The sequence below is a fragment of the Cryptomeria japonica genome, chromosome 10, assembly GCF_030272615.1.
Source record: "Cryptomeria japonica chromosome 10, Sugi_1.0, whole genome shotgun sequence".
NCBI lineage: Eukaryota > Viridiplantae > Streptophyta > Pinopsida > Cupressales > Cupressaceae > Cryptomeria > Cryptomeria japonica.
The window spans coordinates 305,748,387-305,820,475 of NC_081414.1; the positions used below are offsets into that span (position 1 = coordinate 305,748,387).

Genomic DNA, 72,089 nt, shown 5'->3' on the forward strand with positions numbered 1-72,089 from the left:
GTCCTTAAACCCTAGCAAAAATATAACATAAATCATAAACAAGACTTCCAATAACCAAAACATCGTGTGGTTCCAATTAGATACATATTACAATGATACAAACTCATATTCCACATCGCAACACCTCAATCCTCACCAATCTCCAAAACCAATCAAAACATTTCCTTGTTTCCAGGTTAAGGTCCTAATTCCTAGTTTCTTGTTTCTTTATTGGTAAGCACTTTTCGGTAGACCAAAAAGACTTAGATGACAAAATACAACATAGTAAACATCAGTTCCCATCAATGACAACACCAATAACTAATCAAAATCATCCAATCATGCAATCTCAATCTCTTCATCATAAATAGTCATTTACTGGTTCAGTCATCATTCTTCATCTGCATCAGTTATGCCAATCATGCCAAAATTCTCCCCCTTTGGCATTGATGGAAACACTAACATAAACACCAACATATTCAACTAAAATCGTGTTGCTCATATCTGGAACTTCTCTGCTACACTTCACTCTTCTTCCGGTTCTTCTCTTCTCCTCTTGGAACTAAATATTCACCTCTGGATCATATTACTTCTCCCCCTTTCTCTTATAGTTCTTTTCCCATGTCTATTATAGTTCTTCTCCCCCTTTGACAGTAATGACAAAGGTGTATATGCATCTTTGGTCATCAAATCTATTGCTGCTATCTTCAACATCTCTGCAAATCTCATCTAAGTTGCCCCCCCTACGGAGTAGCCACCATTTCATCAATCCACAATGAAAAATATTCATTAAGTCCACTGAATTGATGCATCTCCTGCATCTTAGTTTTTCTTGAATAGGGGTCTTACCCCTAATTTACCTCTGAGGTACTCAAACGTAGTCTTTGGCAATGGTTTTGTGAAAATGTCTATTAGCTGCTCTTTGCTTGTCACATACTCCATTTTGACATGTTTTTCTTGTACTCTCTCCCTCAGAAAGTGATATTTTAATTCTAGGTATTTATTTCTCGCATGTAACACATGATTTTTGAAAATACTAATTGTGCTTGTATTGATACAATAAATAGTTACCGGTTCAAACATATCAAGTTTAAAACCTTCTAACACATGTCTCATCCATATTGTCTACGTGCAATTCATTGATGCTGCAACACACTCTGCCTCTATTGTTGACTTAGAAACACAAGTTTTCTTATTACTTCTCCAAGAAACCAATCTACCTCCAAGAAGAAAAGCTCCACCGATAGTGCTTTTCCGATCATCCACGTTGCCTGCCCAATCTGCATTAGTAAATACTTCCAAAGAAAAAATCATTTTTATAAGGATACCATAAACCATAATCTATTGTGCCTTTCAAGTACAAGAATACCCTTTTCATCGCTACCAAGTGATTCTCCTCGGGATCCTTCTGAAATATAGCAATCAAACCAACATCATGTGCAATATTAGGCCGACTATGAACAACATAATGCAACTTACCAATCATGGACCTGTATTATTTTTCATCTATAGAGGGTGAATCATCTTGTTTAGATAGTTTACAAATTGTCACCATCAGAGTACCTACCAGTTTACAATCTTTCATGCCAAATGTTTTCAATACTTCCTTTGCATACTTACTCTGACAGATAAATATTCCACCATCCAATTGTTAGACCTGCAACCCAATGAAAAACTTAATCTCGCCAATAAGAGACATCCCAATTTCTTTCTTCATTTCCTTACCAAAAGCCATACATAAATCACCATCACCTCCAAAAATTATGTCATCTATGAATACTTCAGCTATCAATATGTTGTGTCCATTAGTCTTAATATATATGTTACTATCCTCACTAGTATGCTGGAATCCTATCTTGATCAGGTGTGAGTGCAATCTTTCAAACCATGCTCTCGGTGCTTGCTTCAATCCATACAATGCCTTATGTAACTTGCAAACCATATCTTTATCCTCACACAAAGAAAATCCATTTGGTTGTTCTATGTACACTTCTTCCTCAAGGATGTCATTAAGAAAAACCGATTTAACATCCATCTGGTAGACCTTAAAGCCTTTAAATGCAACATAAGAAAATAAAATTCTTACTCCTTCCAATCTTGCCACCAGTGCAAAGGTTTCTCCATAATCTTGTCCTTCTTCTTATGCATAGCCTTTTCATACCAACCTTGCTTTATTCCTCACAACCTTTCCTTCTTCATTCAACTTGTTTCTAAAGACCCATTTAGTGCCAACCACATTTTTGTCTTCCAGTCTAGGAACAAGTGTCCATGTCTTGTTCTTCTCTAGATTTGATCCAGTTCCTCATTCATAGCATTAATCCAATCATCATCCCTCAATGCCTCTCTTATTTTTTTAGGCTCAATGGTTGAAATTAGACAGGAGTTTTCTCTGATTTTCCTTCTTGTTTGTACACCAGCATTTTTATCTCCAATAATTTGTTCTTCTAAACGATTTAGTTTGACATACCTTGGTATTACATGTTATGGTGTTGTGCCTTCTACTTCATGTTCTTCATCCTCTTCATCACTTTCTTCATTTACCGGTTGAACATCTATTTCTGTACCTTCCTACTCATCATTCTTTTGTACTTCTGGTTTGATGAACACACGTTTTATCTTCATCTTTCTTAGGTTCAGATCTGCTAGTCTCATCAGATTTATCAAAGAGTTCATCTACCTTCACGTTAGCACTCTCAATGATCATTTTTGTTCTTTTGTTATAACATTTGAAAGCCTTACTCTTTGTAGAGTAACCAAGAAAAATACATTCATCACACTTTGCTTCAAATTTTCCAGTGAAATCATCACGTTTAATGAAAGATCTACTACCAATTTTTTTAAATTAACTTACAGTAGGAGTCTTTTCATGCCATAATTCATAAGGTGTTTTGTTGTTACCTCTCTTGACAAGTACCTGGTTCAAAGTGTAAACAACAGTGCTACTTGCTTCTCTCCAAAACATCTTCGGTACTTCACCTTGAATCAACATGTTTCTAGCAGCTTCAATAATTGTTCTATTCATTCTGTTTTCTATCTCATTCTGTTGTGGAGTTCTAGCAGTTGACATCTGCCTCTTGATTCCATGTTCATCACATAACTTCACAAATTCATCAAAAGTAAATTCTCCTCCTCGGTCAAATCTAAAACATTTCAAATTCTTCTTGGTTTCTTTCTCAACTAAAGCTTTGAATGCTTTGAATTTACTAAATGCCTCATATTTTTCTCTTAGAAAAGTTACCCATGCCATCTTTAAAAAATCACCAGTGAAAATCATGAAATATCTATCACAAAATAACTCTTAGTCCTTATAGGACAACAAAGATAAGTATGAACCAAATCTAGAATATTTTCTGAAGAGAAAGACTTACTCTTAAAAGATACAAAAGTCATCTTACCCATCTGACAATCCTTACACAACACATTATCTGGTTTCACAAGCTAGGGAAAACCTCTTACAATACATGACTTACTAACCTTTATCAAATTGTCAAAATTTACATGACAAAATCTCTTGTGCCATAACAAGTTATCTTCAATCTTTGCCACCAAACAACTATTCACATTAGTATTCAGATGAAAAATATTACCTCTTGTCTTCTTTCCAGTAGCAATCATCCATTACTTCCAAGAATCCTAGACATTCCACTTTTAAATTCTAGAAGATATCCCTTATCATTTAAGTGACTAACACTCAAAAGGTTATGTTTTAATCCATCAACCCAAAAGACATCATTTGCATTTCTTTTTCCATTTAATGAAATAGTTCCTTTACCTTTAACTATGCAGGGTGGGTTGTTACCAAACCTTACTACACCTCCATCAAATTATTCAAGGGATAAGAACTTGTTTCTATCACCGGTCATGTGGTATGAACAACCACTTTCTATTATCCATTCATCACTGCTATCAATGTGAGACACCAATGCCTTTTCATTAGTCAGATCTTCCTTCAAAACAACAAACACTATCTCCTCATTGTCATCTTCTTCTGATTCTTCATTAGTCACACCTTCATCCACTGCAACATAGCAATGTTTCTGTCATTTTCCTTTAAATTTCCTGAACTTCTCTTTCTTATTAGTGTTAGGACAATTAGCAACTATGTGTCCAATTTTATTGCGAGAGAAACACTTCAAGGGTAATTTACCTTTATACTTACCGGTGCCTCTAGGAAATCTTTTAGCCAATAGTGCCTCAAGTTCCATTAGATGATCTTCATTATCATCCCCAGTTCTGCTACCACCATGACTAGACCTACAATCATGATCATGACAAATATCCTTTCCTTTCATAACAGTTGTACTGGTTACAGAAGATTTAAAAGCAGATTCAGATGGTTTTGAAACACTATTATCAAAGTTGTTTAACTCAAATGCAATCAAATTTCCAATAAGAGAATCAACAGTGACTTTATCTTTAGAAATAGATCTCAGTTCTTGAATTGTAGAAACTCTAATAGCATATTGTGGTAGGAGAGTTTTAAGTATATTACTAACAACAACATCATCATCAATCTTACCTCCAACACTCTTAATACCACCTACAACTTCTTTAATCCTTTGACCATATTGTGCAATGTTCTCACCATCAACCATTTTCATGTCATCAAATTTGCCTCTTAAACTTTCTTCCTTAGCTCTTTCTACATGTTCATCTCCTCCATAAATCAATTCTAGTTTCTCCCATACCTCAAATGCAGTTTCTAATCCATCAACATCTATATACTCAAAATCAGATAAAGTACTTACAATTGCTTCCAACGCTTGAATGTTTTCTTGTTTTTCTTTAAGCTCATCTGGTGTCAAGAGGTTGGTAGTAGGAGAAACATACTTGTTTACCACATGATTCCAATACTGAGCACCCAAACCTTTAATGTATATCTTCATCCAGTCTTTCCATATCCGGTAGTTGTCCTTGGTAAACTTGGGAACCTCCTTCTTTGTCATCTTTCTTCCGAATATTTCTCTCAAGTTGTTAAGCTTTCTGCACACAAAGGACTAATTCTCTATTAATCTTAGAGGATCCGGTTAATACTGAGAGGGGGGGTGAATCAGTATTAACAACAATTTCAAACTTAAAACTCAACCTTATGAAAATTCACCAAATAAATCATAAACCTGTAATAAACCCTTTACCATTACCGGTATCTACTGATAACCAACTGCTAATCTGATTTATCAAGATTGTCAATTAAGTGTTCATAACCATGCATTAACTGAAAGTAAAACATAATAGAACCTAAAAAAATTCACCATATGAACACCATGTTTTTCACGTGGAAACCCAAATAGGGAAAAACCACGGTGGGAATTGGTACTCACAAAAATTGTGCACTCTTTCAGAATGTGCCCTGTTAGGAGCCAAGCCCGGTTAGAAGCTTACAATGATACCCTGTTAGGAGCAGACCTAGTCAGGAGTCACCTGGTTAATGGATTTAGATGATGAGCCCTATTAGGAGCTTTGACCTATTAGGATCAACCTCGCAAGAGGATTTAACACTCAGATGTTGAGCTACCCGGTTAAGGGATTTACAATGTAAGGCCTATTAGGACCTACTCGGTTAAGGGATTCTAGTTGCCACAACTATTAGGGAACAATAGTGAATGATCTTGGTATAGCACTTAACTGCTTGCTTGATTAGATCCAATGTCTGCTCCAAGATTGCAACACTATAGAAGATCTCTCACACTTTGGTTCGGCTTCACACACTTCTCAAGACCACTGACACAACAAACATCAACTGTACCGACATAAATAAATTTTATAACTTAGTCAGTTACAAAACCCTAAGACTTACATCATACATCAACACAGATCTTTACAACTCATTACAGATCATCATATGGATCAATAAAATCAATTACAAATCAATATCAGCTATTGAGTGATCATAACTCATCACAACAACTCGATCTATTACAAAGTCAAACCCTTAGCTCATTCCGCTAAGAACTTTGCACATTCCCAAGAAATTTCATCTTGATCGCGCCAAAACATGATTCAAACACTTCACGCAGGTTGTGGCACGTCATTACCGGATATAAGAATTCTTTACCGGTCCTTAAACACTTCTTAAGCCCTAGCAAAAATATAACAGAAATCATAAACATGACTTCTAGAAACCAAAACATGATGCAGTTCTGATCAGATATATATTACAATGACACAAACTCACATTCCAAACTGCAACACTTCAATCATCACCAATCTCTAGAATCAATCAAAACATTTCCTCATTTATCGGTTAAGGTCCTAATTCTGAGTTTCATGTTTCTTTACTAGTAAGCACTTTCCGGTAAACCAAAAAGACTTAGATGACAAAATACAACATAGTAAACATCAATTGCCATCAATGACAACACCAATAACTGATCAAAGTCATCCAATCATGCAATCTCAATCTATTCATCACAATGTCATCACAAACAGTCCTTTACCAGTTCAGTCATCATTCTTCAACTGCATTAGTTATGCCAATCATGCCAACAAACTTCCCATATGGAAGTGGGTACGTAGCATTCCAAAGAAAGCGTTTCTAGTACATAGGTTCCTAGATAAAAAGTAGGGAATTTTCTATAGATTAGATTTTTAAACATACACAAATATTTGAATAAAATATTCTTTCAATTAAACACATAAATGAATAGTTTAATTAAACTTTAATGTGAATCGCTTAAGTAAATTATAGAGGAAACAAGTTCATTATTTAGTCAAAAAAAATAAAAAATGAATGGATTTATTTGCATCCATAAGCATATAAGCCAAATTCCAAGGTGTGAATAATTTTTATTTTCTTTATATTCAAGAATGATGACCACCTTTGTTCACTCAAATTATGGAATTAGTGGTCTTCAATGAGTGACTTAGGATCTATTTGATCTTTTTGTGTCTTAATTTTCTATCTAGAGAATTGTACCTATCCTATATGGACAGATGAATACCTACCCTATATGGATGAATTCCTATGTGTATCTCATTAAAAAAAATGATATGGATTATTGTTTTAAATAGATAGATTCCTAAGTATATAAATGAATGAATTGTAAATTTGTTTCTAATTTCAATTTGTTTTTTAAATTGTGTGAAATTTTGGGAACAGTTATGAGGGCTATTACATGCGATGTCAAAGAAGGGTTTGAAAGTTATTTTTGAATTTAATACAACTTTAAAATTGAAAGTAAAAAAAATCAAAATTTATTTAATTAGCCTATTATTAATCTAAAACATATATTGAATCTTTTAGATTTATTTGTGATTAATTCAACTAAAAAATGAAAGGATAAATAGATCATTATTAAACATCTATTAGTTAACTATATTATGAATTATTTTAAGATAATTAATTCAATAATAATTATTGGATGATATTTATTTTCTTGATTTGTTGATAGGGATTTAAGGATATAAATTACTTTTTAGTGGTAAGCATCTTTTGTTTTTAGTATGATGTTTTGCATTAACCTTCTTTTCTTATGAAAGATTATGTAAATTAATTAATTTAACTATAATCAATATTTAATAAGCAAGTGAATGAAATAGTTTTCACATTATGCATTAAATTTAATTTTATTGTTAATTCATAAAAGTTCATTAGACATTGATACTTCTTTCAGTCAATGATAAATTATTAAAATATTTACAACAGTTTTTTATATTTATTCATTTTGCTTGGCTTTATGGTCATACTTGATTTATTGTTGAAATTTCGCTTACTTTATGCCTTACTAATGGAATTTATACTTCTTCCACTTTGGTAATGTGGTGGTAATGCTAGACCATTTCAATATTTTCTATGTATCATTATGTAATGTACTTTTCTATCTTGTCTATGATAGATCTATGGTAGATTACATAAGGGAGCAAATTGTGGAGAATGTGATTTCTTTCTATTTGTGGAATTATGCCAATATTAGAATCCTTCATTCTTATTCAATGAATGTATAAGATAAGTGAAGTTATTGAGAAATGGTGAAACATACATGAATATCTAGTTGTGAATACACAATTGATGTTTTTGATTTAAAAAAGCAGCGTTAACAAGGGAACTGACCCAATACAAAGAGACCTCAATCCTTCAACGATTAGCATAACAATGCTAATTGTTTTTGAAACAGAGTAGCGTTAAGAAGGGCACTGACCCAACACAAAGACAAAGGCTATCAAAATTAAAGACCAAGTAGGGGTGCAAACCCCAAAAGGACAAAGTCGGACCGGTTAAACCATCAACACCCAAACCAAATCAAGAGGGGGGAGAGAACCCCGACCCTTGAGAAAGGAGGGCTTGGAAAGGTGGTTAGAATTTCCTTTCTACCTATGACAAACCACCGTCCAGGGAACACTATCAGTAGGAACTTTCACAGCAAAAATAGGCAGGGAGAACCCTGCAGAGTCACTGCCAGACTGTTGTTGTAGAGCAACAACAGGCTGTTGCAGTGGAGCAACAACAAGAGAAGGAATGCCAGGAGTAGAGTGAAAGTGAGAAGCAAGAGCAACAGGAGGAGGATCCAAGGGGGCAGAAGGGGCCATAACAATAGTAACATCAACTAGGGCTTCATCAGCTATAAGGGGCACCTCATCTTGGGATGAATCAATTGAAACAAAATCTGAAGCATTAATCGTCAAGTGGTCCTCCGTAGCATCTTTCCACCAAGTAGTAGCACCTTTGCGGTGAGAGAGAGAATAGTCAGAAGCAAGGTGACCCATTGAGAAACACCTTCGACAGTGAAACGGGAGGCCCTCATAATCCAGTGGTTGAGTCCAAGGCCTGTCCCCAACCATTAGAACCACATCCCTAGGGAGGGCCAATGATAAGTCAACATCAATTAATAGGCGAGAAAAGGTAGAATGACCCATGGAGAATGTGGCATCATCAACCTTCAAGAAGCTGCCAATGGAGTTACTGATGGCCTCAAAACAAGAAGGTTCCCAGAAATGGAGGGGGAGATTGGGGAGGTGGACCCAAACTAGATGAATAGAGAGAGATTCTGTAAGGGGGTTGAAGGAAGGAGTCCAGGGCTTAAGGGAGAGAGAGTGATCCTCCCAAGACCAAAGCTTACCCAAAATCAAATCATGATCATGAGTAGAGGCAAAGGAAAAAACAAAAAACCCCTTAGCACAAGGGAAAAACTCAATGCCATAAGAAATATGGGGCTTCCAAGAATCACTCACCCAGCGATGAAGGTTCGGGAGGGAAGGCCAAAACCCAGTAAATTTGTAGACCAGAGCACTGAGTTGATAGAAGTCAACATTCTCCATAACCTCATGACCACAGACCACAACGGGAGAGGTCTTGGCACAAGGAAGAGGACGAACCCCCCTAGAAGGTTGGGCAGCAGAATTAGCCACACAGGCAAAGCTACGCATCCCAGCAAAGGGTCTGGGCATAGAAGTCTCACCCGCAGGAAGGTCGTCACTAGCACCAGTAGTAGTCGCCAAGGTATCCAAATCTAGAACTGGATTAGAGACACCAGGTTTGGGAGGGACAAAACCACCAACAGGGATCTTGGCATCCAAACCCCCAACATTAGTACCCAAAGCCGTAGGAAGACCTTCTGCAGTAGCAAAATCACCCAGTGTAGCAGATAGAGTCGCCACGACACTAGCACCAGAAGTAGCATCCATAAGAGGGGGAAACTCACCATCGTTGTGGGAACCACCAGTGACCCACCCAATAGTAGACCAAGGCACTGGTTCAGAAGAGGAGCATGGAGCAGTAGCCGCAACCCCAGCCCGGGCAGAAGCACGACCCAACGCAGAGGGGAGTGAAGAGCCTTTGCCGGCCCACGCAGTAGCAGGCACATTTGAAATGCAGGAGGCAGGACAGTCGTTGGGGAGCGGGTGCGGGAGAGACATTTTTCAATTATATTATACACAATTGATGTTTTGTTTATATTAATTGATATATTTTTCAATTCACATATGAATTGAAATATTAATTTCAAAATGTTAATCTTGAAAATGGGATCTATTGAAAATATTAGGTGGCATACATCTTGATTTTTATTAGTGGTTGGATGTGTACTTAGGTCACCAACTATGATAATTTTGGTCATAATTCTATTTTTAATAATTTTCTAACCTTAAAGAAGTATGATGTTGGGTTTAGAAAATAGAGACAATGTCATCAGGAACATAAATGTCCATTTGAATCTACTATTATAATAACCAAACATTTTAAGTAATAAAGTTATTATTGCATCTAGGGGAGAGGGACTCATAGTTGTGAAGACTAATTTTGCAAGCATGTAGTATTCCATGGAATATTGTAGGACCTACTTTTTTTGGAATGTGAATTATACTCTTATATATCTACAACTAATGTTTGTAGGTGTGACTCATCAAGAAAATTTTCACATTAGAATGTCTAGTGAGAAGTGTCCTAAAATTGACTTCTTAAATATTTGACCAAAACTTAATTATGATATCCCTAGAACAAAAATATATTTTTTACCTAGAACAATATCATACTTTTATTTAAAATATAACTTATACAACCTAAATGATCTTAATACCTTTTGGTAACCATAAATGTTGTATCTCTAACCTTTATATCCAATACAAATGGACTGATAATTGAACATATAAAACTATTTCTTGTTATTAAAATAATACATTGTTATTCAAAATACAACTTATTTTCAAGTTTATATGATCATGAAACTTTTTGATAATCCTTCACATTTCATGAGAAGATTGAAGGTATTTATTGTGCACACCTTTTATATTTGTGGTAAGAAAAACTATTAATATGACATGCTCCAATGCATATGAAAATAATACTAATTATGATATTTTATATGAAACTAAAGAGTATTTATGTCACTTGTCAATGAAAATATTTATGTTTTATTGTATAACATTCATAGGTTCTCAAATTTTAAATAATTGGGCCTATCTTAACCAACATTTGGCTAATTCTTATTTACAAGTGGACTATTTTTTTATAATATATAGTATAAATATGTTGCAAGACTAAATCTTTTAACCAAAACTATTATACAAAAAAATAGAGCTCACCCAAATATTGACCCCTCTCCCCTAATGAAGTTAAATTAAGTTATATTTATAAATCATCTAAATATTATTATAATTAAAAATAGTATCAAATTTGTATAACTATTTTCTCAACATGGAAAATCAACAAAGTGCACTCTCTCATTTGAGTGCTTTTGTTTTGCTGTTTGTGTCTCTTTTTCTTTTGTGTCTGTGCTGGGGTGCTCCCATGTTTTGCTGTTGGTTTTTGTCTGTTTGGCTAATGGTCGACTTTTGTAAAACTTTTGGTTTCGGGTCCATGTAGAACCCGTTTATCTTTATAAAAAACAAAGTGACATATCCAATAGGAGAAAACTATTTTGCCTATAAATTTAGTGCATAGAATATGGTAATATTTGTGATATATTGTTTAAGATCAATCATACCTATGGAGATAGGTAAATAAAGATCTAATAATATGATATGAGTAGAAGTTTTGTAAACTTTCTTGCAAGGAAATACTTTGTTTATTATTTCATTACTTTCTTGATTATGACTAAAATTAGTATTAATTGAGGAGACTATTGGTATATTAGTTTTAAATTAATAGTGGGCATGAACACAATCAAGGCCTAGTTAATTGAATAATAAATCATTAAGTTTATATTACAATTTTTAACTATTTTTGTGTGTTAACCATGCCCATGACATTTGTTGTTTTGTACATTTAAATTGGTTGGATGTAGACTTACCCTATTAATTGAGATGGTTTGAAAGTCATTTTCTATTTGATGTAGATCAAGTATGTCGGGTCTTTTTAGAAAACCATCCAAGAAGTCCATACCACACACAAACCATCATTCCTCAACTTGCAATAATATGCAAATAAGGTTCAACTCAATTAAGATGAATTTTAACAACAGTCGCCAAAACAGAAAAATGTAAGAAACAATCTTCTTCGAATTTAAATTTCTTTACAATAAATTTTACATCAATAGAATTAAATCTAGAAAAAAATAATCAAATCACACCAAATCCTACACCTCTTTACCCTCTTCAATCCCCAACATTGCCATTGGATTCTTCTTTCTTGCAAATTGTCTTCCAAAACTTCAATCTTTCAACCCATAATTTTTTTTTTCATGTTAGCTTCTTGCCATTGAAATCCATCCCTAGGACAAAAATTAATATCCAAACAACCCCAAGATAGTTGTTGGTAGCATCCCAGTATCCACTACTTTCAATTTGGCAAATTGTAGACAAGTTTGTAATTCCTAATGGTTGTAACTCCTTTTACAAATGTATTCTTGTAACTTATAACAACCTACCTACCCAAAAATGATGTTAGGATGTGCATCAGATTTTTCCTTCAAGAAAAAAATATTTTTCCAAACTTGGGCATTGGGTTTTTAATTTGTGCAACATTTCTCTTTGGAATATTAAATATACATTTTACAACCTAATGATTATATAAGTTTTAGAACAAAATGAAGTAAAAATTAAATTCAATAAATCAAAAATTAAATATTCCTAGACCCCCTTATGTCAACCCAAGACATTTAAAACATTAAAATGGAGAAATTTTATTTTCTATCATTTCTTGCTTTAAGAGTGTCAAAATAAGGTGCACCAAAGAAAAATTAAATTCAAACAATTTTTTTGTGACAGAATTTCCTGACACCCTTGGATGCTCCCACATCAAACACCCATGTAAAAGTTTTTTTTGACCTTTGATTCAAAACATGGATTAGGTAATAGTACCATCCTTCTAGGTTGCATACAACCTTACAACAAACTCCATCATTGTATTTGTAAAGTATTTCCATCTCATATTCTAGCATGAGATTAGTCAAAACTCCCTCCTCCACCACTAAAATTCATCAATTTCATTCTTACATATGCACACATTTCATCTTTACAAGTATCAAATATCCCCATTTCCTTTTCCTTACCCATTTCTTCCTCACTTTCTTATTCTTGTGTATCAACAAAATTAACAAAGTCTTTTTGTACTTTAACTTGTACTATTTCATTGCTACACCTTTCCACTTCTCTTTCTTCATATCCCTTTTCCATTTTATTTAAAGAGAAATTAGATTTAACGCTATCTTCACAAATTTTGGGAAAATAACTTATTCCTAATGTTCCATGAAGTTTCCTGATGAGGGGATGATTTTTGAGGACTAGGGGACTGTTGGTTCCCAAACCAACAGTCCCTGAGTTTTAGAGGAATTGTCACTAACTCATCAACAAACTCGGGGAAGGGCTTGGCCAACTTGACCAGACTCAGTCACAAATGACTGAGATTTGTTGCATTTCTAGCTCTACGAGACCAAGGTGGGTGAACCTATGCAATGTCAAAACAATTAATAGCTTCACAATACTCAGGACATTACATGTACCACAGATCATCCCAATGAAAATGTACTAAAGAAGATGTCTTAACTCCTGGTTATGGCTTTAACATTAGTTTCTAATAATCTATGCACTTCATTGGGAAGCTTTCTACAATAATCCTACTCCTAATGCTAAAAGGAAATGCAAAAATGAAAGAGACTTTGATAATGAAAAGATTCTAAAAAACTGAAAGCAACAACCATGACTAGTGCCTTATATGGGTAGCAGAGTCAACTCCACCATATGCATATTTGGTATCCAAACAAGGTAACATGCAACCATTGGGCTTGAAATGCTAGTACATGATAGTAACATTCTCCTTTATAGTTCTAACCACAACCATGCTTAAGAATCTCATACACACAACACTATTTCTCTACTTTGTGATAAGCAAATTAATCTCTTCCTTGAAGAGAAGCAAACAACAAAGTAAACATCTGACTTGCAGAGACAAAGAAAAAGACCCTTGGTCAATTCATTCCATAAAATAGTGTAAATACAAGAGAGACAGTTGCAAATGAAACCTCTAAACATGCTTGTATTTAGATTGCAAATTGTTAAAATACCAAAATACTACAAACTGAAAGTTAATACTAAGTTGTTATGAAAAAACTTGCACTATACACATGGAAGCATTGCTTCCAGAATCCTAGTAGAAATTACATTTAGAATCCCCCTCACATTGGCCCCAAATTCCCTTTTATAGACCAAGGGAGCAAAACAAGCCACAAGCCAAGTGAGACACACTTGTCAAAATTTGATTGTGTGGGACAAAATATACAATGACATGTCCCTCTTCCTATTTTGCACGCAATCCATCTGGAGGCACTCAATGCAAGCAGCCACAGGAATAGCCTCTGGGATATGGGACCACGAGCCCAAGGACAACAGCAGTGGGAGGTGTCTTGAGCCACAAAAAAATTGCCTTAAGTTCGTCTCCTACTGCACTTTGACCGACTTCTAAATCTGGATTACTACCTTTAGTAATCCAATTGGACTTGCCTATGCATTATAATTATAAAGTGTCATTTTATTTTTATTTATTTTTGGGGGTGGGGTGGATATCTATATGTTGAATCAAGGTGGTGTACCTTGAGTTGTGTCTTATATTCTCCTACACTTCCTTATACATTTTTTGATTTGAATATGAGAGATTATTCATATATCATTGTAATTAATAATTGAGATAAAGTTCCCATTTTGGGGGGATTCATCAGGTAATTTGATTTCTATCCTTACATTTTCAAGTTAACTTGAGAGAACTATTTGTCTCGTAGACAAGAGGTAAATAATCACTACATTGAGCTAGGTAGATTACCCTATCTCCTTTAACTCATTCTTGAACCAAATGATGATATATAAAAAAATGAAAGGTTTTTAAGAAAAATGAGGTCTATGGATTTATTGGTCTTACAATTTTTGAGTATCTTTTCCATCACGTAGAGTTCCCTTTAATTACTTGGACCATAATCCAACAGTTGTATTGATACCTTGTATCTTCATTATAATGATGTTTCTTGGGATAATATTGAGATTCATATTGGGATAACCAGTTGACATACATTGATACTTCATCTCCTCTACCTACTGTTGAAGGCACTCCTACAACTCTTGTCACTACTTTTGAGTTGAGAGTTACTTCTTCAAGAGCTTCTATTGCTTGATGCAAAAAGCTATTCATCATCTATTGCTTTTTTTTGTGTGAGTCTTATCTTGTAGAGTTGCAAGACATGATTAAGGAATTTCATATTCACTTTTAAATAATCCCCTAGGAATTGCAACTTCTTCTTTAGATGTTATGAGGGCATCTTTAGTCTCTCTTGTTCCTTATCTACATAATCATTTTTCACCATTTGGCATTGGTGTGGAGACATTCTAATAGCATTTCAAGGGATCATCATTTGGTTTTATTTCCTCACATTGCTTTCTAGAATGGAAAGACAAATTTGATCCTTCTATGGTTCTATTTCTTCCAAAAGGGAGGAATGTTTTTTGGCGGTTTTGGATCATCTTCAACATTTGTTATCAAGCATCCACCATCCCTATAGGAGATTCCACATTGATGAGGGTCTCCATGGTCTCAACTCTTACTTCTCATCCTTTAGAGAACGCATCTTTTACCATCATTTAAGGGAGGAGTTTGTTCATGTCGTAAGGTTTTATCCTCTTCCTTATGAGGTGCATTGTACTTGGGTACCTTACTAGACCATTTTTAGGAGCCACTATCTTTCATCGCAAAAACTATGCTTAAGGATGATTGGTGTATAATCATTCTTAGGAGTCAACTTTACTAATGAGGAAAGTTAGTTACAAAGGTAGTTAGGATATTTCTCCTATGCATGTACCTCAAATCCTAATATAAACTCAATCAATCTTCATTTCTAATTGCAATTTTCTTTCATGTTTTGTTTCCATTTTATCGATTTTCATAGCTAATTTTTACATAGACTTTAGTTATCTTACTTATCTAGTTTAACTTATTATATCTTAAATTAATTATCTCACTATAATTAATAATTTTCTACTAACACTTTCATTAATTGTATTATATGTAAATAATTTAGTGGTAATTTCCTTAATTGTTCTCCTTTACAAATATGATCATATGTTCGTCTACTTTTCTCACTCTTACATCACACAAGCTTCATGTTAAGCTAAGTCTAATATATATATAAGTGGTTTCCTTAAAAAGTCCATGATTTTTTTACATATCAACAAGCTACTTTTCTTATTCCTTCCCATATCCTCCCTCTCTCCTTTCCATTTTCTTTCCTTTGTCCTCTCCTATTTTTCACATATAAATATACTATAAGATTACTTTATTGGATTAATTTAACGATTAAATTATTAATGGATATGAATGTGCATTAAGTTCGTGAGCACATTATTGGTAAAAAATTTCAAAGTTAAAATATTGTTAATGACATGCCATATGAAAGAAAAAAAATATATATTAGTAAAAGATGTTGCCATGCTAAGTCCTAACATAAGTTTCAAAGGTGTGAAAAAATGATGTATTTAGTTTTCTAGGTTAATTTTAATCTAAAATATTTAAATTTGTACTCTAATTCTTCATCTTTAGTTTATTTTTATTAACATAATTTACAAAATATTTTCACATAAAAAATGAAATTAAAAAAGGAATGAAAAGTATTTTTCATCCTATTAGATTCCTTGTGTTCTTTATCTTATGTGATCATAGCATGGACAAGTTTAGTACATATATAGAACACTCAACCTTTATATACATAGTTTTTGATTAAGGGAAAATAGGTTTTGATGGGTCTTTGAAACCCAGTACATAAGGAAGATCAAAAGATAAGCATTAACACACATCTAAACAAAAGACAACAACTAAAGAAAAGATAGTTGGTATACAAAACGCCAACAAGCAAAAGATCAAAATAGACTAAAAACCAAAAATGACCAACAGAAGCCCAGGCTTAGGTAAAATTTTGAAGCATCTCTGTCGCTTCCAGCTCCAACTAATCCATAGTTTCCACATCCCACTTGATGTCCTCTATTTCTTTGCTCTGGTTCTGCATCCTTTTAATACTGGCTCTAGTTCTTCTTTCGAGCCCAGTTTCTTTATCCTCATAAGTGTCGTCTTTGACCTCAATAATACCCTCCACAGCCTTATCCCCTTGGTAGCTCTCTAGCTTGCGAACGAGGGTTTTCATGATCGCCGAGGCAGCCTTCAAGATCCTGTGGCTCTGCTCCCCAATTTTTTTAAGTGTGTTCTCAATACCATTCAGTCTGTGATTAGTAGCATCTGCTCTATTTTCTAGGCAAGTAAAACTATTGCAATTGGCATTTATAATCTCCTTTGCATTTCCAATCACCTTGGTTAGATCACTAAGACAATCTGGGAGGGAGTTGAATTTTTCGGAACCTAGGGCCTGTAAGGTTTCAATTTTCCTAGCTTCATGGGCTTTCTTGACTTTTATGGCCTCTATTTCCTTTTGAATCCAATTGAGCACTTGTTTGAAGTTCTTCGTCTCGTTATTTATATAAAGGCCTATGTCCACTTGATGCTCTCCCTGGTTCTTGACCTCCATGGTATTAAGATTGACATCCAGACTAACCTCATTGTCCTCAATGTTTTGATCATCTTTTGTTGTTGTGTCCTCCTCCATGATGCTCTTCTGCTTCAAATCAGACCTGAGAGGCGACCATTCTTCCACCTCCTTGCCTTTTGAATTCTTCTTTCTCTGTTTCAGGCTCACCTGGGTTTGAGCCTCCTCGCTTCTGGTGTCCGTGTCATTGTTAGTCCCTTCCTCCTCCTCATTCCAACTATCATCCTTCCCTCTCTGTTTATTTTTAGCAAACCCTCTGTTTTGTCTCCCTTGTTCTGATGTTTTCTTTCGTCTACTTGTTCCAGACATTTGAAGGTCATCTTCAGTCTCTACTTCCATATCATAGCCGTCACCTTCTTCCTCTTCCGACTCGTCAAAATTTTCATCTGAGTCAAAAATCTCTACAATATTCATCTAGATAGTCGTGTTCTTGATTTGATTATACAGAATCACCATCAAGCCTTCATGCATTATTGGGTTAATGTGGGGATTGGAAATGGCATCCTTAATCCCCACATTAAGGGAGCAGAAAAGATAGTAGGGAAGAGAAATCTTATCCTTGTGCCTAAAATGATTTAGTAGAACAAAGTGGTAGCTATAGACCCTAGTATATCTACCATCAAGCGTGATAAACTCCATAATAGCAAGTAAAACCTTTTGCCAAATTAATTTGATTACCTTAGGTGAAAAGTAGGTGTGGCTTCCCTTCACCAGCTTAGCCCTTTCCTCCTCAGTTTTCGGGAACTTCATCACAGTAGCATCAGAGATTTTTTTGTCCTTGTAAAACTTGATGCCCTCCATTGGAATGCTAGTGGCCTTTTCTATCATTGTCTTAGTCACTTTAATCTTCTTGTTTCTGATTGTGAGAGTCCCTTCGTAACAGCCCTTCTTGAAAATCTTGGTGATTTCAAGTTGTTTCTCCTGCAATTTTTCCATAAATTTTGTCATCTTGGTAGCATGGAGGATGCTTCAGACCTGCAGATGACTCTTCCATTTCTCAATAGTAGTCGCCTCCATTCTCTTCCTTTTACCTCCCATGGTTCTGTTAATTTCAATCCAGAGCTTCAAACCGATAACTTTCTTCTTGCCAGAGTCTATGTGAAAGCCACTTTGACTACTACAAAATTTTCTAGTGTAGTTGTTAGGGAGGGTTAAAATTGCCCATAAAGCTTGCGAGATTACACTACAATGATTACTGTAATTCCTCCTTGGTAACCTATAGTGCCAATTCCTATTGCCATGACATTGTTTTTCGCTTTAGGAAATGATACTAAATCTATCCCTGCTTACCATGTAATCTTTCATAAATAACTATATCACGTGTCACACACGGTAGATCCCTCTCGCCATTCCAGGTAATGATAGTTTCACTCTGTACTATTGCGTTGGCTACCTAGTCTGTACTTCAATTAGCCTCTTTGAATACATGTGTGATGTGGCATTTCTTAAACCCCTTTAGCAGATCTCTGGCAGAGTGTATGATGTTCTTGATGGTCCATGAGGGTTGATGATTGCCAATAAGGCAGTTAATTATGTTTTTAGAGTCACCTTCCAACCAAAGCAAATTAACCCCTAACTTGGAGGCTAATTTAATAGCTTGAAGTGCCCCCACAACTTCCGCTAAATGATTGGTTTGAATGCCTAAAGGATAGGCGACCACTCTTGTACAAAAGATAGCCCCATTACGAATGATGCCACCATAACTAGTCGGGTCTGGGTTTCCTTTAGCTACCCCATCAAAGTTGGACTTGAAACACTCATTGGGGGGGGAAGATGAGCAACACGAGCTTCTTTTGATTTGGTTAATGTCAGTGCTCAAAGAGGTGGGGATATTCCATCTTTTGAGAACATCAAAATCCTCCTTGTTGCTACAACACTGCACTCCCCTAATCATCACATTCTCAACACAAATGTTTTTAATTTTGAGCCAAACCACTTCCAAGGTGTTAGTTTCATTCCTGAAAATTCTATTGTTTCTCTCTTTCCATATCCCCCAAAGGATATGGACAAAGGAGAACTTCCAAATATTTCTAATGGTAATGTTATTGGTGGAGAAATGCCAGCTTCCAAAGCAATCTTGTATCTCCTCTTGGAACACCCAATTCAGTCTCCACATCTAAAAAAACATCCCCCAAATAGAAGTGGAATAAGGACAGTGTAAAAAGATATGGTTCACTAATTCCTCATTATTCAGACAAAGGTAACAAATATTTGGAAGACAAAAGCCCCTCTTTCTCAGGTTATTAGTAGTCAGAAATTTGTTTTGCAAGAGGACCCACAAAAAGATATTAATTTTGGTAGTCAACCCATGATGCCAAGCCTTGGCCCAGCACGAAGTAGGAACTTGGGATTGAGCCAGTAAAAGGATAGTAGAAGAGACTAAATAGGTCCCAGACGAAGTCCCACACCACACCATCTGGTCTTTCCTTCCCGAATTTAGGACCACATGGTTGATCATTAAGTTAATCTACTTGAGTTTGGGATCAATCTGAGTGAGATCCACCCAAGAATGGTCTCTCCAATAGTCCTCAACTTTGGTGCCTATCTTCTCTTTGCAATTTTGGATGAGTGTATGAGTAGTCATCTTGTTAAGAGAGGCCCCTCCAATCCAAGCGTCATCCCAAAAGTTCACCTTCCTTCCATCACCAATGGTCCAGACGCTGTCAAGAAGAGCAATATCTTTATCTTGGGTAATGCTATTCCAAATGAATGGACCCCTTGGAATCTATTATGAAGCCAGGAACTCCTCTATGGTGGGAGCATTCCTTAGGTATTTAGCCTTCCAAATTTCATTTCATTCCCCTCTTCCTTGATAAGTCTTGCAGATTTGTTTGGCTGGGAGAGTTTTGTTCAAAGTTCTGATATTCCTAAGTCCTAATCCTCCCATCTTTTTAGGTTTAAAAACATTTTCCCAAGCAATGAGGTCCATTTTCTTCTTCTCCTCCACTCTTGACCACAGGAAAGATTTTTGGATTTTCTCAATGGCATCAGCAAATTTACCAGGGATTTAAAAAAGGCTTAAGGCATAAACTAGAAGGCCCTAGATGGAAGATTTTAAAAGTTGTATTTTCCCTGCTTGACTATGAAGGGTTCCTTTCCATCCTTCCAACTTTCTGCTTAATCTATCAACAAGAGAATTCCAAAACAACTCCAAAGGTTTCAAACCCAAGGGCAGGCCAAGGTAAACAACAGGAGACTTACCCAATTGACAACCAAGGATCCGAACCAATCTATTCATTCTATCTTTAGGGTTATTAAAGAAGAAAACAAAAATTTTCTCCCAATTAATAGTTTGACCCATAGCCATACTGTAGGTGTTAAGAAGGTGTTTAAAATTGGAGGCTTCTTTGATGGTGGAGGTACCCTAGAATGGTATCATCCACAAATTGTTGGTGGGTACAAGCTCTAAAGCATAAGGAAGGAGAAATGCCACAAAGGAGCCCTTCGAAAACAGAGTTGCTGATAAATCTGCCAAAACATTCTGCCAGACTAATGAAGAGAATGGGGGATATAGGATCTCCCTGCTGAATGCCTCTAGAGGATTTAAAGAAGGTGGAAGGCACTCCATTGACAATGACTAAAAAATAAGGGGTAGAGATGAGCCGGTTGATCAAATTAATGACTTTCCCATCAAAACCAAAAGCAGACAACACCTTGCCCAAAAAACTCTAGTGCACCCAGTCATAGGCTTTAGACAGGTCTAGCTTAATCAGAAATCCTTGTTTTTTTTAGTCCACCAACAAATGAATGTTTTCATGGATAGCAATGATGGAATCAAGGATTTGTCTTCCAAGAACAAATCCACTCTATTGGGGCGAAATGATCAGAGGAAGAATCCTTAACAGCCTGCAGGTAACCACCTTTGAGATGATTTTGTAGAAGGAATTGAAAAGACTTATTGGTTAGAACTTATCCATAGAGTCCGCACCCGGGCATTTGGGGATGAGAACTAGGAAAGTAACATTAAGTTCCTTTAAGATTCTTCTAGCTCCAAAGAAACCCTGCACACCTTTGACCACATCAGCTTTGAGGATGTCTCATAAAGTTTGAAAGAAGAAAAGCGGAAAGTCATCCAGGCCCGGGGCCTTGTTCCCATCAAAAGAAAAGACAACTTTCCTGACTTCTTCCTCAGAGGGGATAGCCACAAGATCCTTGTTCTGCTCCTTGCTAATGATACGAGGGATGAAGTCAATGATAGTGTTTTGAAATTGACCATTCAAACCATGGTTTGCCGAGAGCATAGAGGTAAAGAAATTCTTGGATTCCTTCCCAATCTCCTCATCCTTCCTAATTTCATTTTCCCCATTTTTTAACTTAGATATTTTGTTAGCTTCTTTGTGTTTCAACGCAGACATATGGAAGAATCTAGTGTTTATATCCCCTTCTTTAAGCCATAGGGATCTGGATATTTGTTTCCAAAATTCTTCCTCTCTTCGGATAATCCTATGGTAATTCATTAGAACTTCATGTTCCTCATTGATTGAGACTTCCTTGTATCCGCTACTTTGGATTTTATCCTGCATTTCCTTGAGTTCCATCTAAGTTTTAGTTTTGGCAGCAAACACGTCACCGAAAACCTCCTTATTCCAATTGTTGATGTTGTCATTTACATTTCTAAGTTTCTTAGCAATTCTATACATAGTTGTAACATTGAACTCAATAGATCACCACTTCTCAATGCCTTTTGCAAGGTTAGGGTGGTCGAAACACATTCTTTCAAATCTGAACGAGAAATTTCTTTTAACATTGGTGTTAGCTGCAGTAAAGATTACAGGGAAGTGGTCACACCCTATACGGGAGATAGTTGAGAGGGAGAATTGATAGTGGTTGAACCATTCATTAGAGATGAGGGTCCTATCAAGTGTGACTTGAATGAGATCATCCCCTGTCCTTCTATTCGACTAGGTGAACTTGGCACCCTAGAGATCAATGTCATGCAGGCCTTGATTGTTGATAAAGTTCAAAAGATCCATTCTGCTATCCAACTGAGAAGGGACACCTCCAAAATTCTCATCATCATGTAGAGGAGTATTGAAGTCCCCCATAATGATCCACATATTATCCTTGTAAAGGACCCTAATAGCCTCCAGTTTTTTCCAGGATTTGCTTCTGCCAAGTCTATTATTAGGGGCATAAATATTGGTAAAATGTAATTAAACCTAATGAAAGCCAGATTGCTGCCTTGTGCAACTAGCTCCCCTGACACCTGCTTAAGGTTCCAAAAAATAGCTATACCCCTAGAGGCACCATCTGAGCTTCCCCCACAAACTTCACCATACTTAAAAAGCTTAATTTTTTCAACTTACTCTTTACTCATTTTAGTTTCTTGGATAATAATGATGTCCGGTCTGTGATCTCTAACAAATTTTTTTAGAACATCCTATTTATGTGGGCTATTTAGTCCACGTATATTCCATGAGATTATTTTCATTTCTTGAGTAGGGAACATACCTCATGGATGGTCATTTGAGTGCCATCTACTATGTTCTTATTGGCCTCTTGGCCTCTGATCCAGTTTGCTCTTTTCCTTCCTGGAGGTGATGGGATGAAACCCATGTCAGCTTTACTACGGTATCTTGTTTTGACTGAGTTAGCCTGGGGTATCACCTTAGGCCCTTTTTTTCTCCCTCTCTTTCTATCTGCTCCTTCATTTGTATAGCAATCTTTTTCTTGAGTAGTTCTCTTCTTGTCCCCAACATCATCATCTACCCATTTTTCTTTCAACACTGAGGCCGTAGGTGACAGTTGGTTGGTTTCTTGAACCGTATCTCCAGATTGTTGTGATCCTGAAAGCGAGATACTTCCAAGGATCAAGCATTGTTGGGCTTCTTCAAAGTCATTGCTGCGGCTTGCTCCATTGGTATTTTCTGCAATGTGGTTTGAATCAGCTTCTTCATTGTTCTGTAATACTACTTATATTCCTCCTTCTTCCAAGTTATCACTCTTTTGATCCTCCTGATTGGTATCATTTTGACCTTTAACACCTTTACCTATTTGGTTCATTTTACCTTTATCATTAAAGGTACATTTGGTATAACCTCATTACTATCAGTGTGTTTCTCTGTTGTGTGTGGGATAATAATATTTTGGTCCTCTTCGAGACTTCTCTCTTTTTCATTATTCTTCATTTGCTTAATAGGGTTTCTAGCTTCCACTGTAACGTCCTCTCTTTCTTTTCTTTCACTATGGCTATCTGTAGAGGGCATTTCCTTGCTATATGTCCCACTTTTTAACAATGAGAGTAGGCGAAGGGATGCTTTCATATTCCAGAGGTTGGTTCCATTTTCCCAGTCAAGAGTTGATTTCATTGGATAGAGGCATGTCTGTTCCTTGTGTAACTCCAACACAGATTCTAGCAAAAGTAAGTCTTCCTCTAGCCACAGTTATGGGGTCCATAGATAGGAGTTCACCAAATGAGTTAACGATTCCTTTAAACACATCTTCCACCTAGAATTCTAAGGGAAGCCTTGGTAATCTAACCTTGACTAACGTCTGGACAAAAAAGGTTTCATTGAGTACCATCTTAGGTACCCATTTTTGTAGAGCTAGCGTAGCTTTACCAATCAACCAGGGACCATCACAAAGAACCCTTGACATATCTTCCTTGCATGAGAATGTCAAAGACAAAGCCCCTTTTGGCATAGCTATAATCTCCACTTGTCCTTTCAGTGACCATTTACATTTAGCAAAATCCCTAACAATATCAATATTCGGCCTAGGCCCCAGAATTTTTCCTACCAATGTCATTGCCATAAGGTTAATGTATGGTCAATAGCAGGGTCTAGGATTTCAATGGCAAATCTCCCCTTTTCTGGGTTTGAGATATTGCAAACTAGGGGGAGTGAGGATTTTCCACTCAGTTTGACCCCGAGTAGAGAAGTCCAAGACCTTCCATTGTCCCTCCACACTGAGTCCAAACCAGGAGTTCCTTCCTCACGCGATTCATCATCTTTTCCACCAGCATCGATGGGTTTCTTGCCTGCTTGTGGGTCCCCAACCATTGGGTCCTTTCTGCTTGGTTCAGGGGAATTTGGGCAGTCCCAAGAATCATCCTTACCTTGCTCCCGCTGGTTACAGAGATTCACGCCCTATCTCGAATTCAAATTCGCCTTTGCTCTATTTTCCCACTGCTCGCCCATGTCAAATTCCGCAGTATTCAAAAATTTATGGTTTGAACTAGGGATATAGGCTCTACAGGCAAGAAACCCTCACCTTTATATATATAGTTGATAATATTAGCTTAGCAAGGTTTATGGATTTGATTATATAATCATATTTCATGATCTAGAGGTCTCGTAATTTTTATATATTAAATAATGATATGTTTAGAATAAAAAATAAATAAAATAAAGCTTTTCGATTTGACCATATGATCATTCTCCATGATCTAATGGCCTCATGATTTTGATAAATAATAAACAATACATAAATAGGAGATCAATAACGTATATATAAAAACTAAGCTTATGTATGTGTATGTGTATGTGTATGTGTATGTGTATGTGTATGTGTATGTGTATACATATATATACATATATATGTATATATGTACATATATTTACATATATATATACATGTATATATATACATATATACATATATACATATATACATATATACATAATTTGTGAATTTGATTATATAATCATATTTTATGATCTATGTTCTCATGATTTTTAATAAATAATAAATAATGATATGATTTTGATCAATAATAAACAATGATAAGGCTTTTATACTTGACTATATGATCATACTTCATGATCAAATGGACTCATGTTTTTGTAAAGTTAAAAAATTAAAACTATGTTATCATACTACATAAATATGAGAATGCTCAACCTATATATACACAATTTATAGTATTAGCTTAAGAAGATTTCTGCAATAAATAATGATATGTTTTTTCATAAATAATAAACAATGATAAGGTTTTTTTATCTGTCAATATGACCATGCTCCATGAAGGATAAACGAGGTAGCGAAAAATGAAAGAAATTTATAGTAAGAGAACATCACGTCATGTATGCACTTCGATTTGAAACATTATAAACGCAGTCAGAAGATGTCGAATAATATAAATATATTTCAGACATGAATGCTACACTTGGTAAATAGTAGGGCTCTAAAATTTTCTATCGATAGTGTTCGAATGTAATAATTCGTTTTCTAATACGTTATATTGTTTGGAAAGATTACTTGTACTTGTAATCTGGTTCGATAGTTATCAACTTAAGCGTGAAAAATAATAAATATCCCATAAGAATCTCCTGCTCGAAATAAGTGACCGAAAATTATCGTATATGTTAGAAGGAAAAGATAATATACTATCAAATATTCTCAACCATAACTTATAATCACACTGTTCAATACAAACTACGTTCTATTGCATTCTCATTGTCATCTGAGAAATACATTTCTGCAGCCATGTGTTTCTCTCTAAGTTGCTTTAGAAGTAATATTACTTATCAAAAATACATAGTCTAAATTATATCAAAATCCAAAAATATTCTAAATGTGAATTATAAGCTTGTCCAAAAAATTGGATTTGATTATGCATAACATATCTCATTATATAATGATGGAAGAAAAATGATTGATTATAGGTTATGTGTTAATGTTTATATCAGATTTGAATATAGGATCTTTTAAATCTTATTAATGCAATTTCCACTTCTTATATCAATAAGGATTCCTTTGTATATCAATTGATTTAACATGAACTGCTGTACAATGATCAATTAAAACTGATATTAATCTTATTGCAATTTTACATGAAAATAGAATCAATTAATATATTAAATTTCCAACAGCAAATGGCCTGCAATATTCTGGGAGGCAGTCGATATTGTTTCAGCACTTTAATTATTTTGTGCGTCCATAATATGATTGTCTCTCTCCTTATATAAGGAGAGACACATGCCTTCGTAGAGGCATGCCTCTATGTGGATCATGTCCACATAGAGACATGTCTCTCGGTCGTGTAAGAACACGCCGATACGTAATGTAATTTATTGGTAACCAATTTGCATTTGTTACATTGTTAATATGATTTGCTAAACGCACATAATCTGATCGATAGTAAATATCGATAAGCATATGATTAAATGTTATTTGATATAATCAAATTAATTATATGTGTATATTTAATAATGTATAGTTATACATTATTAAATATATACATATGATTAATTCATAATCATATTTCAAGATTAATATTTAAGCAAGAATCTTATTAAATACATAATGCAAATAATGGATTAATACTTGTACAGGATAGATATCAAATGCTTAAGGCCGATAGGCCAATTAAGCATTTGATTTCATTGATTAGAATTATTTGACCAAAGCTACAAAACATAAGCACTCCCTCTTAGCTAGGGAGGATTAATTCTATACAAAACATAGTAGATCCAATAATATCACCGCATCGTGATATCTAAGAGATATGGCATGTACACAAATATCAAGTCACGTGATATTTGCCATGACTCTCATATATATATATATATATAGACTATGATATGTGCACTGGCATTACGTCACATGATACCTATCATGGCATATCCATGAATATTATGTCACATAATATCCACCATGATTATCTCAACTATATATTATGGTTATCCATTGATATCAAGTCTCATGATACCCACCATAATATCCACATAGATGCTAACTATCATGGCATGTTCATAGATATCAAGTCTCATGATATCCAGCATGATCTAGTGATGTTAAATATTGCAAAGTCATCACTTTACAATATCAACCATATACAAGTGTTCATTTTGAAAAATCATCATCTTTAAAAAATGTTCACAGGACCCAAGCAGTCATGGAGTCTCACACATGACAAAGGGTTTACACATTAAACACCTTTTAGCACAACAAAATTTAAATAATTTAGATTTTATTCTCAAATTAACTTATATTTCCAACCATACCAAGTTTATCCCGGAAGTGCTCAACCTTTGTCATTCCAAATCTTTTCAAAATGTCAATAGTGTATTTTCCTTGATTTAGGATGATGCTAATTGCTTGTTGCCAAACTTCTAAACCAAGGAAATAATGTAAAAGACCCAAGTCCTTCATGTCAAACTCTAAATCAAGGTCTTGCTTACATTTGGCAATTAGGTGATCTTCTCTTGTAATTAATAAGTCAACATATAAAATGAGAATCAAAATTTCACCATTTATTACCTTGAAGTACAAATTCGGATCTACATCATTCTTGAAGAAGTTTAAGCCTAGAAGATATTTATCTATTCTTTCATACCAGGCTCGAGGGGCATGTTTGAGCCTATATAAGGATTTCTTCAACTTGCATACATATGCATCATTTCCATGTATGAAAAACCCTTCAGGCTACTCTAAGTATACTTCTTCTTCTATTATCATATTCAGAAAAGTTGTCTTCACATCCATCTGATGAATCTTCCATCCTTTAGATACAATAATGGCAATGATAACTCTAATAGAAGTATATCTGGCTACTAGGGCAAAAGTCTCTTCATAGTCAATCCCTTCCTTCTGAGAGAAACCTCTGGCTACAAATCGTGCTTTGTATTTCTCAATGCTGCCATCTGCCACATGTTTGATTTTGAAAAGCCATTTTGAGGATACTACTGATTTGTCTTTAGGTCGGGGCACAATGTCCCAAACATCATTCTCAATGATGAACTCATACTCTTATGTCATAGCATCCTTCCATACTTGATTTTCAATGGCCTCCGTGACACTAGAAGGCTCTGATTTGATGATCTCACTCATCAAGGCATCATAGCTAGAAAACATGTGAGGTCTTTTGCTTTCCTTGAAGGTCCCTTGTGGTGCTGCATAGTCTTTAGCTTCTTGAATCATTTTTCTTGCCCAAAGTGGCCTTTTTCGATTCATATGAGTACCTCTGGTTTCATTTGCAAGATCCATGAGTTCATTTTGTCCTTTATTTTCTATTACTTCTTGAGTCTCCCTCTCAATCTCAGAAGCAAGATCCTCTTCCATGTTTAGAGGAGATTTTAGGTCTTCTAACTGTTGAGTACTTTTAGATTTTCTAAAAGCAATATCTTCCTCAAATATAACATCTCTACTTAATTCAAATTGTCTTTATCAAGGTATACAGATTTTGTAGGCTATAGATATTTCATTATAACCTACAAATATGCCCTTTTTGCCTGAGGGTTCTAATTTGGATCTTTTCTCTTTAGGTATATTAATATAGACTAGACATCCAAAGATTCTTAAGTGACTTATGTCAAGTTTAACTCTAGTGAAGTTTTCTTTAGGGGTTTTGTCATCTAGGAGAGAGTGAGGACTTCTATTTTGTACATATACAATAGTACTAGAGGCTTTAGCCCAAAAAGAAGTTTCTAAGTTTTGATCATATATCATAGCTCTAGCAGCTTCTACAATAGTTCTATTCTTCCTCTCTGCCACTCCATTTTGTTGAGGATTATAAGGAACTGTATACTCCCTCTTAATCCCAAAATTTATACAAATTTTTTTGAAGTTATCTGAAGTATATGCCCCCCCATTATCTGTTCTTAGTATTTTAATTCTCTTACCAGATATATTTTCTACTAGAGCCTTGAATTCCTTAAATCTCATAAGGATTTCTTCTGACTCTTTACATTTAAAAAAATATATCTATGTCTTCCTAGAGAAATCATCTACAAAGATAACATAATACGAAAATCCTCCTAAAGAGGTTACAAATATGGGTCCACATAAATCAGATAATTTCTAATATATTTTTAGATTTGATATGACTGGTGTGAAACATACATTTTATTTTCAATTGAAGGGAGAGCTCGGAAATGAAGATGTCCTAACCTCTTGTGCCAAAATTAACTTGTGCTTGTTGACTCAAGCATTAAAGCTTGAGAGGAGGAAATACAAAGTTTGTAGACGCACCCATGTCTTACTCCAATAGTATAGGCCTTCTTGATGGTTGAGTTCTTTGGCCATGCCAAGACCTTGTTGGCATTTGCATGAAGATTGCATTAATGATATGTTATGTTGTCATTGATGTAAACTGAACCGGTAATGATATTGTTGATATTGTTGTAATATTGTTACTGTAATCGGTAGGAAGAATTTGTGAGGAAAATCGGTAACTGGTGTAATGGTGTAAACCTTATCTATTATTGTAACCGGTAAACCCTACAATTTATTTTTGTTAAACCCTAACCGATTAAGGTTGTTGAATTGGTTATGTTGGTTTATGATCTGATGTTGAGCAGTAATGATGGTGACACATATGGTCATTGTATGAAGAAAAGTTCAAAATGTTTTGGCGCATTGTTTGTCTAGGGAGTCAGCAAATGTATTGCATCTAATGCAAAGCGCGTCATGAGTTACTGAGCTCGATGAAATGGTAATCAAGGAGCGGTTGAGGTTTTCTTGATTGATGTGTAGAGATTTCTATGAAATCCAACGATCATACTTGAACCGACTTGTTTGTAAACTCTATGAGAGAATTAGAATTTTGTTGTGTTACCGACTTGATTGATTTGTTTATAAGGTCGATGAAGTTGTCTAGTTGAAGGTGTTGGCAGAGATCAATTGAGTGTGTGGTTGCCGAACCAGATGATGAGTCTACAGTTTGAGTAAAGGCAGATAGGAGCTTAAAAGGATCTGATCAAGCAAGTGTAGTGCTATTCAGACAGATCAGCAAAATCTTGTTGTTTTCTAACCAGGTGATGGTGATTCCTAATAGGATCAGTTCTTAATAGGACTTTTGTAAAGCTTTAACAGGCTTGGCTCCTAACATGGCGAACTTCAAAAGAGTTTGGATATTATCTTGTGAGTCTCATCTCACTGTAGTTTTTACCTATTTGGGTTTCCACGTCAAAAATACTTGTGTCATGTGGTGAATGTTTTTGTGGTTATGATCTTATGGTTGAATTGATTAACTACTTAACTATTTCTGATAAGGCATGTTAACCAGAAGCATTAAGAAATGAATTATGTTGACATATGATAAAGCATTTGGATGTTTACAAGTTTAATGATGTTTACTGTTAAGTTCCTCTAATAGTCAACCGGTTTTCTAATGAGTTTTCATCTTGACAGTGGTATTTCATTGATAAGTTTACTTTGTGTGATTGAGATTGAGATTGGGAAAGTTTGTATCATTTTTTCTATTTACTAATTCACCCCCCCTCCCTCTCAGCAATCTACCAGATACTTATTCTTTCATCATACCATCAAACCTTTCCTTCCATAAAGGTGATTCTATATCCTTTGTCTTCAAGTGCTAAAATGGAGACTAAATTTATCTTTATCCTTGGGACATATAATACATCTTTGAGTTGAAGGGAGATGCTTGAATTTAGGTTTATAATATAGCTCCCAATTCCTTTTACAAAATAACTTGAATCATCCCCAATAGTTACTTCCTCATCAAAATTTTCTATTAGGCTATCAAGGTGTTCTTTGAATCCTGTAATGTGACGTGATGCTCCACTATCAATTACCCAGGTATTAGGGTTAGTTGATACTTGACTTGAAAGAGCTCAGTAGAACACTAGTTTCTTTGAATCATTCTCTATCCTTGACTTACTAACTTCTACAATAGTGGCTTGAGGTCTTGGTCTGTCCGGACACTTTATGGCATAGTGCCCATATTGGTCACATCTGAAGCATTGTACTTTGGTCATATCCCTCTTCCTCTTGGATGAGTATTTTCCTCTTGAATCTTTGTCCTTCTTCCTTTTGACGTTCTTTTTCTTTCCCTTTTTGTGTGAAGAGGAGTTTAGCACATGAATGTCTTCATTGATAGGGCTTTGACCATCCCCCCTTGCAATTAGCCTGGATTCTTCTTGAATGCAATCTATTTTTAATCGATCAAATTTTGGAAGTTTTGAGCAAGCACTAATTCCTTGTATGAATCCTTCCCATGAAGGAGGTAATCCATTTGATGCTAACATAGTTAGCTCCTTGCTATCTATAAGGTGACCAATGGTGGAGAGTTGGTCCTTTAATTATGTGATCCTCATGAAATACGATGTAATGGATTCTCCTTTGTTCATCTTCATATCATGAAGTTTGTGTTTTAGTGATAGAGCCCTGCTAGTATTGTTTATTTCATACATGCTTTCTAATGTTGAGAACATTTTGAATGTTGTATCTAACTTGGAGATTATGGGTACTATGTGATCCTTGACTGCATCTACTAACAACTTCATGGTCTTATTGTTGTTCTTTATCCATTGTCTCTTCTCATCTTCTTCACCCGGTATAGTTGTTTACTTTTCTACAAAGGCTTCTAACTCTTTCTCTCTTAATGTGATCATAATTCTAAATTTCCATGAAACAAATTTAGAGGCGCCTTCAAGACGATCCTCGAATCTAACATCGTTGGCCATTAGGAGAAGAATATGTGTTTTGAATAAATTCAAATGATAAATTCTAACTTCCTTTAGACTCAAATCTAATTGGATCTTCCTTAGACTAGCTCTGATACCATGTTAATGTTTATATCAGATTTGAATATAGGATCTTTTAAATCTTATTAATGCAATTTCCACTTCTTATATCAATATAAGGATTCATTTGTATATCAATTAATTTAACATGAACTGTTGTACAATGGTCAATTAAAACTGATATTAATCTTATTGCAATTTTACATGAAAATAGAATCAATTAATATATTAAATTTCCAACAGCAAATGGCCTGCAATATTCTGGGAGGCAATCGATATTGTTTCTGCATTGTAATTATTTTGTACGTCCACAATACAATTGTCTCCCTCTTTATATAAGGAGAGAGACATGCCTTCGTAGAGGCATGCCTCTATGTGGATCATGTCCACGTAGAGACAAGTCTCCATATCTCTTGGTCATGTAAGAACACGCCAATACGTAATGTAATGCAGTCGGTAATTATTGGTAACCACGCACATAATCTGATCGATAGTAAATATCGATAAGCATATGATTAAACGTTATTTGATATAATCAAATTAATTATATATGTATATTTACTAATGTATAGTTATACATTATTAAATATATACATATGATTAATTCATAATCATATTTCAAGATTAATATTTAAGCAAGAATCTTATTAAATACATAATGCAAATAATGGATTAATACTTGTAGAAGATAGATATCAAATGCTTAAGGCCAATAGACCAATTAAGCATTTGATTTCATTGATTAGAATTATCTGACCAAAGCTACAAAACATTAACAATATGATCCGAAACTAACATAAAAAGAAAAACTGCATAAATCAAATTCAGAAATATCATAGAGAGTGTGGTGTTATTAAGCTGTAAATGAGGATACTGCCTTAACAGTCTTAACGTTGATACATATTATTCTTACGCGACATGGTACAAGGACGAGCATACCAGGCATTTCTGTGGGAGAAGAGTGGAAGGACTGCTTTGGTTGGAAACATCAACCAATCATTCCCTAAAGTAAACTGTTAAAGTTGCGTAAACAAATAATAGGATTGCTTTAGCCAAATCAATAAACTCTCAACCTTCTCTAGATCAAGAGTAAATCATGTATTCCGTCAAGACAACAGTTTTTATTAATTTGGGTTTCGATCATCTCGAGATACGGTTTATTATTAATGCAATTTAAATACTAAGGAATTGGAGTTTCCTGTTGACTATCTTTAGAGGGCATATTTTAATACAAGCTATTGTATTCTACAATGAAAGGGAATTGTGTTATCTGCACCCAAATGTCTCTTCGGTCGTTCTTAAATAGTTTTAAGGCTTCCATCTCTGAATCTGTGAAATTTATAACTTAGTCACAATTATTCAGTGGAAAAATTGCCTCAGCTCCCCTCAAAATTGAATATGGATAGCACTGGTTGTAGATGATAGATCCGACTCAACTGCAAAAATCTTGATTGTATTTCTAGATGATAGATCCACCATATGACATGATTGAGCACTTGGAAATCTTACTGGAAGGATCCTATATTTATTGTGTTCGAAAACTGTAAACCATAGTATTCAGACAACAAGTTCATAAGGTGTCGTTTGCCACATCAGACTTAATAATGCAACACTTCGAAACAACCATGAATATTTTCCTATGTTGGTTCAAGGTGTTTTCTGAATAAATTCAAGGGAACAATAATCCTCTTTTTGAGCATGTAGATAAATATTAAGCTCCGTTATCAACAATCAGTGAATTTATTCTTGTGGAACAGCTTGATACAATCCGAATGTCAGAGTGTTGTATTGATGCATATACAAAGCATTATAGGTCAAACCATTTGGACACCAGTTTCCAAGATTGTTTTACTTCTATAATCATTGAATTCAACGTTAAAAAATAATTCAAAGGATAATAAATTAAGTTGAAATCTGCTCATCATATAAAGGTATGGTATGGTGAGTTGTGGCATTGTTAAATAAATCATTTCTACTCAGTTGCGGTGCTCGTGAGCAAACACCGTCCCATTTGTGATCTCACGAGTTAGTACCTCATTGCAAAAGAACTTGCCAATAAAAAAATATATTTAAATTTCTTCAAATTGTTATAGTTGTTAAGGTCGCATTCATTTATTTATCTCCCATAAGGGCAGTTGTAAAATATATATTCATATTACTTCACAATAACAATGTTATTAGCAGATATTTGGTTTTTCATTCTTGATTTCTATATTTTTCATTTATAAATTCAGCATGTAAATTTTATCTTTAATTGCATACTTCAAGTTTTGATTTATTTAGATGGTTCATCTAAAATCACACTAGCTTCTCGAATAAAACCTACTCATTAGTGTGATTTCATATGAACCACCTAAAAAGGTCAACACATAGAATATGCTGTTTAAACTTGCCCAGCATGTAATATTTGAATTAACACTAGCAAAATCTATTCATATGAAATAAAAGAATAGAGAAACTCTATTTCAGTGGCTCGTCTGAAATCACAGTAGCTTCTCTAGTAGAACCCACCTATTAATGTGATTTCATATGAACCATCTAAACAAGTCAAATCTTAGAATATACTGTTTAAGTTATATCTAAGTTATTATAAGAACAGAGAAACTTTGTTTAGGTGGTTCATCTGAAACCACAGTAGCTTCTCCTGTAAAATCCACCTGTGATTTTATATGAACCACATAAACAAGTTAATGCCTGAAATATCCTGTTTAAACTTGTCCAGTAAGTAATATCATATTAACACGACCAAAATCTATTGATATAAAATATAAGAATAGAAAATCTTAGAATATGCTGTATATACTTGTCCAATAGTAATATCCCCAGAAATAGCACAGCCAAAATCTATTAATATGAAGTATAACCATAGAAAAACTTTGTTTATATGGCTCATCTGAAATCACTGTAGCCTCTCCAATAGAACCCACCTAATAATGTGATTTCATATGAACTACATAAACAAATCGATACTTCGAACTTGTCTGATATGAAATGTCAAAATTAACACTACCAAAATCTATTGATATGAAGTATAAGAATAGAGAAACTTTGAAGTATAAGAATAGAGCAACTTTGTGCCAACCAGATGCAGTGCATACTCGAATGTTTGAGAATGAATATGGAAGAAACCATTGCAAGAATATTCTTGTATAATAGGGCGACTGAATGAACAAGCTTGTTTAGTTATTTTCGTCAAACAACAGGCCATATTAATGAGGGATTTGACACTCTACAATAATGGCGTCATGAGCATACGGCAATGACGTATCATGTATCAAATGTAGTTCCGAATAAAAAGTTGGAGGCTACTGTTTACGTGTCTTACAAATAAGCTTTTCCAACAACTTGAGGCCATAATTAGGAGGATGCTTTCTTCGAGAGCCTAATTTATATATGATTCATTTCCATGGTGCATTACGTTGACACAATATTGAGCCTAAAGTGAAATGTCTATTTATTCTGGGTTGAATGGAAGCTTTGTAGTGTATGATGAAGGGGTTTGTGTGGTGCAAAAAGTGCAAAGCTGTGAGGAAGGAGATACCAGACTGGAAAAGGAATAGCAAAGAAACAACCAAGATATTTGTCCAAAACTGCAACGTTCTTCTAGAAGATAGCAATACATGATGACTGTATTTAATTGGGTATTTGTCAAACGTGCCTATCCCATCATTTTTTATGTTCAAACAGAAAAAATGGATTTGATCATATCCTTCTTTTTTAATGTATTGTGGACATAGGAAGTCATCAGCGGTGGTAGAAAAAACAAATACGCAGTCAAAAATTGAACTTTTGGGCAAGTGAATTTCTACATCAAATCTCATTTTCCATGAAAATATATAGCTTATATGACGGCATGTCATATAAGAAACTAGGCTTGGTCAACCTTTGCATTGATTGATTGTATGTTAAAAGTATGGAATTTTAAAGATTGCAAACTGAGAGCATTGGTGAAGGTAAATTTAGCTATAATCCAAATAGAAAACGTCAAAACGGTCATAATTCCTTGTCTTGAAACTGAAAAATTCTTATGACCATTTGTTTTTCATGGAAAATGGTACTTCAAAAAACATTTGTAAAGTTAGACTTTACTAATCGTCTATATCAATCATTTTGACTATATGAGTCAATATAGTGTATAATAAAGCCTAGGGGAAGTGGGGCTTTGAAAATTGTCGCCTTTGAGCGTAAAAGCTTACCTAATAGAAAACAGTAAAAAGAGTGTGAGGTTGCATTAAAGAGAAATTTAGTAACGAAAATGATTAGACTTGATCTTCAGAAAGAGTTGATATTTGTTTTGGTGTTCGGTTTATGGTTAAGCATAATATGATTGGAAGTCCAAAAGCAACACAGAGATGAGAAGGAAAACATTGTTTCGAGAAGGAAACAATACAAGATAATAATAAAGAACAGTTGGTTTAAGATATAAAGGTCATGTGGATTCTGCTGTAGTTGACTATTAAAATTCAATACACTTCGTATCGAGGGGCATCTCTAGCAATTGTGCCATTAATTCGTCATTCTTACAAGCTATTTCAGATTGTATTGTTGGTCACTTATACGTCATCTCATTGATTGCCATGTTAGACCCCTTATTTTCACTTTTAGCTTTCTACTCCCATCTCAAGTATTTGTCCACATTGTACATATACCTCTAGTTCAATGCCTTGATTTATATCCTTGCATTTTTTAGAAGAAAACTATAGTATTGTTATATTTGGTAACTTTCTACCAAGCCTATTAGAGGTATTATAGGATTGACTATGTTTGGTGGAGGTCAAAAATCAACTATTAGAGATGCTATCATAGAGTCCATTCTACTGTTAGAGATACTATCATAGAGTCCATTCTACTGTAGAGGATGGTGAGACTTTCTCCAATAATACCAAATAACTATGTATTATTCATGGTGAGTTTTCTAATTGACTTAGCTAATACTTATCTACCTATGTATTACATGATCTTAAGCATATCAATAACAAAAATGCAAGCATATTCAATAAAAGAGAAATTGAAAAAAAAAAAATATAGATATTTTATCCAAAGCTTCATAGATAATAGATGTTGATGGGTATCGGATTATAATGATTGCATCTAAATATCCTAGTCTTGAAGATATTTCGACACTGTATTTTGTTCTTTTCTCTATTTTGATTGCGTAGTTGTGAATTAGTCATATTTTCTTTTTATAGAGGATCTTTGGAGAAATAAATAGCCCTTTCTTAGAGCATATTGTGAATATTATTATTGAGAATTGTACTTTACGGTTTTTATACAGATTGAGTTACTTCATTTCTTGCAGGAATATATATATTGAAGTTAGAGGATATTATCTTTATCAAGTATATATATTTTTCTGTTTTTGACATCGATTTCATTATGCCATTTTTATACAGATTGACTTACTTAATTTCTTGCAGGAATGTTTTCTCATCGAAGTTAGAGGATATTATCGTTATCAGGTATATATATTTTTCTATTTTTGACATCGAGTTCATCATGCCATGTAGTGATGTTTTATGGATATCTCTTAATTGAAAAAAAATTGTCTAGCATACTATGTTTTCTTAGTTTCTATCCTATAGACTTGTGCAATAGTCATGCATTAACTATCCCTTGCGTATGGAATAGATTCTAAGGAAAGATTCAGTAGAGAATTTTCAAATTTTAAGTTAATGTTCAAATCAACTTTGTCAGATATTAAATCAAGACTTTTCGTTGATGGTGAGACCAATCATACTGATTCAATAGCATTGGTATATCTTGAGTTGATGCTTTAATATTCTTATGGACATGAGAAAACCTACTCTCTCAACAATTTGTATAAAGTATTACATTTTTGAAGATTAGATTTTTAGTTCAACAATTTTTTTACATGCATATTGATATTTGTAGATAATGTAATATGTTTGGAAGATCATTTTATCTACTGAGGATTGGATATTCATGTATCTACGTGCTTATCAAATTTATTGGTTTTTAGTGGCATTATAAAAAAATTCTGTAAGATTATTTCAGTGTTTGGTTGTACTGATTACAAGACTCGATTTCAAAATTCAATTTGTGGACTTGGGATATATCTGTTACATATCATGCTAAGAGAGAATTGAAATTACATCAATTTGACAAAGGTATTATGTTCACCTTATAAAACCTTAACAATATATTTTATGACCATAGGTAGATGGGTCATCATACATTTTTATTTTTGGAATAACTCTTAGTATAGTTTTATGTGATATCTTATCTAAATAAATAATTAGTTTTATGTGATATGATAAGTACAAGATTATTGCAAGTGTAATTAAATGACATGGATAAAAAAAATTGGGGTTGAATGGTTTTGGAAAAATCAACATTTGAAGCTTTTTATGGTCATGCTACATAGTATGATATATCAACATTTGAAGCTTTTTATGGTTGAATTTGAGAGAATTCCATTCTAATATTAATCAATTATTTCTTCTTCTCTTCAATGCCAATTGATGTTCATCTTTTAACTCATTTAAGGGGACCTTTTCCTATATATCATAATGATGTTTCTTTTTGGTGTGTTTGTAGAAATTTAGATAAGTCTTTCTTGTTTCATTTTTAAAACTACTTAACATAAGGAGCATCCTCTACAACAACCAAATCATTACAAAAATAATTTAAGGAAATGTCTTCCATATAGAATTCAAATATATAGCCTTTTGACATTCATATGATAGAATTTTCACTTAATATTATTTTTTATATTGTATAATGTCTAACTATTATAGAGGAGTACAACACATTATTCAATAATTTTAATTATGAATGATAGTTTTGATATTTCAATATCAAATTATCTATGGAATTCCCTTTTTCATTCTCAATTTTGTGTTCATCATATTACAACCAATGTCTAAATGATATAATAGATATCCATAATCATTATTTAACAAGAATCTATAAGATCTAGTGTGTCAAATATAAGAAGAAAATTTTCTTCCAAGAGATATTATGATCTAATAGTTATAATTGATTTGTTTCAATCTTAATTGACACACAAATAATAATCTATAACTTATCTAAAAAATAGAGGTCACTCAAATAAAACTGATTTATATTAACACATATAATACAATCTTAAAGCCAAGAATACAATCAAAACAACTATTACATGTTTTGAATTGTGAGAGGTTAGTAAATAAAGCTACTTCTATTCCCATGTATAGATTTTAATAAGGATGACAATGAGGATTCTCATGACCAATATGGACTAACACATCATGTTTGACTTGCCTAGATTAAAATAGATTTGATACTAAGTACTTGAGGATGTAGAACAACCTGAAGTAGGTTCAGCAACATTGGAGTAGGTTCGGCAGCCTTGGGGCAGGCTCGACAGACCTAGGAAGATGTTCGCCCAGCTAGAAGACAATTTTGCTAACTAAAAGAATCAGATTCACTGCTTATCTTGTGTAGACCACAATTACATAATTCACATATGTAGCCAAGATGTGATGCTTGATGTGTAGGTTCTATTTGTGACTTCAAGTCACTTCTTATTTATATACCTCAAACTCCTTTGCCACTTAGGTCGGCCTTGGCGCCAAAATGCAATAATACAAAATAGATATTCACACGTTATAACTTAGGTCTTTCCTTAAGAAAGTTGCATCAAATAGGTCATGCCCTATTACAATTACATGAATGCTACACCCAAATAGGGCCTGACCAATATAGGAAATAATCAGAGATATACAAATATCAAGGTCGACAGGCCAATTGATATTTGTGTAGTAGGTTGGCCCCCAGAAGGGATCCAACCTAGCTACAAAAACCAACACTCCCTCTTAGCTAGGGAGGATTTCTTTAGAATAACCAAGTCACATAGTGACTACCACCATGGCTATTCCCATGGATGAAAACATAAGTGCTTATTCTCATCACAACATGACGTTCACCATAGCTACTCCCAGAGGGTGAACAAAATCATCATGGATTTTCTTCCCTGATACCCACCATACCTACTCGCAGAGGGTGGGTCCACCATGCCTACTCGTAGCGGGTGGAATGAGGGATCTAACCTCAAACTTCTCCCAGAGAAGAATGCAATACTACCATGCCTACTTGCAAAGGGTAGAACGAGGGCTTTCACCTCAACCTTCTCCCGGAAGATTTCCTTAACCAAGGGCTTTCACCTCAATCTTCTCCCTGAAGATTGCCTTAATCAAGGGCTTTCACCTCAATCTTCTCCCGGAAGATTGCCTTAACCAAGGATATGGCTTCCTCTGAAGCTGAAATAACAAACAAGCTCCCTTTGAAGCTGAATACAACAAGATCCCTTTGAAGCTGAAAACAACAAGCTCCCTCTGAAGTTGAATACAACAAGCTCCTTTTGAAGCTGAAAAACAACAAGCTCCCTCTGAAGCTAAAAACAACAAGCTCCCTTTGAAGCTGAACCTGATCGTAGTATCACCAACTAAGCTATGTCTCTTAGTCTTTAGCCTGTGATGCTTCCTCACAGGAAGTCTCAAAACCTTTGTCTCTTAAATACAATCATCATCTTTATGACCCTCAGTCTGTCCTGAAAGCATTTAAGAGAGGTTACTAATAGTTCAAGACTATCATACATGATTCACTATCCAATGAATTGATAACAACATGAAAAATTCAAAAAATACTTACCTCTTATAAGTTAGTTTTCAACATAACCATCCACTTAGATCACACTCAATCATCTGATGATGGTTGTGTGGCCTTTGGCCTTCACCACCACTCAAAATCCATTCTCATCTATAAGCACTTCATAAATACCCTTGCCATAGGAGTGTGAATTTAGTTTGAAGTCTAGACAGTACTTGACATTAGCAATCAATAGTTGTGAATCATTTCCCTGAGTAGAGCGATAAGCCTGGTAGAATTGCATTCATGCTAGTCTTCTTCAACACTTCTCTATGCTACCTGCTCTGATTTCTCAGTCTGCAAAAAAAGATATAGGATCTACCTTCAAGCTGTTAGGCTTTATGGAAGGAACCCGCTCTAATACCATATTAGGTTTTAGTGATCAAATTAGGCGTATAGATCCAAAAATCAAAATGCAAAGTAAATCATACGCATAACACACATGTAACCTAGGAAAACCTCCCTCTTGGAGGAAAAACCCAGCAACCAAAGATCTCAAAATTAGATTATATATAACAACAGATTACAATACTCCCCTTCTAGGGCATACAAAGAACTTATTTGAATCACAATTTAGATCAGACTTGAACAATCATCCAGATTGTTGATTGCAGATCATGTGAGGGAGTTCACTTGACCTAGAACAAATGTAGCACAACCTGAAGTAGGTTCAGTAGTGTTGGACTAGGTTCGACAGCCTTGGGGTAGGCTCACCAGACCTATGAGCAAGTTTAGCAAACCTAGGAAGATGTTTGCCCAGCTAGAAGACAATTTCACTGACTGAAAGAATTAGATTTGATGCTTATCTTGTGCAGACCACAATTACATAATTAGCATATGTAGAAGAGATGTGATGCTTGATGTGTAAGTTCTATTTGTGACTTCAAGTCACCTCTTATTTATATGCCTCAAACTCCTTTGCCACTTAGGTTGACCTTGGCGCCAAAATGTAATAATATAAAATAGATATTCACACATTACAACTTAGGCCTTGCCTTAAGCAAGTTGCATCAAATAGGTCATGCCCTATTACAATTACATGAATACACCCAAATAGGGCATGACCAATATAGGAAATAATCGCTGAGATATACAAATATCAAGGCTGATAGGCCAATTGATATTTCTGTAGTAGGTCAGCCCCTAGAAGGGATCCGACTTAGCTACAAAAACCAATAGAGGCATATTTATATCTATATAGGGGATATTTGTAGATATGATTACTACAAATGGAGATTACCAATATCAACATGGGTAAAATTCAACTTAGTTTGACACTACTATATAGCATGTCCTCTTTAATGTAAAGGGCCTTGACTATATATAGACTGTTGTTGAAATCAAAATTAGAAGTGTAACAAAATATCTTGAGCAATCAAACATCCAAGTACTTATCAATCACATTTCTTCACAATTGAAATTTTATTATATGACCAAATTTGTCTATATGTAGATATTTTGATGCATTATCAAGCATACAAGTACTTATCAATTGCATTCCTTCACAATTGGAATTTTGTTACATGACCAATTTGTCCATATGTAGATCTTTTGAGATTGTTAAATGTTTATGTGAAGCTATGAATATTCATGCCTAGTAATGTGAGATTAATTTCCTACTGACTCAAATTTTGGATCAAAATTTCCTATAGAGTTTGTGCCTCCCTTTCCTATTGTAATCTCAATTATCTCTTAGCATGATATGTAAGAGATATATCGCAAGTTGACAAATTGAGATAATTGATATATATCTTAACTGTGCCTCCCTCTCTTATTGTAATCTCAATTGTCTCTTAGCATGTACAATTGAGATATATTTTCATTCTTGTACAAGAACTTGTAATCTCAATTATCTCTTAGCATGATATGTAGGAGGCACAATAGGAGATATATCTTAAAATTGATTTGTTCATGCTATTCCTATTCATGTGACCCCTATGTTGGGGTTTGTGTTGTTCCATCTCTTGTGACCCCTTATGCATCCCCTTCTAGTGGTCCTTCGAGTTCTAGCTTCTCCAAAAAAAGATGTTGTTATTCCCTCCCTGAGAACACTTAGACTATTCTGTTGGGTCCACTGCAAGGTCCTAGCTCTATTTTGTAATAGCTTGGTTTTTTGTCATTTTCTATGGATGATTTTAGTTTGTTTTAGCACTCATGTAGTATTTTTTGGTTACTTTTTTAGTAACCCTATTGTTATATGTTACAACCACTTTTTGTTTTGATAGTTTATTTCTAATTTGTAATGGGTTGAGGTCCTTCCCCACTTTACTAAAAATTAATGCACCATTTTATTTATAGATGTGCACAATGATAATTAATTCTTACAGGGTCTTACATGGTTGTGTGTGAAGACAATTATTACACATAAGGCATCACAAGTTCTTATACAAGAAATAAAATGATTCTTGAAGTTCACATCTTACTTGTGAGACATGAATGTTTGTTTACATTTGCATGGTCGCATGTGGAACAAGAAGTAACTACATGAGGTGTGATTCATATTGAGTATTGTGTAGTGGTGCAAAATTAATGCAATGTTTCTCTTGGTGTTGACTCTGTGTGCCTAACATTGACATGTTTTACATTTTTCTTCATATGGATTCATCTTGGATTACATAGATGTATCTAATTATAACTAAAAATTATAAGTTTACATGGATTTTCTTAAGGGACCTACTTGTTTTTAGAGTAATTTTTCATTATTTGATATATAAAGGGTTCCCATTGTAGTTATTTTTTAGTTCTTAGCTGATGGTACCAAATGAATGATCTTGATGAGAATTCCTACAAATGTTGAAGTATGTAGATGATATTCAAATAATTTTAATATTGAGATGATGTGTGTATGCAAACCATTTCTACCTCTTTGATGGAATTGTGAAGAATCCTTATGAGAGTTAATTAAATATATAGTAGTTAACACCAATATCGTTGCTACAGTAATTCCAATGAAATATAACTAGAATAGCATGACAGTAATCTAGCAACACAAATTTTGGTGTAGGACAATTAGAATTATACAAACCCAACCCTAAAGTAACAAAATCAAAATAGGCATTAAATTTTGATGTCCTCGATCATTTTGTAAGTGTGGTGTCTATTACTAAGAACTCTAACAAGTAGCAATGAGTTGAGAAACCTAATGCACTCTAATTTTAAGAAAAAATATGAATCTCATTCTTGATACAATCATAGGTGTTGATCCTCTATAAAAATAGTGTTACATACATTTAGAAAAATGTGTCATTATCTAGCAAATTATTTATGCAAAAGATTATTTTTTTATAATCATGTTGAAAAGAGAAAGTAGTAATTGGTATTGCAAACTCTTGATGTTTCCAAGAAAACCAAAAGGATTCAAATATCCTATCATTATTCAACTATATGTTGTGATTGGATGCATGTAACTAAGGTGTGTTGTGTGCCTTCAATTATAATGATTTCATGTGTTGCATGATTTAACTATTGGATGAATATCCTATCATTTTTCAACTATATGTTGTGATTGGATGCAAGTAACTAAGGTGTGTTGTGTTCCTTCAATTATAATGATTTAATGTGTTACATGATTTAACTATTGGATGTTCTTTCACATGACAATGTGCATGACATTGTTGCCACTTTCATTTTTTAGTGGTGACTAAGAATTATATGTGCCTACATAAAATTCCTTCTATGCAAAGTTTTAAAGAAAATGAATTACTAGTGTAGTACACACTACTCAACTCCACACAAAGCCCCTTTCTAGTTTGGATTCAATAATCATGACATCGGAGACACATGCATTATCAAATGAAAGGTGTGATGTATAATATTATTACTACTAGATTATGGGAAAAAGTGTACACAACATTCTCTTCTTTTGTATCCATTACTATAACATAATCCAATGTTGCATGATCTCACCTCAATCTAGAGGGGATTGATTAAATATCAATTATTCTTTGAGTTAGACATCATAATAATCAGTTTTCCTTACTTGGAACTAATTTCTTTTGTATCTTTCTCAAAACTACCAAACAGTTGAATTAGATTGTAACCAATGATAGGGCTTACCAAATGCTCATTTATAATCAATTGTGCATTATTATTCTTGATTTGACATAGAGATGTGCTCATGTCTAAACGATTATGAATTGGGAGTTGTCACAACCCTCCTTTATCACTTTTCATTTGATACAATTTCTATTATATCTTTTTTTGGTTGAGCTATTGAAAATGGTTGAATAAATATTATAAAAGGATAGATGATGGACCCACATACACACTTGGAGAATATAATTCAAAAGGCATTATTTTTTTTATTTTTTTTATTTTTCCCATTCCCAATTATGGCACATCTTGTAGGAGAAATTAGAAGCTTCTATAGGAATCTTCATTCTTTAATTCCCTTGCATGTAACTCCCCACTAGGATATTAATTAGTTTACCTCAAACCATAGAGTAGAAGATAGAACTACATACTTTTACGCCTTGATCCCATGCCGAAACGGGTATGTAGGCAGTCTTGGAACGGAGTTGTCCCTAGTACTCAGGTGTTCGTGGATGGGGTCTAGGTTTGGAAGAAGAAGGATTGAGTAGAATCCTAAATTGAAAGATAAGTATAATAAAAAGGAAAAAGTAATTCAATGCATACTCTGAAGGAATCCCGTATGGATTTGCTTAACTTCCCAAGGCTTTAAGCCAAATTCTGAGGCATAATTCAAGCTTGTACTATGTTATTTTAATTTCTGCTAAGGATGAAAACCTTGGTGCACTTCTATTAAAAGAGTGTAGTACTTAGTGAGTGACTCAGGACCCGAATGGTCCCAGTGAGTCTAAGTCTCTGGCCAGAGCACCTCCTATCCCAAATTGGATAGATGCCTACCCCGTATGGGTAGATGCCTATCCCATATTGGATAGATGAAACCTTTTGTTCCGTATGGACAGATGCCTAACCTGTATGGTTAGATTCTCATCCCGGATGGATGAATGCCTAATCCAAATGGATGGATGCCCAGAGTATGCGATTGAATCAAACATAAATGATTAAAGTAAACAAAAAAAAAAAAAAAAAAGTGCTCAAATTTTGTTGGGTTAAGTATAGTGGGTTATTATAGGAATTATGTGCACTCAAACTAAAATTATGCAAATTCTTCTTTTCTTGTGTAGAACTCCTATTATAGCTTCTACATGACTTCATTATCCTAAAGATTAGGAGAGATTTTATGAAAGGTTAAATCATGTCCTAAGTGTTTTGTGGCATGAGATATCTCAATAGTAATTCCATGATAAGACTTAAGATTGTGTCTTTTGACTTTGCAATTTTTTATTTTTGCATTAGAGATATTGGATATCCTCAAGAAAGAACTCATTTTTATCTAGAGATTCTTTTGTTTAGGTTGTATAATTACCTTCTTACCTCAACCATGATTTGAATAGTGATGATATGATCATGTTTCTATTGTTTATTCTCAAACACAATACAAATTATAGTAATAGGCTATTTAAAAAAAATATACTTTGAGAAAAATTATCAACGTCAATTCTATGTGATGAATAGAAGTAATTCTATAACTTATCTAAGTAATGGATATTTATCAAATAGAACTCAATAGAATAATAAAATAAAGATGAAGAAAAAATCATACACATTTAAAATTAAAGAGATTAAATAAGGCTACTTTTACTCAATAAATGAAGAGTAGAATATGTGTATAAAGAAAAGGCAATTTAGGAAAGAGAGTTATCATGATCAAAAAGTGGTAACATATTATTTCTAACTTTCCTAGGTTGAAATAGTTTTTTTTATAATGTACTCAAGGTATGTTGATATATATACAGGAGATGATGTTTACAAGTTGGATGGATAGGAGTAGGGATTCTCATTACTAAAACTAGATAGCATTTTAACCTAGTTTTCACATTCACTACAGAATATATGTCATTTTCAATGCGAGGGACTACACAAATATATAGATCATATTATAGTTGCAAACTAACAATTAGAAGTGTAATGATTCATCATTTATAGTGGATATTACAAACACCTAAACCTTTGGTTCTAGATAGTTAACATTCTATTACAAGGCCATATTCATACACATGTAAAATTTGTCAAGTGCATGTGCAAAGTTATATAAATTTATGCATGGTGGGGAGAACATGATGATGGATCATTGTATGGAGTCATATATGTTGACACACAATGGAGTAATGGAATGGGTTATGAATGGTAGCACATGATGATAAGTGTTGCATAAAGAATCAATAATACTTGAATATGATAATACGTGAGCAATATGAGTAATTGTGATTCATAAAGGGGTGTATTAGAGCTACAAAGGTGAATACTAGAAATTAAGCCCAATACACCTCAATCTATAACCTTTCGCTAGCTTGATTTCATTCATTCAAATATTTATTTTCTACCTCAATCTAATGATAAGATATACAAATAGGTGGTAACTACCCAAAACTTGATAGTCAATTGTGATGACACCAACATCATTCTTCAAATAGGTGGTAACTACCCAACACTTGATAGTCAATTTTGATGACACCAACCTCATTCTTCACATGCTTGTAATTGATCCACCTATTTTAAACAAATATAGTGCATTGAATGGAATGTAATAATTTTGGGAGAAGAGGCTATAAAAATGATTGATGTAGCCCAAATAGACTTATCCAACTACAACCATTATAGTGAATCAAATATGAAATATTTTTATAGAGGATACATATCATGGAAGTATTAATAATTATGAATTAATTTAAATTAGTTGTGTTCTTATTTTTCATCTACAGTCTTGATCCTCCTATTTTAAACAAATATAGTGCATTGAGTGGAATGTAATAATTTTGGGAGTAGAGGATATAAAAATGATTGATGTAGCCCAAATAGACTTATCCAACTACAATCATTATAGTCAATCAATTATGAAATATTTTTATAGAGGATACATATCATGGAAGTATTAATAATTATGAATTAATTAAAATTATTCGTGTTCTTATTTTTCATCTACAGTCTTCCCGATTGGATTCTTTTTACTATCTTGTCACCACATTATAGAGAAAAAGTGAAATTGAAAGTGAACTTCTATTTTTGTTTAAGTATAAGCATAAAAGTTTAATTGCTACTTATCTTTAATTCTAGGCTATTTAGAAGACACTCTAAAAGTCATGTCATATACCATAAGACATTTTCAAGGGATTGAAATAAGAATGAGTGAATGAATAAATGTGAGTATGGGAGTAATTGTGAGTGTGCAAAGGAATGAATAAGTAGAGTTCCTTTTGAAATAAATATGCTCCTCTAGCTCAATAAGATAAAGATAGGATTCATTAGATTGAGTTAAACTCTAAGCAATCTTATTAAGACTTAATTGATCAAGAGAAGAAAAAGATATACAATTTCCATCTCAATTTTTTTTCCACATTAGAGTTTACTCAACAAAATAATTCCTTCAATTCTAAAAGCAATTGTTGAAACAATGAAAATAATATGTTATTATGTCTTGTAGAATTTTTGACATAAAGAGGTATTTTTGTATAGGAATATTGTTAAGTTATATAGTCAACAAAACAATTCCTTCAATTCTAAAAGTAATTGTTGAAACAATGAAAATAATATGTTATTATGTCTTGTAGAATTTTTGACATAAAGAGGTATTTTTGTATAGGAACATTGTTAAGTTATATAGAAAGTACTATAGGAATGTGTGGTCATGTAGAATATGCATGACCAAAACCTTGACTAGAAAAATTAAAAAGCTCCAAGTTTGTTTTGTAGAGAGGCAAGAGATGAAAACTATGCTAATAATGGTGTTTCGCTGCATGGAAAAAAAGACACTAAAATGTTACGTGGCAAAAAACATAACAATGATGGTATGCCACATGTAAGAAAAGATAAAATCACTAAAAGTTTTATGGGCTACCCAATGACAATTCTCTATTTGAGAATTTGTCTGATTGAAAAAGGAACCATTATTGAAAAAAACATTGACATTATATGTAACAAAAAGAAGCAAGGGAAGAAGAATATGTGAACAAGAGGGACCATCCTCTATAAAAGAAAAAGCATGAGCACATACAATACTCTACTTATATTTTCTTAATTAATTATATCTTGGATGAAATCATTATCAAAAATGACGAGAAAAAAGATAATATATATCATGACATGGGAATTTGAAAACATTGACAAAGAATCCTCAATCCCACTATATGTAGGAAAAGTTAAAATTTGAGAATAATATAAGCATGTCTCAAGAATGAGTACTTTACATGAAGAATTATATATCATGTACACAAAAAAAACCAAAATAAAATTAAAAAAAGATGATAGTTTCCAATATGTGAATACATAATCAGGTCAAGAAGAGTGAATCATGAGCATCACAGAAATCTCCCAAACTTTGTTTGAATTAAAAGAAATCTTATCATGAACATGAATCTTAGTATATGTTCCCTTTATTTACTATGAAAGATTAATTTAGGTTAAGTGAAAAATAAACACTACTAATCCCAAGATATTTAGAAAAGCAGGCTCCCAAATAAAAAAAATAGAAAATAATTTTTTTTTTAAGGTTTATAAACTCTTTGTGGAAATAGGCCACAAAATTATTTTAGTAAATCTAATAAATATTGCATCCCGTAGAAAATTTGGTGCTAACTAGTATGGTAAGTGTTAAAAACAAGTCTTAACCCACTCAATGAAAAAAGAGAAAATGTAAAACCGTAATAAAAATGGAAGCAAAGATTATCTTTTATTAATTATCTAAAGGAATTGTCAACTCGATATAGGTTTTAGAATCTCTCTTATGTTTATTAAGTGACGAATTTCCAATGGAGGAGACGGAAAGGAATTGTGTGGAATTGTTTTCAACCTTTACATTCTCATATATATATAAAGAAACTTATCATTCAATTCGTGTAACGTGCACATAGTATGGTATTAAGAGAAATTATTTGAATCTTGTGTTTATTATCTGCATGTTCTAGAAAATGTTGTGTTGTTGGGTTGCATTCACATGTATAGTCATTTGAAAAACACTCTCAAGTTGAGCTATCTTCTCAAATTTCACAAGATATATCTTATAATATAGATAAATTATGTCGAGAGATATCTTATCATAGAAGGAAATCTAATGATTGCAACAATATTAGTAGTATACAAGGGTTTCAAAAATATGGATAATAATAGAGTTGCTTAAGTATGGTACTCTTCCACTATCATTTGAATGCAATGGTTTCATATACACCTCCACAAAAACCAAAAGATGACATATTTCACGCATTTACCTATCATTTGCATGTCAAATTGTTTCAAAATTGATTTTTTGTTTATGGACATTTTGATGTCACTGTAGATGCCTCTCGGCATAAAAATATATGTAATATAATACCAACAGATATCACATAATTGTCTTGCATGTTTATTAATTGTCAAGAAGGACATGGAGCTGGATAATGCTCCACTCTTTCACTCTCATTAAAGATGTAACAGTTTCATATACTTAGAGACAAGTGGCAATGATTCTATTTTATTCAGAATAATAAAATAATACTTACAATGAAACTGAAACATGCATGCATTTACCTGTGATCTACGCGTCAAATTTATTCATAATCAATTTTTTTTTAATGGATATTTGTATGTCATTGTAGATGCCTCTCGACATAAAGACACTAATTCCAAGTTATACCAAATCAGGAAACTAGTTAGTCTTGTTAGGGGAAGGAGGCTTATCCATTCACTAGGGTTATTAACAAGCATCTCTACTCTTCTCTTGGAAGAAGAAAAAAGGGAAAACCATGACTTTAAGCCACTACATTTTCACATTTATAATTTGAGTCACACATTTATAAAAAGAGGCAGGTTTGTTTGTATCGAAGATGAGAAGTTCAATTCCCAAGTATTGTGACGTATTAAGTATTACATGCATGTTTCTGCACTGATATTACATGCATGTTTCTTTCAACATAATGTGATGTATTAAGTATAATGAAAATATGGAATACAATTGAATACAATGTACTCTTTGAGAATATAATATAATTGTCTGTATGTATATATATACTCACCAAAAGTGAGCATAGGACATTAAATACACTCAAAAGTGTAGAATCTCCAAGGGAGAAATCATTTGGCATGAGGCGTTGCAATGAATGCATCGCAATGAATTTAATGATAAAAGTTGCCGAAGATTCTCAATAAGCAAGGTATCGGTGTGCATGTTTATTTCGAGCATAACACGATTGAAATGATCTATATTTGAGAATAAAAAGTTATTGAATGTGAATATTTTTATCGTCATGTAGGATGTATATTATCATGCACAATGAATAATATGAACATAAGGAGATACTATGCATGCTAATAGATGGACCATAATTTTAATATATCAATTAATTAGATATTGATATGGCATAAGTATTCTATGAGCATAATACAACTCTTATTTTGATACATACAAACTCATGTATTTTAGTAGGAAGGTGTTTAATGTAAGCCACAAATTAGATTAAAAACAAGTTGTATCATGTATATTTCTGAACAATCACAGAAATCTAAAGGGAAAGTTCATCCTTCCATAAAGGAGGAGAAAGACGAAAAAGATGAAAAAAGGCATTTGGCATGCGCAATCATAGAATAATTGAAGGAAAAATCAAAGAAAAAAAACAAATGGAAATTTTTTTGACATCCTCTTTAATTGAGGAAGAATTAGAATTAGACATTTCTTCTAGATAGAGGCATGCATTCTTGAATTATAAAAATTAATTTGAATCTTCCATGATTTATAAGGAAATGGCAATACCTTCTATCATTGATATTGGTCTTCAAAGGTCTAACAAAAGTGTTAAAAATAACATTGAGAAAACCAAAGAAGGGTGATAAATTATTTGAAAAGTGAAATTCAAGTAACCCCCCTCAAAAAAAACAAAAAAAAACCGCAAGCGAATTGCCAACTTGGAGTGAAATATAAAGCTCAAAAAGGTACAAAAGACCCTCTCAAAAATTGGGGGAGATATCTTTTAGCGCCCTCATATATAAGTAGATAATTTGTACAATAAATGTAGCAACACAATACTTGCCTCTTCCTTTCTAATATCTTTTACGAGTATTTTCTATGTATAATAAGAAACCCATTTGTATTATTAAATAATAATTATCTCATGAATTCATATGAGAATGAGAATGTGTGGAGAGTCTTGATGATATATTGAAAGAGTAATTAGCTACAAATGTAACACCTCAATTTCTGAATTTTTGAAAATTATGATATAGGAAGTCATTGCCATATGAAATAAGTTCTACATAAGAGACTCTAATCTCTTTCAATCAAATGCAAGAAGATAATAGAGCACTAATACTAAAAATTAAACACTAAGAAAAAGAAAAAAAGAACACTTATAATAGCATAGGATAACCAAGGAGAATTATTCATTAGTATCCTTTATTAGTTGTAACAAAATCTACTATCAAAAGAAGACTTGTTGGCTAATCTCAAAAAATGATGTCAAAGTAGTGGAAAGAAGAAAAAGTTTAAGAAATAAATAAAAATTTATACTATAACAAATTTAAAGAAATGTACATAAAATATTCTACAAAATATTTTCTTATTTAATTATAAATTTAGAGATGTTGGCCAAGTGTTGCTGATAAGGAAGGCCTATAGTAATATTATCACTTAAAGATGTAAAGTAATTACCAATCCTACTTTAATTAACAATGATCTCCATATAAAGGTCTTGGATATTATAAAGTTGAGATTCAAGAGTTGTATGAGACCTCTCAATCAAAAGTAGATTTGATGATAGATAATTTTACACAATTTATACACTGAGTAGCCCAAAGAAGTCAAAAAAAAAAAAAAAAAGTATTCTCTACAAGTGAAAAAATATTGAAGAAAAGAAGATGAAAACAAGTAATTTTATCTCAACAAGCCAAAGAATCACCTCTAAAGAGAGGGAAATTCAAATTTTTGAATGAGCATCACTCCATCCAAATGAGTAGATGTAATAAAAAAGCATGACTCCTTCCAAATGATGTAGATGTAAAGAGAAAACTAGGGGAATACACTACCAACACCATAGAGGAAATAAAACATGTATCCTATACTAGGAGTGTATTGCAAAACTAAGTTGTCAATAATATATTTTAATAAAGAGAAAACTAGGGGAATACACTACCAACATCATAGAGGAAATAAATCATGTATCCTAGAAGTGTATTGTAAAACTAAGTTGTCAATAACATATTTTAATTTTAATTATACGAAGGTAAGGTGGTACAAGAATGATAATATCATGTTCATTTCAACTGTTTTGGAAATAATATATAAGATGTATAGACTATATAATAATTACCACTAAGGTGTATGTTCTCTTTAGTAAGGATGGGTGAGGAAAGAAAAATTCTATTAGAAAGTAAAAAGATAAAGTTGGAAACTCCGATAAGAAACTAGCTAGTCTTAGCATGTGTAAATCTAAAAACTAGTTAATTCAATACGAATTTAATGTGAATTTGATGTTAATTATTTAAAAATAAATTCATATCTTAGCCCAGAGAATAGAAAGACATAATGAAGAGGGGAAGAAGAGCCGGGATTTTTTAAATCTTGGATTAAGAAAATTGCTTAGAATAATGTACTTTTTTGCACAATCACAAAAAAATATATGTATGGTTCCAATAAATGGTTGTTACATAACAAATGAATCATACAAGGGAAGGTTACATAAACATTGGTTACCATAGGAGATGACCTTGAAACCACTTATCTTAACAATAAGCAAGTTGATGCTACTAATTAACTCATATAAAGCAGTTAGAAGTCTTTAAGAAGATAATAATCATGTTCTCATTGTCAGTGCGAAAGTTCAAATTTTTAAAGTGGAATTTAAGGTAGAATTCTAAGTGAAACCTTTTGATCTTTCATAGTTTGACTTGTGATAATTTTGAAGTTATAGATATTATAAAACTGTTAATTGTATTGTAAATACATTAGCTACAAATATTAGCTTAAACAAATGTTCATTTGAACTATATATATATATAGGCTATTATAAATCATTCACAAAATATTTAATCATAATAAGTTGATTAGTGATTGTACGAGTGTGTGAAAGTGAGAATCAGAGAATTTAAGTTCGAAAAAAGATTGAATTGGTGATGTATGCAAGAGTAAATAAGTGATTATAGTTGAAATTGAATAAGTTATTAATGATTATATAAGTGTTTAAAAGTGAGAATCAAAATTTATGTTTGGAAAAAGATTGAATTAGTGATGTATGTAAGAGCATGATGTTTTTTTAGGGAGTTCTTTGTATTAGAATTTGAAGAAGAGAAATATGTGCAATTTCCACTTCTAATTTTAAGATCTCTTTTTATTGACTTCATTAATTAAAAGAAGAGAAGGAATGTAGAATTGCAACAAACTTTTGAAAATATTTTTTAATATCCATAATTACTATTTAAACAAAAAGAATACTTTAACATGATAAAATTATATCTATTCCAAAGTATGTCTCCCAATTTAGAATACACATTTAGAATTTAATACTATTTGAAGAGATTAGATATACATATACATATACAAACTTATGTTATGGGAGTTTAAAGACTTAACACATGTTTTTCATCCCTTCCAACATGTCCATTATTCTTATGGTGAAGAATATTTTGAGGGCTCTTTGAGTAAGCTTGATGGGAGTGACATTTTTGATGTGCCAAAATGCATGATAGTTAAAGATTAAAAACATTACAAACATGTATTCTAAATAAAATATATTCTTTTAAAAAGTATTATGTTATAAAAATTAGTGTTTATTATTAAATTTGTAAACAAATTTTAAATATATTAATATTAATTGGTTAAAGTATTTGAGTTTATGATATAATTTGTAAAGAGTAATTGAATTACTCTTATGTTTATGTTTGAAGAGAGTTTAATCAGTTTCATACTAAAGATTGAGATGATATAATTAAGGCTTGAGAAAAATTTAATCATTATCTAATGTTAATACTCAAGGGATTAAGCCATAATTTTCTATTAGTAATCAAATAAACCATATTTGTAAAGCTTTCTCTAATGTATATATAATTATAATCAAAATTTGTTTCTTACCTATATAGGAAACAAAATTAATCATAATTTACTCGTAGAAAATTTAAATGTATTTATTTCATTTCAAGCTTACTCTTAAGTGTAACATGACACTTTGACAGAAAATTTATTTGTTTAAAATATGAAGAATATTTCCTCGAACCATTCACTGACATATTAATTAGTGTTTACGTCTATCCTCAATTTGTAATACCCAATAGATCTATAGAAAAATGTCTGTTCCCTCTTTATAGATATCAAAGGTTGAGATGGAGTAAGGAACATACCTTGGAGTTTATCCTTGGACAAATCTTGAACTATTTGATATCCTGTAGTAGGGCCAGCGTATGGTTTAAGAGCGATCAAGGATGAGAGATCCTGAAGAATATTTATTTTGTAAGTGGAGACTTTAGATTTAACTCCCAAATCATAATAAAAATATTTCAAATAATATAAACAAGCATATCTTAAATAGAATCTAACATAATTATATTATTAAGATCTTTCATTAGCATAAAATAAATGCCCAATCACTGATATGGGTTGAAGATACCAAATAAAACATTCCATAGAAATATATTTTCAAATGAAAACTAAATTATACATTACATACTGATTTCAAAATAATTAGAAACGCTTAACTGAAGATAATATCATGCTGAAACATCAACTATAAGATCAGGCATGTCTATGTATAACTATCGGTTCAGAAATTAATCATTAAATAAAGAACAGTTTTATGGACATGTATGAGCAGATTGATATTAAGTTTATGTGTAATTTTATTGTAAAAATAAAGGGCAGAATCATTGGACATGGCCTAACTTTTGTCTTTTTATTTTTCAATGGTCAACATAAGTTTCCTTAGGATGAGAATATTTTTCATCAGTGAATATTCATAATGTACTCTTGTAATACCTTCAAAGTTCAACCCATAGCTTAGCACAAGAAAAACCTAACTCTTAACTACTAATTTCTGTGATTTTTATAGTAACTAGGATCCATAATATGAGGCAGCCTAGGCAGCCTATAGCTTCAGGTAGGGCCGAATATTAAGTCCAAGGTGTAGATTTGAGCAGCCCACCATTGCATTAGAAGCAATATATGGTTTTCTCAATATTATGTGTAAAGATGATTCATAAGAGATAGCCAACAACCAGAGCCAATCAGTTATACACTGTTAATCTGGTAAAGGTGACTGGCAAGAGATATAACCAACAATCAGAGCCAATCAGTTATACACTGTTAGTGAAAGGAATCTGGTGAAGTTGAATGATATGTTTAAGGCCCTAAAGATCAAATGAAGAATATGAAAATAAGTATATAGGTATATTACAGGATGTTCAGAGCGAACCAGGAGTACTGTTGTTGAAAGCCAATGGTCCACAGCAAGTCAGTAGGCAGTCATTAGTTTGACATTATGTTCCAAGTAAAACATGTTATATATAGACTACAAGTATCTGCACTTGGAGGACAATGGGACACAGCAAATCAGTGGTTAGTCAATAGTTTGATATTCTGTTTTAAAAAAATGTTATACAAAGGTTCAAATTGTGTGCACTGTAACAAGCCTGGTTTGCTAACAGCTTAGAAACTGTGTAACTAAGTAGCAAAGTGACACAAGTTTTAACCAGATTATTAGTCACAATACCATAATAGTGAAGGCATGTGTAGTGGCTGGGCAATTTAAAGAACATATGATGACAGTTACTGTTAATGAAAGCAATCTAGTAAGTAGAATGAGATGTTAGGGCCCTAAAGATCAAATGAGGAATATGAAAATAAGTATAGGTATATTACAGGATGTTCATAGCGAATCAGAAGCATTGTTCTTGAAAGCCAATGGGGCACAGCGAAACATGTTATATATAGGCTGCAAGTATCTGCACTTGGAGGACAATGGAACACAGAAAATCAGTGGGTAGTCAATAGTTTGATATTCTGTTCTAAAAATAACATGTTATACATAGGTTCAAATTATCTGCAGCTGTAGCAAGCCTGGTTTGTCAGCAGCTTGGAAACTATGGAACAAAGTAACAAAGTGACAATTTTTAACCAGATTATAAGTGACAATACCATGACAGGAAAGGCATGTGCAGTGACTGGGCAATTTAAAGAACAAATGATAACAGTGACTGTTACCGGAAAGATTCTGTTACTCAGTAACCATTTTTTGATAAAAAAGAAAGCAAAAATAAACAGAAGAAGGCGTAAGACTCTAAGATCAGTAGTGTTACCACTAGCTTGTTTCTATCTGTTCAAGAACAAATTCAACATTAAATTGATTGACTTGAGAATCATAGATTAAATATCTGAGAATAATTCTACGACTGGTCAGCATACATTTAAAAACTAAAAAAGAAAATTCGAGTGGAATCTTCAGTCAAAGAATAAAAAAATCTTCACATGGTCTTAAGATAGGAATCGACAATCGAAGAAGCAGCTTTGCCGACTTAAAGTTTTCTTCATTTTCAGATGGTTGCTCTCCTGGTCGGACATGCCTGTATCTGTAAAAGTAAAGGAAAGTTTCTGTGGCGAATCCAATTGGATGTTGTGGATAGATTAGAAGATCCACTTGATTTGGGTCAGCCAATAGAGATTGGACAAGTGCAAAGGAATCCGGATCAAGGTTTGAACACATAAGTTAGGTCAGATGGAGCAAGGTGAAGAAGAAACTGGAAACGAAAGATAAAGTGACCTAACAATGATATGCTAGTCCACTTGCATAACAACAGTATGAGTTTGTTTCTGCTACAGTCCATTTGTACAATGATGCCCTTTCAAGCACAGGAGTCGGGTCGTTTGACGATAAAGGGCAGTATTGTGTACTCTGAACCTGACGGAAATTTTAGGAACTTTCCGTCCTCAGAGCGAAAACGACAAAACAAAGTGAATGGCTCCAATATAAAAGATAGCGACGCACGGCACAACCTGCACCTACAAACTCTGTCTTTAGACAAGTACCGAGACTTTCAAGTGCTGTACAAAATCATTTGTAAGGCATGACAATACTACTTGTCAAGGACAGTTTCCATTCGAGGCCTATTCATAAAAACCCTAAAATTAACAACATGAAGACGAAACCTACTGCCCAGGCTCAAAAACTAAAATGAAACCAATCTATACAAGCAGTAACCATGGTTAGCGGAAAAATCGAGCAAAAAGGTTAAAATTTCTTATAAAATTCCCCAGATTGTGCAAAATGTAATCATATAATCATACATGCGTTTCATGGGATGATTGATTATAATATAAACTCTGAATAGTGCTTTGAAAATCAATATGGAATGGAAAAAAAACACCAACTTACAGCGTTTTGTGGTCTGTTGGGTTTGTGTCCAGAGCTCCTCCGCTCAAAACCCATCTTCCGGATTCAAAGCTCAGCTCAGCCCAGCCTGCGAAATCTGAGATAGGTTGTTCAATACCCAGAAAAGGAAAAAAGAAATTGCGAGACTGATTTAGACCAAACACCTACCACATGGCGGTGGGTCGGCCGGAGAGAAAAAAAAATTAGAATGAGAGACTTTTCCAAACCTTGTTCAAACATTTAAGTCGGGATAGACGCGTGCCGGTGCATGAATCGATGCTTTTGCGCGTTTTAATTAAATAAAGAAACGCGCAAGAGATTAGAGAAAACCGATCAATCATCGTATACAGATCTGCTCTTGAGAGCAACGAAGGAAAAACCCGACTGAGCGCAGATAAAAAACATGCTAGCTCCCTAAGAATAATTTAATGATAGAAAATACTTAGCTCGCAGGAATTCGAGAAGCGTGCTCGGCTTCCAGGACAGCTTCTCGAGTATGCGTTTGTCTGTCCTTTTGCGGCAGAAACAAGCTGGGGATTCGATAGATCTTCGAAGACGGCGCCTTATTAAAAAGAGAAAAACCCAAAGGGCTTGTGGATGTAATCACGGTCCATCTTTGATTTCAAGAAACAAAAACCATAACCCAAAAAGGATCATACATACCCCAAGCAAACTTTGATCATGACTCGCTGACAGAAAGAGATGGTGAGCACGCATGGCTAAACGCATAGCCTCATGCGCTACGCTATGTGTGCTCACTCTCTTCTGTCAGCATTCAACGAATCACAGCCGCTCCCTCCTACAGATCCCTAACCCCAAATTATCAAATTTCCTGACAAAAAAACCCAAACCAATTTCATCAATATAGCCTAATTTTACACACTAACACCCAATTTCATACAACACAGACAAAATGTGTGCACCCAAGAATAAGCAGCAAAACCGCAAGGGCAGAAACATCTGCTTCTCAGATCTGTGGATTGAGAGAGAGAATGAATGGGAGAAACTAGAGGGAGTAATATTGTAATCCAATAGATCTGATAGCTCTTCCAAATCTGGGCACCCAGCAGGGGAAAACGGAGAAAAAAGAGAAAATGGGGAGATGGAGGGAAAACGGAACGAATGGGTATTTGAGGGCTCTAGTTTGTAGGCCTTAGCCCTTTTAGCCCTCACCCCTCTCATGCACACTTTGCATGTGAAGGCAAGTAGTAAATGAGCCATTGGTTCATTTGTTGTGGAGCTGAAAATAAATAACAAATGCTGACACATATCCGTTTTTTCCTGACTCGCACTTCAAAACCATCAACTAACTACTTGGCAAGCATCATATCACATGCATTGCAATTCAAGGGAAATCAAAACCAAAATCAAATCAAAACCAAAATCAAATCAAAACCAATTTCAGTTTATTCCTTTTTCGTTCAAGGAGGCGTGACTCAAGACCAGAAACACAACAAACAGAAAAACCTCAGTATTGCCATAAACAGAATGGATTAGATATCCATGCATGTGTTTTACCACACAAACACTTGTATTGCTTGCACGATCAAGACAAGCCCAGATTGGGTTTTTATAAGGTGAGCCCATTTGCTTTAAATCCCTTTGCTTACTTTTTGCAATAAGGAATCTCCTTCCTCCACTTGTTCTTCCACTCCTCCTCACCCAGTTTCTTCGAGGGGTTTCTATCATTTAACTATTCTCAGAAATGGTTGTTTGCCACAACTCTCCTTCTATAGGTGAGGGCCCGGCCCCACACAGGGATGCCCTCTTCTGGGCCTCACACAGCCTGACACATGGATCCTGTATAATCTTTCCACTGCTCTACTAACTTGCTGGGAATTTCTTTATTCAACGTTTCTCACTACTGATTAGGATTAAGCCTCATAGTTCTAATTGATTGAGCTTATAAAACAAATTAATCTTTCCTTAAAACTGGAAGGTTATGATCCCTAAGATCTTGTTAGCTTCATTGGAACAGATTTAGTAAAACATAACCTGAAACCAGAAGATCTAACTGTTGCTCAACTCGTGGACCAAACAGTGGAACATTCTGGATTCTAGTGAATTTGTGGACAACAACAGAGTGGAGGAAGACAGTTTAGCCAATCTCTTTATGTGGTCACATCTCCTCATTTCCTTTCTAGTGGAATTGTGTTTTAAGACCTATCTTATCCACCTTTAGTGATTTCATTTATGAGCATTTAGAAGATTAGTTATATTGGTTGTGTGTTTTACTTTTCTCTTAATTTCTTCCCACTTATATAAAAGTGGAGAAAGATATTTAAACAAATTTGGTCCAACTCTTTTTCACTTAAATAAATAAGGGTGGAGAAAGACATATTTATGTCAAATTCCTTTAATTATTTTGATTAGATTTGAGTTTTATTTCTTTTTGTCCTTTTAATTTTGATTTGATTGGAAATTTTATTATATATTATTTGAATTTGAATTTTTCTTTTATTTATATATTTTGTAAATATAGAAAAATAGGTCTATTTTTATTTCTACACAAAATTGAATTAGTTTGAAATAATCATAATTTTGAGTATATTATTTGTATGGAAAATTTCAAGTTAAGTTTATTAAATTTTAGATATTTAAAAATTATTATTAATCCAAGAATTACAACTTTGCATCTTTATTTTATTTATATCTATTTTACCAATTTACAATATTTATATAAGCTCGCCTTAGTGTTTGCGCCCCTCAACCTGATCGAAGACCTGATTATGCTCACACATGTCAGAAATACCATTCAGCTCAAAGGTGCACCACATTGCCACCTTGATCTTGCCCCAAAATAGGGCAGGAGCAGGGTGTGGCGCCATGGTCCTCCCTAAATGGGACCTAAATTGGACCCCGTGATCTCAAATTTGAGCGCGAAACACCCCTCTCTATCAGCTCATGTCAAAAAATTAATTAATTCATCCTACTGGAAAGTATATGAGAGGGATTTCCCCTCTCATTTGATAGAGGAGGAAAATTCAAGAGGTCTGTGAGCATTCAAGAGATCAAGCATTCAAGCATTCAAGAGCAATTGAGCATTTTTAGTCTTCCTTCAAGATTTGGAGTAGCAATAGAGTCAATATTTCAAGCATTGAAGGGGAGATCATCATTCTAATTCATGAAGTCATAATTCCATGTGGAGGCAAGCAAAACTTCATAAGGAGGTATAAGCATTTCATTTTCAGTCAATTCAACATCCCTTCAAAGAGGAGGATTTCTACTTTTAGTCATTTCAATTACATTATATCAACTACTTGGTTAATTCCAAAACCGGGGTTTGACCTAAAGGCAAACACCTGTTCCCAACAGATTTCCCTTTCCTTCTGTGTGCAGGAAGCAGTTGTAACTCTGGGATTAAACTTTATTTGTAGAGACGAACCCTTTTCAACGTGCGGAAAGTTCAAAGGACCAAAAGGGTGGGCATCCGAATTCGGACACACGGTCCCTGCTATTTTTGGCAGATTTCGCAAAGAAGCTTTGAATCATCTAAAACTTCTCAGATCCAAGTGCACGTTGAAATCCTGAATCTGTAGCTCATTATTTTCTCCTATTTGTCTTCATTTCCAACACTTAGTCTTAATTCAACTAGTCAACTTAGTCTTAATTCAACTAGTCAACTTACAAAAGAGGGTCAAACATATTCCATCTCAATCAACCTACTTAGTATTCAGTCCTAATCTGATTAGTGACTTAATCTAGTGGATTTACTCCCTCTTTTGAATGTAAAGGCATCATCTCCCCCATGTGAAAATAGCTGATTTGGTGATTTCTCCTTCATTGTTGCACATTGCCAAGTCACCTAATTTTTCCCTTTATAGGGAGTTAGGCCTACCATGGGTTTCTTACCATAAGGGAATCATCCCCAACCATGGGAAGGGGATTTGGGGTCTTGCAAGTAATTTTGTAGGCATGGATTTAAAATCTTGGAGATAATAGGGGCCAAAGAGGTGGAAGCATTGAAATCTTTCATTTTAGGAATGAGGCCCTCATTTTGTGCAAGGAGATAAAGGTTAACAACTCTAGGGTGGACACTAAAATTAGGGGTGACAAAAAGATTATATTAGAATAGTTGATAGATCAAGCCTTTGTGACGGGGTAGGGTTTTACCAGTAACCACTACTTTTTTAACCAATTCCTCCAAGGAAGAGAAAATATAGAAAATAAAATTTGAAAATGATTCAACATGGGGAAAAGGAAGGCATAAAATTTGTAGTGCCTTTCTAGGGTGATGTACTTCATTGGTACTTCAACAATTTCAGCCAAGGCCCATAGGAGGTCATCCATATTATAACCATTTGGGAGTTGATTAATCTTTTCACCATCAGTTAGGAACCTTTTTGTGGTAACTTTGTAGTCCTCTTTCTTTTTCATGGCCAATATGATACCCTCATTGTGAAAAATAATGAAAAGGAAAAGGTTTTTATGGAAAACTAGACAAAGGTGTCCCACATAGTCACATTACCCTCTTTCCAAGAATGGGAAAAATGCACCAAGACATGTTGGTCATAATCATTAATTTCTTCAATATATGGAGGTTGACATGCTATTCCTAGTACAAAGGAGGTTGATCTTTTCGGCATGCATGGAGATGGTGTTTTTCCCACTTCTAAGGGCTCTCTTGGTGGTAGTTTTTCTAGGGTTTGATCCATGTTTGGAGTGGTTGAGGCTTTCCCTATCCTTTTTGGGGCTCGCCTCTCACTTCGTTTCTGGGGTATTTGGTTTTTCCTTACTTTTCTTCTCTTACCATGTTCTCATTAGGATGTTGCTACTAATTTTCAAAGGCACAACCTACTTGTTTGTTTTCCCTATTTTTGGTTAAGGGTTGTTTCTTATTTTGAAGATGTGCTTGGCCTTGTTGGAGCTTGGTGCTTTCAGGATTTCTTCATTCCTAAGTCAGCTAATGTTGCTTCTCTTTTGGTCTTCCTCTATGTGGCTCCTATTGAGGTGGAGTCTTCCCCTATTGAGGTGGGATTTTCTCTTATGGCTATAGATTGGGTTTGGCTCTCTTTTCTCCCTTCTTCCTCTTTTGTGGTTCCTATTGAGGTGGTGGCATCCTCTATGGAGGTGGTGAATGGCCTTGTGGGAGGGGTTGGAAATGGATTTTTGAAGGATTCTCTTGTCTTTGGCTACTTGAATGCAAGGTTAGATCATGTGAGGTTCTTCTTCATGGTGATTTCTTTCTCTGCATTTTTTGTTGAGGTGGGATCCTCTTATATTTAGGTGGAGAGGAGATTTGCAAGAGTGGTTTGGACTTGGTGTTGCAAGGTGTGCGCCCTTGGTCTCCTTGTGTTGTGCAACACAAGTGACAAGTTTGCGACATGGATTAACCACCTCCCATGGATTATATGTGTCATGCAGTTGTATCGAGCATTAATAGGTCGATCTTTTGGTGCAACGATAACCATGTTTCCAACAAGTGGTATCAGAGCTTGGTCACAGGTTCAAACTGTGTGTGTGAAAAATGGAATAAGTATCTGTAAGCTGCAAGACACAACACTTCAATTAAGGCATTACATGTAAGGTTAGATAGATATAAGCATGAATAATAAAAACCATAACAAATCGACCAATTGCCTTCTAAAAGATGCAAGTATAGATTGCTCTCAGAATTGCATAAGCAATACCAGTGACTGGACTACACCAAGATGAAGGATTTAATCTCTATGAACATGATATTAAGCTAAATGGATGCAAGATGGATGAAAGATTCAAGCAATATGGATTCAAGCAATATGAAATATGCAATATGAATAAACTAAGATGCAATAATCTCAAAAAGCAAGCACAATATATTCAATGACTCCAAAGCAAAAAGTGTATAATAATAAATCTCCAGGGTGTTTTGAATGAGAGATGAAGGCTGAATTTATAGAGAATCACAAGAGAGCTCAAGAAAAAGCACAATTTAAGATTAATTGAAATAATTGAGAAATCAGATTCAGTTAACCTTGAGATAGATTTCAATTATAGTTTAATTGAAATGCATTCAAAAAAGAAGTTTGAGTTTGCATTAGAGATAAGATTCAATTAATTCCATGCACTTGAGATAAAAATAGGCAATTCTTTGGTTTTTTCAAGAAAAAAGTCTTTTCAATGCAACTGAACTTCTTTTCTCTTAAAAAGTTTTGAGTTCTAATTTTAGAGAATGATTAATAATTCATTTTAATTGCTTTTTTTATTTCAATTTCTCAATTTAGAAGAAAGAAATAATATCTCAAGTTTGATTTCTCTCAATTCAATTCAATTCTTTTATTTTATTTTCAATTTAACTCTTGCTTTGTGATTAATTCCTCTTTTATGATAAATTAATTACTTTTTGCATGATTAAATGGTAAACTTATTAATTAATTAAATATGCGAGGATATTTAATAAATTAAGATACGATAATTGATCAAAATGATTTTCTTAGAATGATTTAATTAAATAAATAAATATTTAATTAATATAGAATAATTCACTTGCCATGTGACATTTGACAATTAAAGAATTAATTAATTGTGTGTTCAAGATTGATTTAATTGCCTTTGGTTAGGACCTTGGTGACGTTGTCGAGATTAGGGACCCATGGTTTGGATGGCCATTTTTAAGGTATTACATCTGCCCATCATTGAATTAATATCTGAGTAGCACGTTGGTTCAAAGAATAGTTGATGTCTAGGAGATACTAGTTTTGAACTTGATTGATCACAAACCAGATGAAGAGTGGGGTGTTTAGCTTGATTTGAAATGATGAAGCTGAATAGAGTTGATTAAAGCGATACTGATCCTGAACTTGATTGAACTAGGAATGATGAAGAGCAAAGATACCGAACTTGAACTTGATTGATCAAGAAGTGAATCTTAGTGATCTAGAACTTGATTGAACTAGACATAGTGAGCGAAGATAAAATCGATCTTGAACTTGATGGATCAAGAGATGATGAGCAAAGATAAACTGTCCAGCTTGATTTGATGCGATGAAACTAAACACCTACTTAGATTGAGCATGTGATCAAAGATACTCTTTAAACTTTTGATTGAGTTTAAATGAACAATCAGCTTGATGAAAAGCAATGAAACTGATTAACGTTAAGAGACTAATTCAGATGAAGATAAATATCAACTTGATTTGAAGTGATGAAACTGATATGCCCCTAGCAATTGATTCGATTCAGATGATCAAGAGATCTCAACTTGATATAAAAAGCGATGAAGTTGAGATGCCCCTTAGCAATAAGAATTTGTTTGATTTTCTTTAGTTGAAAATATTTTTTCTTGACTTTTGATGAAGATTTAAAAATTTTCTCAACTTTAAAGATGTGAGTTCATGAGTTCATTAGTATGCCCCCTCGGGAGCAAAATTGAAAGATAGCGAGGGTACATTATTTTAGGCAATTGTTGGCGATGATAATGACTTAAGCGTGAAAAGTGATTTAGAGGAATATTTGAAGATTTAATGTTGAATGCAAAGTGATTCAAAAAATTGACTTGAGGATGAAAGTGCTAAGTGGTCAACATCATGAAATTTTGATGAGAGAATTGACGTCAGATTTCGATTTCGATCCCAAAAATGGACTCGGGACAGCCGATTTACGAGATCTTGATTGATTTCATCGTACTTGTGTCGATTGATTATAGGATGTTTTCTATATTCTTTATTCTATATGTATGCATATCTTTTCAGTATGGATGTAATGCAGATGGATGTTTATTTTTTTGTTTCTTTTCATATGCAAATAAATGATGAAAATGAGTATCTAGGAATGCAAATTTTTCATTTTTCTATGCAATAAGATGAATGAAAATGAGTGATAATGAAATGTATGAATCTATATAAGATGCTTATGTATGCAACTAACATCTCAATACACAAGTACTCGATTGGAAAAATGACGAAACAAAGACCACTTAGCTGAGAAATGATGATACTTCAAAATCTCAGTCAAAAGATAAAGAGATCATTATTATCATACCAAAATCACTCTAAATTCACAAAATGCAGAATGAAATGCAAAATGAGATGCAAAATGAAATGCAACCTAAACCTAGTCACTGGATTTGAAATGCTTAAGTTTCATCACTGAGTGTTAACAAACATAGCAAGCAGATTAGAGTTCCTTTCTTTTCATGTGCAATATTAATTATGTTGTCCACAGTGACCCTTTTTTTTGTTCATATCCTTGGACAGATTTCACAGGGACTCAGATTGCATGATAAAGAAATTCCCTCAAAACCGACAAAGAAATGATGTGAACCTCCTTGTAGCATACAAATAAGAAGAGTCGAGGTATGTGTGGCGATTTCACCTTAATGTGAAGGCACTTATCATAGACACCCAACTGATTAGATATTTCCAAATCATCGGAATCATTTCTACAAGTAGAAAATAAAGAAAATATTATGCCCCCAATCCTTTCTCCTCTTAGTCAAGATAGACTTCCTCGAGTTACTCAGAGGGATAATAATCGAAAACCAATATAAAAGACATCACAAAAAGAAACTATTCATGCATATCTCAAACTATTTAGTGATTGTTTTCAGTAATGTTGTTTTGCTTGTGTACTCAGTGATAAAACTCTTCAATAGTCATGAGACAGGTGACTAACTTAGAATGGACGACCAAGTTTCACTGACATAAAGTTGACTTAGTTGATACTGCTTAGGACATGTAACGTGCTCTGTTGACTAACCTAAGACTAGGACATTAATCAGTTTCAAGCCATGAGGGTTCTAAAAGAACCAGGATGTCACAAAAGTGACTAAAAGATAAAGCAAAGATGCAGCATTTCAGTACAAGAGATAAGACCAACTTGGACAAAATCCAACAGCCATACTAATCTATGTCATTGTTTTGATTTGTGTGATCATTGATAGGAATGTCTGGTTTCAAAGAGTAAGTATCTTGTATAAGACAAGTCTATCTGGTTTCGAGTGTACCCTTCTTTGTATTTCTCGAATATTGCTCCATTGCTAGTAGGCATCCATAGCCCTGATGGAGTTACTCACATGGTCCCATAATCAAGATTTTTTTTGCACTTGTATGCGTGATATTTCAATTGTATATCATTTCTCTTTTGCCATGAGATGAATATTTGGCATAGCACTTTTCTTTTTTTTTTAACTTTTTTTTTGCCTTGACTTGTAAGTAATGAAACCTACTTGGGTGTGACAATTACAGTGGTGCTGAAGTAGAATTTTAGATTTTTCACTAGTCATATGATGAACTAGGTGTCTAGAATGAATTAGAGATTTTTTAATGTGTTTGAGATATAGCAATTGATAGATTTTGTATTAACAAGTCTCAAATAGTGAAATCACTACCCAACCATAAGTAAAGTGTCGTCACAGGGTAATGTTAAAAATGAATGACCTTATGACCTCAAGGACTTCATGTCTGAATATCTAAGAAAGGAGACGACCCTTGTTTGTCTTGAATGCAAACAAATGATAAACTTGGATAGTTGCCTTGTTTTATTGATGCTTCTATATGAAAATGCAGGAATATTGTGAATGCGATGCATTTAAAAAAATAAACTATATGCGATGCAGTGCTTTGAATAAAATGATATGCAATGCAAAAAGAAAAACCTAAACTAACCCAACCCTTAGATATGATATAGTTGAAGGTGCATGTTGTTCATAGGGTGAGGGATTTTTGTGTAGTAGTTCACTGGTTCAGCATAAAGATGGCTTTCCAAGAAGGACTCAGCTAAGTGTACATTTCTAGCATCTCCAATGTTGATTTCCTTAGTTTTTTGGATTTTGTGATGAAACTAGGGTAAAGTCTTATGAAAAGGATTGGATGAGGGGAATGGAAGGATGAAAAAGAGGTATTGGATAATGGACTAGATATTGTAAGTTTGGTGCATGAGCAAATGGAAACGTTTGCAGGATCACCATTGGCACACATCTTGAGGGATGGTGGATTGATGGAGGAAAAGTGGATCTCAAATCGTGAGATTTGGATGGTGAAATAACCAGGGATTTTGGGACATGAGGATCCAAAATAGATGAAAGAGGTGAGGGAGAAATGAATTTAGTAGGTTTGAATAGAGGAACAAAAATCTTGGCTATGGATTTGGATTTTTCTTTAGACAATTATGCTTCAAGGAGACGGTTAGGGATCCACATGGTTTTTGATTTTCCATTATTTTGTAGTTTCTTGGAATGTATTGCTTCTACAAGTGCCTTAGGAACCCATATAGCTTTTGATTTTTCTTTCTTTTTCTTAGTGAGCCTTTGTGTCCTTCTAGATGGATGGAAGGTACGCAAAGATGTACGCCTTTGTTGATCATGCACAAGGGATGGGGGAATATAGGGTCCTAAAATGGATAGAAGAGATGAAGGGGAAGGCATGTACCTAGATTTTGGTATAATAGGGATACCAACATCTTGAGGAATGTCACTGAGGCCATGACCCTTAATATTGTCTAAAACATGGAGAGGTTCTTGCTTGTGAAGGTCTACCTCTTTGTGTTTATAAATATTTTGACTTTTAGGATCATGAGAGGGCTTTGTAGGTATGATGGATCCTTGAGGTGAATGTGGAAGATTATGACAAGGAGATGAAGGTATACTTTGATCTTGACATGGAAGAGGGCCATTGGATAGAGTATTTGACTCTTCATTTTGAATAGGATCGTTTGAAAAGGTAGAAGAGGCATCATGATCTTTCTTAGGAAATATGCTTTTCTCTTCAGATGGAAGGGGATCATCTTGGAAAAAATGGAAAGGTATAATGGGAATCATCATGGGATTCCAGTGAGATAGGATGGCCCTTGAGATAGCCCTTGAGGATCAATGTGAAAAGTTTCATCATTAGGCTCATTATTTGAGAGACATGGTATGGATTGTTGTTGGGAAGCCTCAAGAGATGGAGGCATTACAGAAGAGATGGAGGCAACATGTGATCCATTGCTAGACACAGGTTCATCACTTTGATCATGCTTGCTAATGACATTTGGTTTCTCCTTAGCTGAATTTTTAGAATTTTCAATTTGAATAACACCATCATTAAGGAGGCCTTGAATTTTATGTTTTAATTCCACAAACATTGAAGTCTTATTTTTGTTATGTTTATGATATTTATAGTAATTACTCAAAACTTCACATCCCCATGTGGTCTTTTTAGGCAATATGATAAGATTATGCTCAAGTAGCTCTTCCAAAGCTAGCTCAATAGATTGGCCCAAAGGTGTAAATTGTCTATCTAGGGGATTGATGTATTTTTGTCTTGGTGAAGATGCCTTGTGATCTTGTATGAGATTTTGATTTTAATTTTAAATTACTTTTTGTTCCATCTTATGTAATTGTTTTAGCATTTCTTGAAGTCTAGTGTTCTTAATATCATGAATGTTCATCTCAAGAGGAGCCATTGAATCTTTTTATTGGGCTTGAATATCATATATTTCTTTCTTGAGATCTTGAATTTGTTGAGCCAAGGTAGCCATGGGCTTCTTACTTTTGTCAGAATTTTTAGAAGAGGTTTTGGTTTGAATAGGCATTTAGAATCGATAGGACCGAGAATTAGATGTATTCCAGAAATCAAGATCAAATTCATAGCTAGTTGTTCATTTAACGAATTGATTGAGAGAAGAAACTAAGATTTAGTCTAGTTTCAAGAAAGATCTATCATGTGTAAGATGTTTATCTAAGTTACCTAGTTTGATTAAGAGAAGTGACTAAGATTCAGTCTAGTTTCAGGAACGATCTATCCTATGTAAGACATTATCTAAGTGACTTAAATTTGATAAATGTTTGATTGAACTAGCTAAAATATGATCGACAAAATCATGCAACACAAGTGGTAGAGGTACACTATTTTGATCTATTTATGCTCAGGATGATGATAACCAGTTTTCTGCTTGCTATAGACTGTTTTAGGCAAGTTTGACTGTTCTGGATTGACAAAATCAGAGATTCATACGACTTGTTTTAGAGCATTAGATGATAGTGTAATAGCTTATGGATGATGATAATAGTGTTTCGTACGAGTTGCTCCCTAAGACCGTATGACAAATGGGTAAGTCTGAAATGAAAAATTGATCGATGCAATGGTTTATCGTACGACATAGAATGCAGGCTCAAATGAAAGTTCCCTAAATAGTATGACAGATAATAAGGTCTCGTATGACACAGAATGCAGACTTAAATGATAGACTGTTAGGATTGATGGAATCTCGTACAAAAATATGTATGTAGCAGGATGATAAATTAGAAGACTCGTACGACTGTTTACTAGATAGAGGCAAAATTTTGAGTTGTGAATGACTGAGTATGACCAGTTTTGAGGCGGACTGATTTTTCACTGACTGACGATGACCAGTTTAGAGGTAGACTAAATTTCGACTAGGATAGACTAGTTTTTGACATGGACAGAGTTTTGATTAGTGAGTTTGTTTCTTGTTTTCTCTAGTTTTGGTATTCTAGTTTTAGTTTGAGGGATGAAAACACAGAAAACATGTAATATGAATAATAACTCCAATCATAGCATGCAAAACCTACGAAAATTGGTGAGAGAAGAAAACCTTTACTTGTAGACTTAGGTACACACCCAATAGCTAATCAAAATATGGTCATTGATTCTCACGCAATGGATTCTCAACGCCGTATTAGCCGACTCCAAATGCTAATGAGGGCATGAAATGACAAGTATCTTAGGAGAGTTACTATCTCTCTTGCACAAAGATTATCCCCCCTTTCGGAGGTGAATAAGGTAGCTTCTAATTTTAATTGGAACTAGTAAGGGATTCATTCGATGCGTCGAGGTATAAACTCAATTAAGAGGTCTCCCAGCCTTGAAAACCAAGGTTTAATATACTTGAAGGTACAGAGGAGAGTTATTCCTGAGCACTGCCATTGACTTGATTTTCATCAAATCACGTTTGTTTTATAGTGGGTTGGAGTACTTGGCATTTATCCATTCCCACTTGGGTCGTTCCCCTCTCACCGGTCATAATGGCTATAGAGTTATTAGCTCCTCGGGAGGGCAGACCCACTAAAGATATACAAATCTTAAACTTAAAGAAAATTCCTCAAGGATCTGGATTTCTGATTGTCTATACAGGCAAGAGCATACTCTCCTACCTCTCAAAATTTTCTTAAAACATGAAATATAGATTTGTTCTTTAACCAGATAGCAAGTTAGGTGCCTAAAAAATGAATTTAAAGAATACACAATGTTTGGTCGATTCTCCTCAGGCAACCTGCAAAGACAACGAATCGGTAGTCATATTGTCTTTGTGTGAAAAGCATATTCTTCGATAGGCGTTCTTCAAAAACTGATTAGGCTGTAAAAATTTCTCAGATAAATAGATAACAAGCCAAGGTCAGTGTCAGTATAATCAAAATCGAATAGAGAACTTGAAGAATGAAACTTGCTTTTTTTTAAACCAAAAAATACAGATCCGTACGACAATTTTCACTGACTCGTATGATAATTGTAGTTTGTCATTCAACATTGTGGAAAAATTTGTATGACAATTCACAGAAACTGTACAGATGAAAAATCCAAAAACAAAAATCTGAAAAAAAAAAGTTAGTCTCTGAGGCCGAAAGATGTAGTCTTCGGCCCCACAGCAGGCACTAGAAATGTGTGTGTGAAAAATAGAATAAGTATCTATAAGATGCAATACACAACACTTCAACTAAGTCATTACATGTATGGTTAGATAGATATAAGCATGAATAATAAAAACCATAACAAATCGACCAATTGCCTTCTAAAAGATGCGAGTATAGATTGCTCTCAGATTTGTATAAGCAATATCAATGACTAGACTACACCAAGACGAAGGATTTAATCTATATGAACATGATATTAAGCTAAATGGATGCAAGAGGGATGAAATATTCAAGCAATATGAAATATGCAATATGAATAAACTAAGATGCAATAATCTCAAAAGCAAGCATAATATATTCAATGACTCCAAAGCAAAAGTGTATAATAAAATCTCCAAGGTGTTTTGAATGAGAGATGAAGGCTAAACTTATAGAGAATCACAAGAGAGATCAAGAAAAACCACAATTTATGATTAATTGAAATAATTGAGAAATCAGATTCAATTAACCTTGAGATAGATTCCAATTATAGTTTAATTCAAATGCATTCAAAAAAGAAGTTTGAGTTTGCATTAGAGATAAGATTCAATCAATTCCATGCACTTGAGATAAAAATAGGTAATTCTTTCGTTTATTCAAG

At 33.9% G+C, this 72,089-nt stretch overlaps 1 long non-coding RNA gene across 4 annotated transcripts; it reads right to left on the reverse strand.

Annotated features, from left to right (window-relative positions):
- Positions 1-4,521: 4,521 nt before the first annotated feature.
- Positions 4,522-59,256, reverse strand: LOC131078951 (uncharacterized). 4 transcript variants are annotated; one of them, XR_009113888.2, is made up of 3 exons: positions 57,904-59,240; positions 54,881-54,971; positions 4,522-4,962 (listed from the first exon to the last, which is right to left on the reverse strand). It is a non-coding gene; the product is annotated as an uncharacterized LOC131078951 (long non-coding RNA). The 4 variants fall into 4 exon arrangements; XR_009113890.2 differs by lacking the exon at positions 4,522-4,962 and adding an exon at positions 34,227-34,509 and having other exon boundaries at positions 57,904-59,237; XR_009113889.2 differs by lacking the exon at positions 4,522-4,962 and adding an exon at positions 49,352-50,755.
- Between the last annotated feature and the right edge of the window lie 12,833 nt (positions 59,257-72,089).